General features: G+C 43.1%; 2 protein-coding genes across 7 annotated transcripts; one reads left to right on the top strand and one right to left on the bottom strand.

Moving 5' to 3' along the window:
* The first annotated feature begins 24,199 nt into the window (after positions 1 to 24,199).
* LOC309871152 (cystatin-13-like) lies at positions 24,200 to 37,294 on the top strand. 4 transcript variants are annotated; one of them, XM_082743835.1, is made up of 4 exons: positions 24,200 to 24,343; positions 26,696 to 27,035; positions 31,639 to 31,752; positions 37,073 to 37,294. In XM_082743835.1, exons 2-4 carry the CDS (start codon positions 26,808 to 26,810, stop codon positions 37,154 to 37,156), a joined length of 426 nt encoding a protein of 141 aa, XP_082599961.1. In that variant the 5' UTR covers positions 24,200 to 24,343; positions 26,696 to 26,807; the 3' UTR covers positions 37,157 to 37,294. The 4 variants fall into 4 exon arrangements, with proteins under 4 accessions (XP_082599961.1, XP_082599960.1, XP_082599959.1 ...); XM_082743834.1 differs by having other exon boundaries at positions 26,693 to 27,035; XM_082743833.1 differs by having other exon boundaries at positions 24,200 to 24,403.
* Positions 37,295 to 42,166: 4,872 nt separating this feature from the next.
* CST9L (cystatin 9 like) lies at positions 42,167 to 67,590 on the bottom strand. Of its 3 annotated transcripts, none has more exons than XM_082744382.1 (3): positions 67,228 to 67,577; positions 43,545 to 43,661; positions 42,167 to 42,658 (listed from the first exon to the last, which is right to left on the bottom strand). In XM_082744382.1, the coding sequence occupies exons 1-3, from the start codon at positions 67,465 to 67,467 to the stop codon at positions 42,554 to 42,556; spliced, it is 462 nt and encodes a 153-aa protein (XP_082600508.1). In that variant the 5' UTR covers positions 67,468 to 67,577; the 3' UTR covers positions 42,167 to 42,553. The 3 variants fall into 3 exon arrangements, with proteins under 3 accessions (XP_082600508.1, XP_082600506.1, XP_082600507.1); XM_082744380.1 differs by lacking the exon at positions 67,228 to 67,577 and adding an exon at positions 45,429 to 45,798 and having other exon boundaries at positions 43,545 to 43,664; XM_082744381.1 differs by lacking the exons at positions 42,167 to 42,658; positions 43,545 to 43,661 and adding exons at positions 64,198 to 64,469; positions 65,378 to 65,491 and having other exon boundaries at positions 67,228 to 67,590.
* Between the last annotated feature and the right edge of the window lie 3,978 nt (positions 67,591 to 71,568).

Below are 71,568 nucleotides of genomic sequence, written 5' to 3'. Positions count from 1 at the left end.
TGGGGAATGGAAAAGGAAGTGGGCAAACAAGGATGATACCAGGAGATGAAATTCTCTTGAAGAAAATAATCATTAAAAACAAGTCAGTCTAGGAGCACCTGGGTGGCTCAGTGGATTAAAAGCCTCTGCCTTCGGCTCAGGTCATGATCCCAGGGTCCTGGGATTGAGTCCTGCATCAGGCTCCTTGCTCAGAGACGAGCCTGCTTCTCCCTCAGCCTACTCCTCCCTCGGCTTGTGCTCTCTCTCTCTGACAAATAAATAAATAAAACCTTAAAAAAAATAAGTCAGTCCAATGGGGAATTATTTAATGGGTTTTGCAGATGAAAGAGTTCTGGAGATTAGTTGCACAACAGTGTGACTATGCTTAACACTATTGAACTGTATACTTAAAAATGGTGAAGATGGCAGATTTTATATATGTTTACCAGGATTAAAAATTAAAAAAAAAATAAGTGGACATGTCTGTTTTTTTTTTTTAAGATTTTATTTTATTTATTTGTCATAGAGAGAGAAGCGAGAGCAAGCACAGGCAGACAGAGTGGCAGGAAGAGGCAGAGGGAGAAGCAGGCTCCCTGCCAAGCAAGGAGCCCGATGTGGGACTCGATCCCAGGACGCTGGGATCATGACCTGAGCTGAAGGCAGCCGCTTAACCAACTGAGCCACGTGTCTGTTTTAACCATAGTGTTGAGTACAATTCAGAAGGCCAACTATATTTCAAACATGCATACACAAGGACCAGGCTTCACCTCACAGGTCCTGGAAGTTGGTAGGAATTGCAGTATTTCTGCCCCAGACTGAATGAGGCCGTGAAACTCAAAGCTGATTCCTTTTGCCTCTGGTCCCTGTGTTTTACCTAACTGATGTATTACGGGTAGGGACACTGCACCACTTGGAGCGGCAGGGGACGTGTGACATGCACCTTGCAAAACCCTTGCTTTTCTGTGGCTCTCCCTGCTCTCCCAATTAGCCTCCATGATTTTCTTCAGGCACTCCCAGCTCCATGCCCACTGCTGATGAAGCCCCTGCCCTGCTTCCTCTTCCCCCTCTGAAGATACTCATCTAATTAAGGCACAAAGGTTTGGATCTGAAACAGATTTTTGCATTACTTGGACCTACTATGCTTATTCTGATTAAAGAGGATTCTTTCCTTCAGGCCAGGAAGTCTCCATCAAAAATTACCCTCCATCCCTCCACCTCTGACACATGGATGGATCTCCTTATGTGGGGGCAGCGATCTATCACTCAGCTTTGGAGGGGCTTGCAGGACTGGTCCCCTTAAGGCTCTATGAGTCTCCGCTGTTTGTGGAACAGTATAAGTCATGTGAAAATGTTTTAGGAAAGACTGTGTTTTTGGAATAACATCTTGGAACTGTCTTTCCTTATGGATAGGTGGGCAGGAATCGAATGTCTGGAGCAGGCCAGCAGGGCTGTGTGGGACTAGCCTGGACAAGCTGGGGATGGGGGTGACTGCTGTCTCTGCTCTGTTTGGGTCGGCTTCCCCCACAAGTCCAGAGATATGCCATGTGTGTCTATGCATTCATAAGCAGGGGTCTATTTCTAAGTATATTTTAACATTTAAATTTTATTTAATTTAACCTCATCTCTTTTCAATCTGTCTCTCCAAATCTCTTTCATTTCATGAAACAAAATGCAAGGCAGGCTTTACTTTCATTTTCTGGATTTCATGTCCTTGTTGCTAAGATGTTACTGGAGTACACTTTCTCTCTCTCTCTTACACACACACACACACACACTCACTCACTTCCTCTGTGGAGAAGAGGAGTCCCCCAAGGTAGGCCCTGCAGTCTCCATTAGGTTGTACTGTCTGTGGGCCTTGGACCCCAAGCACTTCTGTCTGGGTCTGGGACACAGGAGCACTGGAGCACTGGAGCCCCAGGAGGCCATGAATATCAGGGAAATGGGTCTTGACAAGACAAGCCACATGATTTTGGTGCTTCTAGACTCAGAACTGGTATGGGTGGGGTGGGGGTGTCCTGCATTCACCTGATGACTGGTCATGGCCATGCTGTGTGTAAGAACAAGAAATGAATGCATTTAGCCAAATCCTGGGCTGGGTGAGAACCACACAGGCTGAGACCCCCACAGGCAGACAGGGGTCTGCCAGGACCAGAGGTGAGCCCTCTGAGGACACATGGACAGCAGTGGCAGGGAGCTCAGGGCCTCAGACCTAGGAAAGGTCCAGGTGCGCCATGTGGAGAGCACAGTCCAGTTCTGATCTCCATCTCAGAGGATATGAGTGCTGTCCCAGGTGTGATGCTTCATACTGCAGCACCTTTATCACCAAATCTACCCCTCATATGTTCTCCATGACCTTGGAGAGCATCAGGACTGCCTGGCTCCCAGGGGCCTCCCGGAACTGAAATAGTGGGGGTGGGTGTGCAGAGTGATTTTGCATGTCTGCACAGAAAGGGAGGGCATTTCCCCTTCTATGCAGTTGGTAGTTTTAGATTGGATTTTGTAGATGCATTTCTAGTGTTTCCAAAGGAATCAGGGACAGTCAATCGGTCAAGACCCAGGGACGGATGGAAACTAGTGAGAGTATAGGAAGTATGGAGGGACACCACCTCCAACTTCATGCTCTGCAGTGGGGGCTCCCTGGGAGTGGGCTGCAAGGTGGAGCTCTGGAAATGGACCCGGGACTCAGAGAAAGGGCTGCCCCACTTCCTCTCCCCCAGTGCCATGTTCTTCACTTCTTGCTCCTCTTCTAGGTCTTTGTCAAGAAAAAAAGTTTACCTGAAACTTAGAATAAGATACAGAGAAGTCAGTATGTACTTTTTATGCCAATTTAGACATTGTTCAATGGGTCTAACGAGGAGTCTTGAGTTTTCCAGGGACTGTACCTCTGTTTGATATTCTGTTCATTATTGGTTAAAAGCCAGACTTTAAAGTCATGTGTTCATTTGTGGGCATCTTTTTTTCCTGAGAGGTGCAAATGACTCCTGACTCTGAGATGGGCCTCCTCACATCACTGTCACTTGTTAGGGAAGTGAGAGGGGTTCAAGACCGTAAGTGATAAATACAAATATCAGTGAGTGAAAAGCTGTATTGATGCATATAAATGCTGGCCCCTAGTTCAAGGGCTTGGAGGCTATGAGAAACACTCATCAGTCAGCTGGGAGTCCAGAGAAAGTAACACCAAGAATGCCATATTTCACCCTTGACTAGGAGAGGGTAAGGGCTCAAACAGACAACTGCCACCCATTGCCAAATGGGGACTTTTCGGTTTTGAATGTATGATGCCAAGAGACAATGAAGTGAACAATGTGCTCTTGGAGCAATAGACTTTCCTGTTTTCTGGTTCTAAACTCTTCCGAGTTTTTGTTTTTGATATCTACACCCCCCAATACAGAGACATTCTGAGTGAGCAGCAGGGAACACTGACCACAAGTCCCAATAGTCTGAAAAGACAGATTCCTGCCTTGTTAACCAGATTCCTGGGGATTTGTCACATGCACCACGGATGCAGATAGATCACCCAGGTACAGCTGATAAAACCCCAGACTATGCCCTGTGTCTGAGGTAAGGTGACAAAAACCTCAGGGCCCCATATAGGCATGTCTGATTGTAAAATTAGCCCCTGACTTTGGTTTTGAATAAAACCACACTAGTTTGTCCCCATAAACTGCCTGAAAGCCAGCACATGCTGTAGGACATGTCCAGGAAACCGGTCCAGAGTGGAGATTTGACTAAAGCCCATACATTGAACATCTCCTTCCCCATGCCATTACCATTTTAAAAACAGAAATAAAGAAAACAGAAAGGATGGCAGTAAACTAGTCAGGTCATTGTGGTTGTTTCCATGAGGGAAATTTTACCAACCCAGAGTCTTGCTTCTATTAAAAAAGAACATATTAACTTCTTAAAAATAAGAAGAAAAAAAAATCAGTTAGCATTTGTGGGGAAAAAAGAAAACCCAGTTTCTTGTGGCAAATGTCAAACTGGCAAAAACGCTGGTTTTGTTGGGCAGATACTGATTTATGCACTGAACAAAGCAGAGTAAATGCGTAGTTTACAGGCTTTAATAGTTTAAACGTCAGCAGAATAGAAGAATCAGATAGCACTTACAAACCCATAAACAGGAAATCCAAAGGAATGCTAACAATCCACCCAGGCTAAACTCAGGAAAGAAATTAAAGCATAATATAGGGGAGCACCAAACTAAGAAAATAAAAATGTGATTGAAATTTGTATATTCATGAAATGGAGACTCTTGAACTTTTTTTTTTAAGATTTTTATTTATTTATTTGACAGAGAGAGAGATCACAAGCAGGAAGGAAGGCAGGCAGAGAGAGGAGGAAGCAGGCTTTCCGCAGAGCAGAGAGCCCGATGTGGGGCTTGATCCTGGGATCATGACCTGAGCAGAAGGCAGAGGCTTTAACCCACCGAACCACCCAGGCACCCTGACTCTTGCATTTTTTAAGATTATGTCAAAAACAAGAAAACAGGCCCCCAAATGGGTCACTTATGCTAAGCCCCTGACACTAAACTGAGATTTAGTTTTCATTATAGTCTGGGCTCTCCTAGAAACAGAATCTTAACTAGTCAGTCGGGAATCACCTGATCAGCTCTAGTGAGGTAATCTAGGTAATGGGCCTGCCATACCCTAAAGCAAAGTAACCTAGTGATAACGAGTCTGGTTCCTTCCTTCCTTCCTTTCTTTCTTTCTTTCTTTCTTTCTTTCTTTCTTTCTTTCTTTCTTCCTTCCTTCCTTCCTTCCTTCCTTCCTTCCTTCCTTCCTTCCTTCTGTCCATCCTTCCTTCCTTCCTTTTGCATGTATCCTACTTGATCCCACTTCCTCCTGCCCATAAAAGTCTTCATTTTGTACTGCTCTGCCAAGCTTCTGATATCTGCTGGACTGCATGCTGTCTGGTTCAAGACACACTGAATAAGGCCACTAAGATCACTAAAATTTACTCAGTTGAATTTTGTTTTCTAAAAATATTAAACCTGTAGGATATTCATAAGAGACAGTTACCACATACCAATCTTGGCATGTTGGAAATTTCTTGGTAGACAAAGGTACACCAAAGAACTGCAGGAGAGAAAGCAGAAGAGAAAGTATTAATATCAGAAGTAGTAGAATTTCATTTATTCTTCTCCTACCCACTTAAGCCCCCATGTTGCATCACCACTTCCTCATATCAGGGAATCATATGATAGTTGTCTTTCTCTGCTTGACTTATTTCACTAAGCATGATACGCTCTAGTTCCATCCATGTTGTCGCAAATGGCAAGATTTCATTTCTTTTGATGGCTGCATAGTATTCCATTGTGTATATATACCACATCTTCTTGATCCATTCATCTGTGGATGGACATCTAGGTTCTTTCCATAGTTTGGCTATTGTGGACATTGCTGCTATAAACATTCGGGTGCACGTGCCCCTTTGGATCACTACATTTGTATCTTTAGGGTAAATACCCAATAGTGCAATTGCTGCATCATAGGGCAGTTCTATTTTCAACATTTTGAGGAACCTCCATGCTGTTTTCCAGAGTGGCTGCACCAGCTTGCATTCCCACCAACAGAGTAGGAGGGTTCCCCTTTCTCCGCATCCTCGCCAGCATCTGTCATTTCCTGACTTGTTGATTTTAGCCATTCTGACTGGTGTGAGGTGATACCTCATTGTGGTTTTGATTTGTATTTCCCTGATGCCGAGTGATATGGAGCACTTTTTCATGTGAGGGAGACAAACCATAAGTGACTCTTAATCTCACAAAACAAACTGAGGGTTGCTGGGGGGAGGGGGTTTGGGAGAAGGGGTGGGATTATGGACATTGGAGAGGGTATGTGCTTTGGTGAGTGCTGTGAAGTGTGTAAACCTGGTGATTCACAGACCTGTACCCCTGGGGATAAAAATATATGTTTATAAAAAATAAAAAATTAATTAAAAAAAAAGAAGTAGTAGAATTTAGAATAAGCAGAGTGAAGAAGGAGTCTTTCTCTGGAAAATTTATTCTGAGATGCCATGAAAATACAAATACAATGGCACTGACAGACACCTAATCCCAATATTATAGAAGTGATGAAATCACAAAGAGAGTGGAAAATTGAGAAAACTCAGAAGTTGGCACATCTAGTTGGGGGCAGGATCAAGGATCTAGATCAAGTAAGTCAAATAATGAGACCATTTTGTTTCCAAGGGATATAAAATGATTTCACTGTACTCTACAAGGAAAGAGAGTAAGGAGAGAGAATGAAACCTAGGACTGCAGCTGGAGAGAATGGCCAGAAGACCCTGCATAGACACCTTTAGGTTGAGGGATGGGAAATATGACCCTTCTGCTGACTGTGGGTTCTTTGTCCCTGTTGATTTTTCCTGGTAAATTGCACTCTGCCAAATGTCCCCAAGTCTCCTGCGGAGTGTGCCCCTGATTTCCTGTCAGGAACTAGACCAAAAGTGGTGTATTCCAATCGTTCCCAGTCTCCCTCTCTAGCACCTCCTAACTCAACCAGCACCTACACTGAATTGTTGTCATGACACCAGTCTCTTTCCTCAAGTATTCAAAGGGCCATCAAGGGCAATTGTGTTTAACCAGTATCATTTATGTTGATACTTGGTGCATTTTCCTCACTTTCAAAATTAGATTATATAGAATATAGATTAGTCTATAGAGCAAAGGGACATGATCAAAGTTTTCTCTTGCCTTGTTCACTAGACTTCCAAAGAATGTGCTGGGGCTGGTCAACTCACTGCCATTGACCTCATTCAGGGCCAGTGAGAGATGTTCTGCAGTCCTCCCTGAGGAACTGGACCTCTACTGCAGGTCCCACTGGTGTGGCTTTTCAGGAAGGAGAGGGGACTTTCAGTGCCTAGATGGACCTTCTGCAGGCCTGGTGGTGGGGACTGGACAATTCCCTCCTTTTACACTTCCACCTCTGTCCAGAGCTGTTTTATTCTCCCCCAGGAGGCCCTTGTCTGCTCCACACCTGTCTGGCTATGGATCTGTTAGGACGCTTACATTTGTGAGTCACCAATAGACTCAAGCCAGGGCAGTGGCCTTGGGGACAGACAGTAGAAGTGGCAAGATCTAGTGCCTCCTCCCACTTGCTCACTATAGGCCTTGTTCCACCAAAGAGTCGAAAAATGTTAGTTCTATGGTCTCCTTTATTCTTGAGCTGACACAGAGTTTGATTGTTGCAACTTCAAAGTAGGCCAGGATCAAAACAGATTAGTGTTCTTGGCCAAAGAACAGAGAGTCCTTGGACTGGCAATAGGTTAGGCTTGAGTTTGGGAGATCTCCAGCTTTTATTTAGACACAGGGTGCATCTGTAGCATGCACCCTCTTATCTATGTGAACAAGAATGGGAATCTGTGGATCACTTTTAGGAAACAATTGCCAGGGGGTTGGTAATGACTTTGTTCACTACCCCACACAGCTTTTCACCTTGGACATTGCAAATGATAGGCTTATCCCAAGGTATGCACACATGCAAGTGCCTTTCTTGCTCTGCCCTGCTCTGCTGGGTTCTAATGGCCTAAATCTAGTCCCTCGGTGCACATGCAAAAGAAGCCCCTTCTGTACTCACTCACTCAGCCTCACTTGCTACTGGAAAAAGAAATGGAATGTGGGACTGTTCCCATTGCCAAGATGGGGAGCCTGACCTATGGTGGAACTAGGTTCAACTTGCTCAGTGTTACAACAAATTCACCCATAAGGCTAAAGATCAGAGAATTGCTCTAAAGTCCTGGGAAACAGGACTTCCTCCTGACAAAGAAAGTTGATTTGAAATAAGGGTGATTTCTGCAGGCTCTTTTCCAATTCAGCCACCCTGGGAGAAAGACTTAAAAACACGGCTATAAGAAGAATCACCACAGTAGACTATAATGGCTGGAATTACCAGTCACATAAGTCTATCTGCTTCACAGAGACAGGTGAATGCCAGGGAGGATAGGCAACTTTTCCAAAATGAGACAAGAGCCCAGGTGTCCTGACTCCAGGGCTGGTGTTTCATGTGTCTTGCTGTTTTGGTTTCATCCCTTGTTGTTGATGCTTCTGTAGCTCAGCACCTGTTTTGGCAAGTGGCCAGTAAATAATGGATGAGATGAAGGAATGGATGATGGGACCACTTTCCTTCCTAGCCTTATTTGCTTTTCAAGGTCATTAATCCAAATGGAACAGGGCTCCCTTGGGGCAGACTTTGAAACCTTAGTTGCACAGCCTTTCATGGGTGTCTCTTTCTGGTAAATGGCTAGAATCTGTTCTCCTGAGCAGATCCTCAATCCTGCAGGTGGGGAAGGCTTCATGGAGTTTGGATTGGAGGGCAAGAGGTATAGAGAGAGAGGGAGAAATAAATTGCTAGGCAACTTAATTTACTAATGTTATCTGATCCTACAGCCTGGTTGGCTCCAGAATTTCCACAAAGGAAAGTTCCCCATAGCAATCTGGAGGGAAGAGGAGTTGGAGGATTTGTCTAGATCTGCTTTCCCACAATTTGTATAGGAATGAGAAGGATACAATTGTTCATACCAAGTGGAGGAGCTACTGATTGCTATAACCATGGAGACAGAGGGTGTCAAGGGCCTTGGACTCCCCCCCCCCCACAGCCCACCATGCTTCTGACTGTACCCTTCTTAAAAGACAACCTTTGATACAGGTTAGCACTATCCATTGGATGCCCTCTCCTTCACCTAAACCCTGCCTAATATGTCGAAAGTGATCTGTATTGAAAAACACTAAAGATGGTGACTGCCATTTTGTAAATGGTTTGTTAGTTCTTTCCCTTTTTCCCCCTAAGGATGGACTTATTTATTTTAGAGAGAGACCATATGCGGGGGGTGGGGGTGGGCAGAAGGAAAGAGAAAACCTCAAGCAAACTCCCCACTGAGTGCAGAGCCTGACACAGAACCTGATCTCATGATCCTGAGATCATGACCTGAACTGAAATCAAGTCGAATGCTTAACTGACCGAGTCATCCAGGCACCCCGGGTTTGTAATTTCTCATTCCAACAGAAGTCTGTTCTCTTTAGCCAAAGGTCCAGGATAGGACAGTCTAACAAGACAGAAAACTATACATACTAACTCTTCTACTCCAGTCAAGAAAAAAACTGACCTCATCCTCACATATGTCAGTAAAACCTTAGTGGGAAGCCTAGATCTCCACCCTCTCGGGGGCTATAATATGGCTTTCTACTGCCTGGTGTCTGTGGAGATGATAGGGGGAGTCTGGACATCCACCTGGCAGTGGAGAGGTCCCTAACTACCTCTACAACGCAGTAATCGGGTGGTGCCTTTGGTCCCCTTGCTGAAGAGGTGCTGGAGAGGCTAGCTAAAACAGGAAGTTTGAATAGGAGCCAAAGTTGCATAACATGATATGAAAATGTCCAAGCTTTAACAAAAGAATCTGTTCTCGTACCAACCAGGAGGATCTCAAACTGAATCAATAAATGCAACATTCAGATGATAGAGATGTTAGGCATACCTAAAAAACATTTTAAAGTAGCTGTGATAAAGTGGTTCAAGAAATAATTATGAACACAAATGAAACACTCCTAAGATTAAAAAAAAAAAAAGAAAACCTCAGAAAAGAAATAGAAAATCTCAGCCAAGACATAAGATGTGAAAAAGAACCAAAGTGGATATTCTATAAATGAAAAATATAATAGCTGAAATTAAAAAGAAAAAAAAAACACTGAATGGATGGGCTCACTAGCAGAATGGAGGGAGCAGAGGAAATTATCACTAAGCTGGAAATAGAATAATAGAAATTATGCAATTCTTCAGATTGAATATAGGCATAAAAATAAAGAATGGAGCCTTAGGGACCAGTATGACTATAAAAAAGTCTAAAGTTTGTTTAATCAGAGTCGGAGAAAGGGGGACAGAGGAGAGGAATAAGGAAGAACTTTAAAAGAAAATGGCTGAAAATTCCCTAAATTTGGCTAGAAATATTAATTCACAGATTTTAGAAACTGAGCAAATCACAAACAGAGTAATTCCTTAAACTACCCTTAAACTTCTGGAAACTACAGACAAATAAAAAAAATCTTTAAACCAGTCAGAGAAAAATGGCATCCTACCTATAGAGGGAAATCAATTTGAGGGAAAGCCTGGAACAAGATAGGACTGATGCATATATATACATTTTTTTTTCTGTCAAAGCATGTAAACCCAGTATTGTATAGACAACAATACGTGAAAAAACCCCACAAGTATATAACTCATGTTTCCATTTATGTAACATTCTTAAAGTGACGAACTATAGAAAGGAGGATCAGATTAATGGTTTCCAGGGATTGAGGTGGGGATGGAAGCAGTGTGCAGCTGTAGAGGCAACATAAGCGATCCCTGTGGATGGAAATGTTCCATATTCTGACTGCATCACTGTCAATATCCTGGTTGTGATATTGGACCATCATGCGAGATGTTACCCTTGGACGAAACTGGGTAAAGGATACACAGAATCTGTGTGAGTTCTTACGACTGCATGTGGATTTGGAGTTATCTCAAAATAAACAAGTTTGATTTAAAAAAAACTTCAAAAAAAAGTTTTAAAAAACTGGGAGCTTATAAGTCACCTCTCTGTCCTAACGAGTAACAAGCTGAATAGCCTGACAATAGATTGATAAGAGATCAGAGGACACAGAGCAAACTGCTGCCCTGATGACTGGAGAGACACAGAGACGATTACAGGGGTCCTGGTTTACCAGAGCAGAGACTAGCAGAAACCACCGCAGCAACCATTGTCAGAGCAGGCAAGCCTCAATTTCAATGGACAAGTTGCTGGAGGCTCAGTAAGGACAACTCATAAAAACTCCAGGGAAACCCAGGCATTGCAGTGTGAGGGAGACGTCCCCACAGTATTGTGAGATTTACCACTGGCAATTCAACAAGATTCCCCCAGTAAGTATCAGAGAGAAGTCCCTATTTTGGGCAGGAGGAGGGAAAGGAACCATTTTGAAATACCCCAAAGCCCTCTATTGTTAACGAGGTCTGACCTCAGGGGAAACTAACTAACCAGGGACTAACCTGCTGGGTTATTGTCAGAGCCTCACTACACAACTTGTAGCTGGCTCTAGCTACGCTGGGCATTCACAATGCCTCATACAGGCGAATATAAGATTCTGTGTGAATAGATGGATGAAAATAGGTCTCAGGAACTAGAACGAATGCTGGTCTGGAATGTTTTAGAAAATGCAATAAGGAAAAGAATTGAGGCAAACTCTCTTAGAAGAGAGGATAAGAAGCAATCTTTTTCTCTATGATTGTTTTTTCTGGAGAACCCAAGAGAGTTGGGTGAAAAGCATACCTGGTCACTGGATGTCGGAGGCAGGCCCCTGGACAGGGCGGCCTCCGCCATTAAAAGATGGCGCCTGGCTAGTTGCCAGGTTAGGATTGCCTCATGAGACTAAGTGGAATGCCCAAAGAGGAAGTAAACAGCATTGGTTGGTAGCGAAGTTGTTCCTTTAGGTGCACAGCCTGATTCGCTCCCTCCTGTACCCTGCTCGCTGATTGGTCATGTAAGCGTATATAAGTGTGTAGACTTGCGGAAATAAAGAGAGAGAAGAGAGAGAAGATGCATCCGAACCAGGGCGTCTTGTCGTCCTTGCGGGGCGAGGGCGATAACTGGACTCATATAAGTTATCTGAGCAGGTGTGCACTCCACCATCCATGCTCTGCAGAAGTCCAGCTCTGACTGTCATGTTCAGAACAGCGGAGGCCACAGAGCAGACCTCAGAAAATATCTCTTAGAGTTTAAATAAAGCCCCCACGTAATGTCATAAAAGATGATTCACTCTGAAAATGGAATAATTCTGAACTCAAATGCACTCCAAATTATATACATGCTTCAAAATAGAGCAGAAGTCAGTGGAACCACCAGGTGGCACAGACACAGCCCCAGTGATCATGGACATCTTGGCAGTCACCCATCCTAATGAATGAGAGCACGTGGCCCCACACCAGGAAGGCCAAAAAGGGAGGCTCCCAGGTGGAGCCTCCTGGAGAGGGTTTGTGGGACCAGGACCCATTTTCCAGGAGGCTCCAGCCCATTGTTGGGGATTGACTATAGGCTCAGGTCAGCAGGAGGAGGAACAAGAGCAGACCCTAATCTCCCTGACCTCAGCAAGGGGAGGAGGAACATCCAAAGCCTTGGAAGGTATAGGACACATGTCTGTCCTTTAGCCTCTGTCCTGCCCTTTGGTTGCTCCCAGGTCTCACTGGACCCCTCACCTCAACTCAGAACCAACCTCTTATTCCTACTTGCTTCTCATTTGGTTCACACTTTCCTTCTGGTTTCTCTTTTCCTCTTCTCTCATTTCTTTTTCCACTTCTTTCTCATCTCTCCACTTGATGTTGGAACAAGGTATATGCCAATCACTAAGTCTATGTGCAGAATCTTTGCTTCTTGGTTTTAGGAATTTAATTAATTATAGACACTGATCGTGTTCTCTTTTTCTGTGTTTTTCAAACACACACACACACACATGCACACACACGATTCTTTTACAGAGCTTGGGAGAGATTCAGCTTATTACATTTGGGTGCATGTTGACTATGTAATTTTTCAAGAAAATCACATTTAAGCAAGAATTTGGATATGTAAAAAGATACATGCACAGAATGATACTTATGTTGCTAATACTAGCAATGATGCAGATGACATATGTTCAGAACAGAAATCAATCATGGGACATTATTCAGCCATTACAGATAGAAATATCTCGTTCATATGATGGGGAAAGAGGGAGGGGGCAGATAACAAATCAATGAGCAAATTAATAAGATTATTCCCAGTATTTGAAAGTGCTGATAGAATGGGTTAGTTCAGTAGAGGTTGATTGGCAAGTGGGAGTGGAGAGTGATAACTACCTGAGACAGGTGTATGATGCAGGTACCTAACATTCCATTTGCCCCACGTTCAACTCTTCACATTTTCTGCCCAAGCCTTCTCCATTCTCCTCCCCAGCACATGACACACTGCCTGCTGCTTAAGCCACTTATTATCTGGGGTCACCTTTGACTTTTGACTCTTCTTTCTCTAGGCCTGGTTGGCTCAAAAAACTCACAACTCCAGGCATTACTTTCCCCCTCATTTGCTTATACCCCAGCAGCTGCCACCTCCTCTGAATTGTAATATCCTAACAGTGTTTTAACTAAGAATCTAGTTACTTTTGCCTTACTTCAATATATCATCTGTCATCATACAGATAATATTTGGAAAATTAGAAATCTTATCATGCCAGTCTGCTAGACTCCCATGTTTAAGCATTTGTTGTTTTGTTTTGCAAGTACTTCAGTCATCTAATGGGGAAAGCACAGTTGCGGGAGGAAGGACAAATGAGGATTTGGACAACAGAGAGTGAGACATGAAGATAAAGGAGGTAATGGGATAGATGGGGCTACGAACACCCTTATCCTACAGACATAGGTTCAAAAGGAGCTCCTGGAAGTTGATTAATTTAAGAAGTTTAATTATATTTTTAAACTTATACAAATAACTAACAGAATATCAATTGATCAATCCATCCATCCATCTATCCATTCATCCCTCCATCCATCCAAACTGTGAGAAGAAGGAGGAAAATAAAGAGCTGGCATGTGAGCCAAATCGTCATCTTTCATAGCAAGGACTCGCAATAGCTTTTATGAGTCCTGTGAAAAGGAACTGAGAGGAAAAGAGTGGAGTGAGCACTTGCTTTTCATCATCTGAAGGTCTTCTCTACATTTTATTTTCACTGTGGAGCTTTGAAATTTTTATAGAAGTTATTTTATTTTATTATTAGTTCTATTTTGTTATAAGAACTAGAATATTATGGAAATAATTAACTCAGAATGTGACATTCTATGTAACCCCATCTCTCTGGCACAAGCCTGTAGAATGGTTCAAAATTCCAAGATTTCCTTTCTTTGAGCTTAACAAATCATTGTTTGGAAATAATCCAGATCTTTCTCAGCTTAATATTTTACAACTTTCTCATTTATCCAGAGCAGATATCGTTGCTTGTCAGTATAGGCACATTTTGGTTAATTTTTTTAGATCTCATTCCATGGATATTACATATTTTTAAAATTTTATTAAATAATTCCAGTGTAGTTCACATACAGTGTTATATTAGTTTCAGGTGTCATTATAGTGATTTGACACTTCCATATCACCCGGTGCTCACCGTGAGGCACGCACTCCTTATCCCCATTACCTATTTCACCCACTGCCCCACTCACCTCCCTGGGAGCCACCAGTTTTTTCTCTATAGTCAAGAGTCTGTTTCTCGGTTTGTCTCTCTTTTTACCCATTACTCATTTCTTTTGTTTCTTAAATTCCACAAAAGTGTGAAATCACATGGTATTTGTCTTTTTCTGACTGACTTATTTCACGTAACATAATATCCTGTAGCTCTATCCATGTTGTTGCAAATGGCAAGATGTCATTCTTATTATGGTTGAATAATATTAATATATATATTATTCATACATATATGAATATTATATATATGAATATTTTATACACACACAGATATCACATCTTCTTTATCCATTCATCTATCAATGGACACGGGCTGTTTCTATAAATTGGCTATAGTAGATATTGCTGCAATAAACATAGGAGTGCATATATCCTTTTGAATTAGTATTTTTGTATTCTTTGGATAAATACCCAGTAGTGTGATTATTGGATCATAGGGTCATTCTATTTTTAAATTTTTGAGGAATCTCCATATTGTTCTCCACAGTGGCTACAGAATATTACACATTTTATTTAATAATCTACTATGGATACATATTTGGGATGTTCTCATGTCTTTTTTTTTTAACTATTAGGAACAGTATACAGTGAATAATTTCCAATTTTGTGCCTGTAGGCACGTATTTCTGTGAGACAAAAATGCTAGATGTGGAACACTGTGCTGAGGAATATGTAACTTTTAAATGTTTAACAGAGATTGCTAAATCACTGTAACAAAGGCTGTTTGATTTCTACTCTGTCCGTGCTGATGAAGGTGATTTATCAGTGGGGCATTATCACTGTTTAATTTTTTTCTCCTTGTGTAGGGGAATAGTTACATTTCTTTGCTGGGTTAACTAGAGATTTTATTGTTGCGGAGGTTAAGCATATTTCCATTTGAGTATTTTAGACATGTATATTTCTTTTCCTGTGATCTGTGTGTTCATGACTTTTCTCTGAATTTCCTATTGGATTTTTGTCTTAAAAAATTACTCATACAAGCACTTTGATATTATGAAAATTAAAATTTAGTCTGTTACATTTGTTCCATTCTTAGCACTAGTCTTACTTTATTCCCACTAGGATGACTATAATCAAAAATGACAGATAGTAACCAGTGTTGGCAAGGATGTAAAGAGATGAGAACCCTCACACACGGCTGATGGGAATGTAAAATGATCCCCTCACTTTGTAAATCCATCAAGTAAGAAATTCCTCAAAAAGTTAAATACAGAGTTACCATGCAACCCGATAATTCACTCTTAGGTATATACTCAAGTGTTTACACAAAAGATTGGAACATAAATATTCATAACAATATTATTCATAGTAGCCAAAAAGTAGTGTTAAAAAACAAAATGTGGTGAGTAGATTTGAAGGCCTAATTGGTTTTGTTAAATGATTCATGAATTAAGCAGCATCCTATCTAGAAAATAGAGGGGAACTTCACTGAACTAAACAAGCAGACAAACAGAAAAGTGTTATTAAAGGCATAGAGAGGTCATTAAAAGAAGAAGGAGGAAGAGGGGGAGTAGGAAGAGAGGAAGAAGAAAGGAATTTATTACCAAGAGATAAATTGTTTAAGTAAAATTACTATCCTAAAGGGAGCAGAAGGGAGTCTTTCAGTTAATTTCCTAGTGCTGACCAGGAAATTCCGTGTTTACTGGTTAAAGATTACATTTCTTGGGTGTTGAAACTCTAGTTAGGTTACTTATTAAATCTTGGTTTACTGCCTTTGGGGCCTTAACGTAAGTGATGCCATTTAGGCCTGTGGTTTTGCTTTTAACTGTGGAAACAACCCAAATGTGCACAAATGGGTGAATAGAAAAATGAAATGTGGTATACACATACAATGGGATATTAGTTGTTAATAAAAAGAAATTAAGTAGTAAGATGTGCTATAACATGAATGACTCTTGAAAACATGTTAAGTGAAAGAAGCAGACACCAAAAGGTCATGTATACAAACGTCCAGACTAGGTAAATCTGTAAAGGAAGAAAGTAGATGAGTGGTTGCCTAGAGCTGAAGGGGGTGGAGAGGCTGGGTTTCTTTTTGGAGTAATGAAAACATTCTAAATTGGGTTTAAGTGTAGAAGTGTTAATTGTATACTACCTATAAGCCACTGAATTGTATACTTATGTGGATGCATATATGATATGGGAATTAGATTTTTTTAAATTTTTTTTATTTTTTTATTTTTTATAAACATATAATATATTTTTATCCCTAGGGGTACAGGTCTGTGAATCGCCAGGTTTACACACTTCGCAGCACTCACCATAGCACATACCCTCCCCAATGTCCATAACCCCACCACCCTTCTCCAAACCCGCCTCCTCCCAGTAACCCTCAGTTTGTTTTGTGAGATTAGGAGTCACTTATGGTTTGTCTTCCTCCCAATCCCATCTTGTTTTATTTATTATTCACCTACCCCTTTAACCCCCCATGTTGCATCTCCACTTCCTCATATCAGAGAGATCATATGATAGTTGTCTTTCTCCGATTGACTTATTTTGCTCAGCATGATACCCTCTAGTTCCACCTACATCATTGCAAATGGCAAGATTTCATTTCTTTTGATGGCTGCTTAGTATTCCATTGTGTATATATACCACATCTTCTTTATCCAGTCATCTGTGGATGGACATCTAGGTTCTTTCCATAGTTTGGCTATTGTAGACATTGCTGCTATAAACATTCGGGTGCACGTGCCCCTTGGGATCACTACATTTGTATCTTTAGGGTACATACCCAGTAGTGCAATCTCTGGGTCACAGAGTAATTCTATTTTCAACTTTGTGAGGAACCTCCATGCTGTTTTCCAGAGTGGTCGCACCAGCTTGCATTCCCACCAACAGTGTAGGAGGGTTCCCCTTTCTCCGCATCCTTGCCAGCATCTGTCATTTCCTGACTTGTTGATTTTAGCCATTCTGACTGGTGTGAGGTGATACCTCATTGTGGTTTTGATTTGTATTTCCCTAATGCCGAGTGATATGGAGCACTTTTTCATGTGTCTGTTGGCCATCTGGATGTCTTCTTTGCAGAAATATCGGCTCATGTCTTCTGCCCATTTCTTGATTGGATTATTTGTTTTTTGGGTGTTGAGTTTGTTAAGTTCTTTATAGATTTTGGACACTAGCCCTTTATCTGATATGTTGTTTGCAAATATCTTCTCCCATTCTGTCAGTTGTCTTTTGGTTTTGTTAACTGTTTCCTTTGCTGTGCAAAAGATTTTGATCTTGATGAAATCCCAATAGTTCATTTTTGCCCTTGCTTCCCTTGCCTTTGGCAATGTTCCTAGGAAGATGTTGCTGTGGCTGAGGTCAAAGAGGTTGCTGCCTGTGTTCTCCTCAAGGATTTTGATGGATTCCTTTCTCACATTGAGGCCCTTCATCCATTTTGAGTCTATTTTTGTGTGTGGTGTAAGGAAATAGTCCAATTTCATTTTTCTGCATGTGGCTGTCCAATTTTCCCAACACCATTTATTGAAGAGGCTGTCTTTTTTCCATTGGACATTCTTTCCTGCTTTGTCAAAGATTAGTTAACCAGAGAGGTGAGGGTCTATTTCTGGGTTCTCTATTCTGTTCCATTGATCTATGTGTCTGTTTTTGTGCCAGTACCACGCTGTCTTGATGATGACAGCTTGGTAATAGAGCTTGAAGTCCGGAATTGTGATGCTACCAACTTTGGCTTTTTTTTCAATATTCCTTTGGCTATTCAAGGTCTTTTCTGGTCTTTTTCTGTACTTTTTCAAATGTTTTTTCAGCATCTATTGAGAGTATCATATGGTTCTTGTTCTTCCTTTTATTAATGTGTTGTATCACATTGATGGATTTGCGGATGTTGAAATAACCTTGCAGCCCTGGAATAAATCCCACTTGGTCGTGGTGAATAATCCTTTTAAGATACTGTTGAATCCTGTTGGCTAGTATTTTAGTGAGAATTTTTGCATCTGTGTTCATCAAGGATATTGGTCTGTATTTTTTTTTTTTTTAATGGGATCCTTGTCTGGTTTTGGGATCAAGGTGATGCTGGCCTCATAAAATGAGTTTGGAAGTTTTCCTTCCATTTTTATTTTTTGCAACAGTTTCAGAAGAATAGGGATTAGTTCTTCTTTAAACATTTGGTAGAATTCCCCTGGGGAAGTTGTTTGGCCCTGGGCTTTTGTTTGTTTGGATATTTTTGATGACTGTTTCAATCTCATTACTGGTTATGGGTCTGTTCAGACTTCCTATTTCTTCCTGGTTCAGTTGTGGTAGTTTATATGTCTCTAGGAATGCATCCATTTCTTCCAGATTGTCAAATTTGTTGGCATAGAGTTGCTCATAGTATGTTCTTATAATTGTTTGTATTTCTTTGGTGTTAGTTGTGATCTCTCCTCTTTCATTCATGATTTTATTTATTTGGCTCCTTTCTCTTTTCTTTTTGATAAGTCTGGCCAGGGGTTTATCAATCTTATTAATTCTTTCAAGAACTAGCTCCCAGTTTAGTTGATTTTTTCTATTTTTTTTTTTGTTTCTATTTCATTGATTTCTGCTCTGATCTTTATGATTTCTCTTCTCCTGCTGGGTTTAGGGTTTCTTTCTTGTTATTTCTCCAGCTCCTTTAGGTGTAGGGTTAGGTTGTGTACCAGGCTTTTCTTGTTTCTTGAGAAAGGCTTGTACCACTATATATTTTCCTCTCAGGACTGCCTTTGCTGTGTCCCACAGATTTTGAACACTTGTGTTTTCATTATCATTTGTTTCCATGAATTTTTTCAATTCTTCTTTAATTTCATGGTGGTCCCATTCATTCTTTAGAAGGATGCTGTTTAGTTTCCATGTATTTGGGTTCTTTCCAAATTTCCTCTTGTGATTGAGTTCTAGCTTCAAAGCATTGTGATCTGAAAATATGCAGGGAATGATCTCAGTTTTTTGGTACCAGTTGAGACCTGATTTAGGATGGAGGATGTGATCTATTCTGGAGAATGTTCCATGTGCACTAGAGAACATTGTGTATTCTGTTGCTTTGGGATGAAATGTTCTGAATATATCTGTGATGTCCATCTGTTCCAGTGTGTCATTTAAGGCTTTATTTCCTTGTTGGTCTTTTGCTTGGATGATCTTGTCATTTCAGTGAGGGGAGTGTTACAGTCCCCTACTATTATTGTATTATTGTTGATGTGTTTCTTTGATTTTGTTATGAATTGGTTTATATAGTTGGCTGCTCCCACATTAGGGGCATAGATATTTAAAATTGTTAGATCTTCTTGTTGGACAGATCCTTTGAGTATGATGTGTCCTTCCTCATCTCTTATTAGAGTCTTTGGATTAAAATCTAATTGATCTGTTATAAGGATTGCCACTCCTGCTTTCTTCTGATGTCCATTAGCATGGTAAATTGTTTTCCACCCCCTCACTTTGTCTTCGGGTCTAAAATGAGTGTTAGACCTGGAGGTGTCTTCGGGTCTAAAATGAGTTTCTTGTAGGCAACATATTGATGGGTTTTGTTTTTTTTATCCATTCTGATACCCTGTGTCTTTTGATTGGGGCCTTTAGCCCATTAACATTCAGGGTAACTATTGAGAGATATGAATTTAGTGCCATTGTATTGCTTGTAAGGTGACTGTTACTGTATATTGTGTCTGTTCCTTTCTGATCTACTACTTTTAGGCTCTCTCTTTGCTTAGAGGACCCCTTTCAATATTTCCTGTAGAGCTGGTTTGGTGTTTGAAAATTCTTTCAGGTTTTTTGTCCTGGAAGCTTTTAATCTCTCTTTCTATTTTCAATGATAGCCTAGCTGGATATAGTATTCTTGGCTGCATGTTTTTCTCATTTAGTGCTCTGAATATATCATGCTAGCTCTTTCTGGCCTGCCAGGTCTCTGGATAAGTCTGCTGCCAATCTAATACTTTTACCATTGTATGTAACAGACTTCTATTCCCGGGCTGCTTTCAGGATTTTCTCTTTGTCACTAAGACTTGTAAATTTTACTATTAGGTGATGGGGTGTGGACCTATTCTTATTGATTTTGAGGGGTGTTCTCTGCACCTCCTGGATTTTGATGCTTGTTCCCTTTGCCATATTGGAGAAATTCTCTCCAATAATTCTCTCCAGTATACCTTCTTCTCCCCTCTCTCTTTCTTTTTCTTCAGAAAAGAATCCCAATTCTTCATGGAATCCCAATTATTCTAATGTTGTGTCGTCTTATGGTGTCACTTATCTCTTGAATTCTCCTCTCATGGTCCAGTAGCTGCTTGTCCCTCTTTTGCTCAGCTTCTTTATTCTCTGTCATTTGGTCTTCTATATTGCTAATTCTTTCTTCTGCCTCATTTATCTTAGCAGTCAGAGCCTCCATTTTTGATTGCACCTCATTAATAGCTTTATTTTATTTCAACTTGGTTAGATTTTAGTTCTTTTATTTCTCCAGAAAGGGCTTTTATATCTCCCGAGAGGTTTTCTCTAATATCTTCCTCTTTTTTGAGCCCAGCTAGAACCTTGAGAATTGTCATTCTGAACTCTAGATCTGACATATTACCAATGTCTGTATTTATTAGGTCCCTAGCCTTTGGTACTGCCTCTTATTCTTTTTTTTTTGTGGTGAATTTTTCTGCCTTGTCATTTTGTCCAGATAAGAGTACATGAAGGAGCAAGTAAAATACTAAAAGGGTTGCAAAGACCCAGGAAAATATGCTTTAACTAAATCAGTATAGATCCCAAATAGTGAGGGGGGAGAAAGGGGATAAAAAGAGGTTCAGAAAGAAAAAAAAAATTAAAAAAAGAAAACAAATAAAGAAAAATATAAAAAAGAAAAGAATATATATATATATATATATATATATATATATTAGATAAACTAGTTTAAAAATGTTTAAAAAAAGGGTAAAAGTTAAAAAAAATTAGCAGAAGAAGAGAGGGAAAAAAATTGAAAAAGAAAAAAAAAATTAAATTAACTGCAAGACTAAAGATTCATGGGGAGAAAGCCATGAGTTCCGTGCTTTGCTTTCTCCTCCTCTGGAATTCTGCTGCTCTCCTTGTTGTTGAAACTGCACTCCTTCGTAGGTGAACTTGGTCCTGGCTGGATTTCTTGTTGATCTTCTGGGGGCGGGGCCTGTTGTAGTGATTCTCAAGTGTCTTTGCCCCAGGCAGAATTGCACTGCCCTTACCAGGGGCCGGGCTGAGTAATCTGCTCAGGTTCGCTTTCAGGAGATTTTGTTCCCTGAGTGCTTTCCGGAGAGTTCCGGAAAATGGGAATGAAGATGGCGGCCTCCCAGTCTCCAGCCCGGAGGAGCCGAGGGCTCGGGGTCCTACTCCTCAGTGTGCCTCAGAGAACAGTGTCCATTTACTCCCATCTCCCTGGCCTCCGGCCGCCCTCCGAGCTCACCGAGTCTGCGACCGGTTCAAGGTAACCCTAAGCTGTGAGCTCACTCCTCAGCTCTGTCTCTGTAGCCAGCTTCCCTGTTCTAATACCTGAAGGCTCTGTGACACTCAGACACCCCCCGATGCTTCTGTGACCCTGCTGGACCTGAGGCCATGCTGACCCCACGTGGGCTTCACCCCAGTTTAGCCTCTGGAGCAATGTCCCTCAGCGGAACAGACTTTTAAAAGTCCTGATTTTGTACTCCGTAGCTCCGCCGCTTGCCGGGAGCCGGCCCTTCCCCCCGGGGTCTATCTTCCCATCGCTTTGGATTCACTTCTCCGCCAGTCCTACCTTTCAGAAAATGGTTGATTTTCTGTTTCTAGAATTGCTGTTCTTTTTCTCCTTGATCTCCTATTGGATTTGGATTTGTAGGTGTTTGCAATCTTTAGATAAGCTATCTAGCTGATCTCCTGCTACCTGAAGTAGTCTCAGCCTGCTACTTCTCTGTCATCTTGACTCCCTCCGGGAATTAGATTTTAATACAGCTATTTAAAAGGCCCTCTACACATGAGCCACAAGCCCAGGTACATCCTAGCTGCTCTCTGAATCCAGGGGACACCCTGGGTGATAAGTACCCCACTGGGCCCTTCTTGAAATCCTGATGCCTGCAGTCATGAGTGAAAAGAAAGACTTTTGGGGTGGTAATAGCTTCTGGAGCAATCGTTATCTGTTGTTTCTGTGACCCCAAAGTAGATAGAGTGTGATTGGTTGGGAGGAGAAGATTTTGGATGGAGGAGTGGAGGCCCTTGGTCTCTAGCTTCATGGAGCCTTTCACCTGTGTGTCCACACCCATCACAGCATTCAGCAACTCCCCCACTCCCTTTTATTTCCCAGGACCATCTTCTTTAGAAGATGTGGTGTCAAAAGTGGGCTCCTGTCCAGACCTATGGAATTCACATTGAAGGGTGTGAGTATCTCTCTGTTTTACACTGTACAATTTCCTCTGGACACCAGGACCAGGTAGAAGGTGGATCAACAGGGGCAGCGAGAGAGAACTCTCACCATAGGCCTGTTGTTTTCCAACAACTGATGTGTGGCCAAGAGGGGTAATGGATTCATTTTGGATGTGCTGTCTGCTCAAATTCCTGACTCACTTTGAGCCAAGACAATGGAGGAACTTGTCTTTTTCTTTTGAATTTTTTTTTATTACTATGTTCAGTTAGCCAGTGTATAGGGCATCATTGATTTTTGATGTAGTGTTCGATGATTCATTAGTTACATATAACACCAGTGCTCATCACAACATGTGCCCTCCTTAATACCCATCACCCTGTTATCCCATCCCATCCCTTTTCTGTAACCCTCAGTTTGTTTCCTGGAGTCCAGAGTCTCTCATGGTTTATCTTTCTCTCTTTTGGATTTTATTTTATTTTTTTAAAGACTTTATTTATTTATTTGACACACAGAGATCACAAGCAGGCAGAAAAATAGGCAGAGAGAGAGGGGGAAGCAGGATTCCTGCTGAACAGAGAGCCTGATGCAGGTCTCGATCCCAGGACCCTGAGAGCATGACCTGAGCCGAAGGCAGAGGCCTAACCCTCTGAGCCACCTGGGTGCCCTCTTTTTTGGATTTTAAAGAACTTTTTCCACAACAGAGAATTGAGTACTCTACCAAACACCAAATATCTTCCAAATAAATTATTCTGTGTTTTCATTCAATTCTTGACTTTGCCTGGATGTGCACATGTGTGTGTGCAACAAAATGTGTGGCCAAATTAGTTATTTTTTTCCATTTTGGTGTCTGTGTTTTACACCTGTTTAGAAGGTGTTCCTCAGCCTGAGCACACAATTTTGTCTCAAACATCTGAGCCTTCAGCCAGGCAACTCTCAGGTTTCACAGGCCCAAGAGTTTGTCTTCTTGTTTGGAGTTTTACCTTATGGCTCTCAGGGATGATCCTCTTCATGTTGATCTATAATTTACTCTGGAAAGACAAATATTAATCCCCAGGTTTCTGAGTTCCTGGGAGCTCCCTGTCACAGCCAGGTTCTCTGCAGAGAGGGATGGAGCCTGCTCCTTAGTGGAGCTTGGCTTGGGGCCTGAGAACTACCACCAAGCGAGGGAACCCTCACAGGGGGAGGGAGGCAGAATTGTGAATATTTATCTGGGACAAGGTTAACAATGGGGGGGGCATATTGTTAGTAGGTCTGTGGGGATCTACTCATTCATTCATCCCACAGAGGTATGTTATGCCAGGACTGCCACTGTCAAATGATGCCTTCTGCTTGGTGTTTCTGTGGGAAATCCCTGCCAGCCATAGGCACCACCTCTCCAAGTGCTTCTCAGTCCTAGATTCCCTGAGCCTGGCAGTTTGGTGCCTCATCCTGCTTCTAGGACTACAGAGTCACATAACAGAATGCCAACAGAAACTAGGTAGTTTCATTTCCTAAAGGTTCAGTCCTAAGCCCAGGAATTTAGAAAGCCAGGAGGTATGAAACACACGAGATTTCTACATTAGGGCAGAAGCTGCTGGTCTTGCTGAGCCTGTGGGGCTCTGAGAGCTGAGGGACCTGTCAGATGTGCCCACACTTGAGCAGCATCAGCAACCCAGCCTGGGCTTACCTCACAAAGGGGCCACAGATATGATCACCTGGCCAGAGAGTATAGCCAGAGGGCAGAAAGACCCCTGACTCAGGCCTGACTAACACCCTGACCAGGTGCAGGGACATGAACTGACCGTGCTGGGCAGAGAGTGGCCCACGAGTGGAGCTGGTCACAGCTCAAGTCCTCAGGAAGGAGAAAGATACCTCCTTTGGGTAAGGACAGCCAGGCCACATCTCACCAAGCAGGAGTGTTGTGAAGAGCTTGGTTCTGACGTGCATTTGGGGTGTAGCTGTGCCAGGTGGGGAGGGATTATAATGCCAAGGTGGCCTCCAAGGGTGCCCTGGGCAACACATTCAGACATCATGGAGCAGAAGGTCTTACAGGCCAAAGTTAGCTGCTCTACTAAATCCTATGTGTATCAAGTCGGTGCAAACCATCAAACCATCAGGTGAGAGGCTAGATAGGGAAAGGAAGCAAGTTAACATACTTCAGGTATGGAGGCAAGCTGGGGAGAAAAAAAGAGCATGTTGCCCAGACCCTGGGCTTGTCATGCTCTCTGCTGCCTCTGTCTCCATGTTGATGGGGTTATGGGGCCCACAGTGGGGGTTTGAGCAAAGCCTGTGCAGCAGATCAGAAACACGTACTGGCCCTGAGGAGACGCACAGGGAAGTCTGCTTAGCACAGCTGGACATGTTGAGGATTGGGTTGGTGGTTCCTGGGGTGAGGACACGTGGGGCCAGGATGGCATTATTGTTGCGTGGCTAACATAAGACCTTATGAATATTATGTTTTCTGAGTATCTCATGTGTACTTAGTAACTGATGGATATCAGATGTCTCTCGGTTCTGCTGTCACATTCCTTACTCAACTTAGGCATGCTATACTTACCACATGTCTGTAATGAACACAACTTTATGATTCTGCCTTTGTCTCTTTGGGGGAGGAAAAATTTTGTGCCCCCTTCAAGGTCCTTCTAGCTAGACTAAGAATCAAATTGATACACAACAGATTAACAGGAGAAAAATCAAATTTAATTTCATACATATGGGGAATTCACACAGACATGGAAATTCCAAAGACAGTCCGGCAAACTGAGGTATACATGTCATGCTGAACTAAGGAAAAGGACTATGGTATGGGGTTTGGGACTTCAAAGGGGAGGAATGTAAACCTCAAGAAGAAAGAAAAATAATTAATGTTTGTGGGACTCCTGGGTGACTCAGTGGGTTACACCTCTGCCTTCAGCTCGGGGTCATGGTCTTAGGGTCCTGGGATCCAGTCTCGCATCTGACTCTCTGCTCAGCAGGGAGCCTGCTTCTCCCTTTTTCTCTGTCTGCTTTTCAGCTTACTTGTGATCTCTCTCTCTGTCAAATAAATAAATAAAATCTTAGAAAAAAAAAAAAAGAATTGATGTTTGGCAAACAAATGCTTATTGGCCCTATGGAAACAATGGGGTACAGAGAGGACTTTGATCTAACAGTGCTTGCTGTTGTAGGTAGGACCTCTCTACCATACCTTACTGATAGTATAATGTAGTTGTCTGTAGTATAATGTAGTTGTCCAGGAAGTTCTCTTCCTGGAGCAGGTCCTCTACCTAAATTCTTTGTAGGCGGCTGGAGGAGGAGAAAAGCTAAAGAACTTTTCCTGAATCTGCTGGGTTTTGATTATTTTAAATCAAAATAATCTTCATGGCAAAGCGGCTCCTCTTGAGGTGGCCTGCCTTTGGCCCCTTTATCTCTCAGGCTATTTGCTTTTGAATTACATGTACTTAACACAGTAATTGTTGTGCCTCTGTCTCATGAACTACATCTTGATTAACTTTCTATGGCAAATGGAATCTCCCCAACAGCAAATATACATTAAAGCTGTGATCTACAGATACTTATCAGTTATACTGCAATAGGTCTGAAGGTGTGTTTCAGGCAATGAGGTAACTCTGACAGGTAGCCTGAGGCATTTACTTGACCTCTTTGTGAGAACTATTTTCCCTCCTGTGTAAAATGGGCTACTTACTATGTGGCCCCAAGGGAAAAATTAAATTAAATTAAATTAATTAAATTAATTCTAAATTAAAGAAGAGAAACATGTGATATCCTTATTATAGGGTCTGGTAAGACTCAATAATGCTTCACAAACAGATGTCAGTGTGATTGCTACTGAGCCTGACTGGAAATGGGGGAGACAAAGAGGGGCAGTTTTGAAGCCAAAGGCTTCCCTGAGGATTTTCATCCATGCTCCCGAAGAGGAGACAAGATGAGTTTTGAGGTCCATGTTGTCCCTGAGGCAGTGCTTCTGTCCCTGTGCCTTTCTGTGCACTGAGACCTGATATAGACAGGCACCTGCGCTGGATGTGCGGGGGCCTCGCAGGCCAGGAGGCAGGGGTTACTTGGTGGGGAAGGAAAGGAGTGTGAGTGCATTCCTTCCAGAAGAGAACAGCCAAGATGGGAACACGTGCTGAATTGTGATTGCCGATTTCTCACTCCACTTCTCTTTTGGGAAGGAGAGAGAGAGAAGCCCATAGGACACAAAGCTAACAGAAGTTCTCTCTTTTTTACCCCTAGCAGTGTCAGGAAGACTGGGGGGGTGCAGAAGCAGCAGGGCCAGCCCAGCCCATGTCCTGCCCCAGTCCTGGAAGGACAGAAGGAACAAGGCTTATACCCGCTTGGCTGAGGTGCCATGGCCAGACTCTGCCTGAGCCTGCTGCTCCTGGTGGCCACTGTGACCTTTGTGCCCAGAGGTGTCCACACCTGGGGCGGATCGAAGGTGGTGAGGAATTTCCAAGACATCCCGGAAACTTACGTCTATGTGCGGCAGGCACTGTGGCATGCCATGAAAGAGTATAACAAGGCCAGCAAAGACAAGTACACCTTCAAGGTGGTGAAGGTCCTGAAATCCCAGGAACAGGTTGGTGAGCATATTCTCTTTGCTCTTTCTTTCCAAGATGCAGTCATGGAGGGGCCCATTATCCACAAAGGGCACAGACCCCAGGGAGGGGAAAACAGCTGAGAGACACTGTTAGTCAAATATATATTAATTTTATTTTAGGGGTTTTGGGAGGAAAGTTAGTTACACTTTATCCTTTATCATTCTGGGACAAAACATAAAGTAGCCATTAAAATAACTTAAAATTGATTACAATCATATTGGAAAGCATAGAGTCCAAGAAGGGTTGTTGAAGGGGCCAAGTCTGGGAGAATTTGGGCTGTTATCATCAAAATGAGTCAGTATAGTTATGGATTATAACACAGAGAAAAAGCAAAGGAAGTGCAAGTCCAGCTTTTATTTAAAAAAAAAAAAAAAGAAGGGAAGGCTCTTGTTTATAGAAAAAAACCTACCTGTATATGTAAAAGCTTTGTAAGTAGGAAATCATCATGGCAATAACTACTTCAGGCAAACGTCATGAATGAGTCCTGCAACCACTGGGTGGGAGAGTGGTGGGGGACAAACTGATGCAGGGATTCTTTCATTAATTAATTACACCAGGGAAAAGATTGTAAAAACAATCAGGAAATTTGGCAAGAGCCTTGTTTACCAAAATGCTTGTTACCAACACTGGGACAGACTGACATCATGTGCCCCTGATGTGAGGTCATAGAAAGGACACAGCATCATCTGTGCATGGTATTCCCTGTCTAAAATCCACCCTCCATAGGTTATCATGAAGAACAATGAGACAAATCCATATTATGGGGCATTCTGTAACACCTCTTAAAAATATCAGTGTCATGAAAGATAGGGAAAAAAGCAGGGAAACTTCCAGATTAAAGGAGGTGTAAGAAACATGACAACTAAATTCAATATGTGGTCTTGTATTATCTCTGGGATTAAAAAAATTAAAAACCAGTAAAAGATGTGTTTGGGGGAACTGGAATATGGACTGTATCATAGAAGAGGTCATTGTACCAATGTTATATCCCAAGAAAGATGTGGTTTGGGGGGAACTTGGAGAGGGATCAGTAGGTGCACAGAAGGAATGGGGGTTCAACCAGTCAGTCTGGATGGAGTTTAAGGAAGGGAAGAGGGAGGGGCTAATGGGGAATGGGACTACCCGGCAACATTGGAGTGACATGCAGTACACGGACAGTCTTTGTGCTCCTCTTCCTCCTTCACTAGCCCTGTCTCCTCTCCATCCTCTGCCCTCTAACCTTTGTTGTCCATACCTGCAGGTCATCAGGAACCTGCTCAGGTTCCTGTTTTCTTAATAGGGTTAGGAGAGAAAGCTCATTTGACAGCTTCATGTCCCTGTGAGGCTGGGACATTTGGTCCCTTTACCATCCTCCACACTCAATGGGCCTTGGCTCCCTCCTTTTTGTATGTGTGGTCCTGGCTATGTTGTTTGTGTTTCTTGAGTAGTGGACACCTGGGGCCAGGATGTGTGTCACCACTGGTGGCCAAGTTAAATATTAGATAAATTAGTTAAAACTAAAAAGTAGTTAAATTTAAAATAAAGTAAATATCAACTGCCTTGGGAGCTCATTTATATGCAGTGAACTAATTGATAGTGAACTATTCCACTTTCATGGACTTTACTTTATCTACAATTTTTCAGTTTCACAAATAGATGGTTCTGCTTCACTTAATCAAAAGTACACTGAATTCTCATGTCTCAAAACTTATACATCATTTTGTACTGTGTGCTAGTTTTTTCATGAATGAACATTTTATTTCTCAGCTCACTGTAAATACTTGAATGCAGGTAAGAATTCAAAAGAATCAGGTAGAAACAGATTCAAAAAGAGTCTAGAACAGAAGTATTTAAAATTCCTTGACCTTCCATCGACATACCAGTGGAAAACACACTGAAGAAAAAGGTAAGGAAGAATGAAACATCCCCCCAAAATAAAATTAACTCAAAACAAAACAAAAGCAAAAAGAAAAATTCTTGGTGATAATTCAAATTAAACTTAGTAACACACACAGGCTCTATATAAAGAGAGCAGCTATATCTTATTGGTTGATTTAACTTTAAAGTACAAAGATCTATATCAGGAGTTAGACAATTATAGCCTGTAGCCAAGTCTGGCTTGCTGCTTATTTCATATGCCCCATGAACTAGTTATAAGAATAGTTATAAGAAACAAAAAAGGAATATTTCGTGACATGAAAAATTATATAAAATTTAAATTTCCATGTCTATAAATAAAGTTTTATTAGAACATTGCCACCTGCATTTTTTGAGTGCAGTCTAGGACTACTTTTCTGCAGTACTGACATTATTGTGTGTTCTAAGCCTAAAATATTTACTCTCCAGTCCTTAAAGAAAAAGTTTGCAGCTACCTGTTCTTTTTCGTAGTTGACCGAGGCTCTGCTGCAGATTCTGTGCAAGGGGAATGATGGTTAAAAAAAAAGCACTATGGGTCTGATTATATGCTAATTTCTTTCAAGAAATACAATGCAGTGCTATAAATGTATTTTCTCTTCCTTATAATTTTCTTAATATTTTTTTCTTTTCTCTAGCTTAATTTAGTTCAAGAACACAGTATATAATATATATGATACACAAAATATGTGTTAGTTGACTGTTTATGTTATTGGTGAGCCTTCTGGTCAACGGTAGGCTATTAGTAAGTTTTTGAGGAGTCCAAAGTTCCACTTGGTTTTTTGATTGTGCCTGTAAGTCCCACATTGTTCAAGGGTCAACTGTATATACAGTGTACTTTGTGCCAGAACTGGTTGCTTTTCATATGCTCATTCAGATCTTGTAACTCATTATACAGGAACTATTTTCTTCCACTTTAAAGAGAAAATAGCACAGACAGGTTTAGTATTTTGTCCAGGGACACACAGCTAGTACGTAGAAGAGCCAAGATTTAAACCCAGGTTGCCTGTTGTGAATGAACACCTGTTACTGCCTGAGTAATATGGGTGCAGTGCAAGTGGTAGGATATTGCAGCCAGATGAAAGAGGTCATGGAAGGTCAGGAGAATCAGAGACCTGTCTGTGAAGACAGTGAAGGGCTGCCTCAGCAGCCAGGACCCTTATCCTCTTCCCTTTTCTGGGCAATCAGGGAACAAGCTAGGGCTGGTTGTCAGTTGGTGGGTTGTTGAGGATGATTCAGAGCAGTTTGGTTTTATGGTGATTTTAACTTGGAAATATCAGTCAAACATAAAGCAAGGGCTCTCAAATGGGTATAGATTTTGCTAGGCAGGGGATTTGGGGCAATACCTGGAAGGCTTTTTGGTTATCTCAACCGGAGCTTTTTGGTTATCGCTGCTGACACTTAGTGTGCAGAGACCAGGGACGCTGCTAAGTACCCTGCAGTGCTCAGGGCAGCCCCTACCACAAAGACTTACATGTCAATAGTGCTGAGGTTGAGAAACTTGTTATCCAGTCATTAAAAATGTTCTAGGAGTACGTATGAAAGTCACTGAGTTGAAAAATGGAAGCGAAGACCCAATTTCTTGCATTTCCAATCTGACTTGTTATTTCCTGAATGCACCCCCAGAAGCCGTTGGCTGTCCTTACACTTACACACATAACTGAAAAATTTTAAAGTATATATGATATTCAATAAACCATACTTACAATTCTGCCAACCACTACCATTCCATTCAATACCCAGGCAACTTCTCTAGAATGTCCAAAGAGTTTACTGTATTTTCAAAATGATCTCTTACTCTTCTAGGATCAGTTATTGTGTTTAACTTGGTCATTTTCTTTAATACATTCTCTCCCTTAAGTTTTGTAAAATATTACCTTGTTCTCATTTTTAAATAATAAGAGTCTCCATTTGCCATTGTGGTATCTCCATTTCCCCATAGGGCTCTCTGGAACACCAGGGCTGGTGGGGGGCTCTGCATGGGAAAGGAAGAGGCCCTGAAATCAGGGATTTGGGAGGGTGCATCATGTGCAATAGGGTTTAATTGCTAAAATTGCCAAGGAGACTAGAGAAACAGTATCCTCCAAGGAAATTTCAGTTCTGGGATGTCTTGTGTTCTTCTTCCAATATCTATTGATGATGTATGAAGATGTTTATTTTCCAAACTCCAATAAGAAAACCATTACCTTTCCCAGGAAAACATTGTTTGGGAAATAGTTTTCTTGCTTTATCTTGGGGGTAGTCGTCATTATTTAACATTCAATATCATGATAAGAGAGACAGAGGGAGCAAGATTATGGTAAGGACCCCTCCCCCTCTAGTTATCCCCAAATTTCTGACATGGAAAATATAAGAGGAAGAGAAGGAGGTGTACATTCTTTGCGCTAAGCAGTCAATGACATGTTTCTTATCAGAGATGACACTTGGTATCATATATTCACTTATGATATCTAATTTTTATTTTTTAAAAGATTTTATTCATTATTTTGAGAGAGGGGGAGAGAGAATACAAGAGAGGAAGAGGGGCAAAGGGAGAGGGAGATGCAGACTCCCAGCTGAGCAGGGAGCCCAACATGGGGCTTGATACCGGGACCCAAGGATCATGACCTGAGACAAAGGGAGATACTTCACTAACTGAGCTACCCAGGTGCCGCTATGATATGTAATTTTTAAATTACTCTTTGACAGGTCACAGACAGTTTGGACTACTTTCTTGAAGTCAAAATTGCCCGAACAATGTGCAAGAAAATTTCAGGAGAAAATGAAAACTGCTTGTTACAACAGGATCCCCAAATGAAAAAGGTATGGGCTTGGCCAGGTCTGTGTACCAGACAGAGAAAACCGATAGGACCAATTCTGCTTTGATTGGCTAGTTTTCTTCTTCCTCTCCTTCTCCTTCTCCTCCTCCTTCTTCTTCTTTGTGGAAAGACAGTTTTATTATTGTAAATTCCATAGCACTGAAGCATTGTAAAGAAAACTTAGCTTTTTTCAAATTATTATGTTCAGTTAGCCACTGTATAGTACATAATTAGTCCTTGATGCAGTGTTCAGTGATTCATTAGTTAAGTGTAACACCCAGTGCTAATCAAAGCAGGTGTCCTCCTCAATACCATCATTCTGTTCCCCCCTCCCCTACCCTCCTCCCCCTGAAACCCTCAGATTGTTTCTCAGGGTCTGTAGTTTCTCATGGTTCATCTCCCTCTCTGATTTCCATCTCCCCCTTTGGATTTCCATCCCTTTCCTTATGGTCCTCTGTGCTCTTGCTTACATTTCACATATGAGTGAAACCATATGATAATTTTCTTTCTCTGTTTGACCTACTTCACTTAACATAATCCCCACAAGTTCCACCCATGTCGATGCAAATGGTGGGTATTCAACTTTTCTGATGGCTGAATAATATTCCATTGTGTATGTGGACCACATCTTCTGTTGAAGGGCATCTTGGCTCCTTCCCCAGTTTGGCTATTTTGAACATTGCTGCTATGAACATTGGGGTGCATGTGCCCCTTATTTCCACTACATCTGTATCTTTGGGGTAAATATCCAGTAGTGCAATTGTTGGGTCAAGGGCAGCTCTATTCTTAACATCTCAAGGAACCTCCTTCCTGTTTTCCAGGGTGGCTGTACAGGGTTGAAGTCAAAATTGCAACAGGGTTCCCTTTTCTCCACATTCTTTTCAACATTTGTTGTTTCCTGTCTTGTTAATTTTTGCAATTTTAACTGGTGTAAGGTGGTATCAAATTGTGGTTTTGATTTGAATCTCCCTGATGGCTAGTGATGATGAACATTTTTTCATGTGTCTGTTAGCCATTTGTATGTCTTCTTTGGAGAAGTGTCTGTTCATGTCTTCTGCCCACTTCTTGACTGGGTTATTAGTTTTTTAAGTGTTGAGTTTGAGGGTTTCTTTATAAATCTTGAATATCAACCCTTTACTTGTAATATCATTTGCAAATATCTTCTCCCATTCCATGGGCTGCCTCTTAGTTTTGTTGACTGTTTCCTTTGCTGTGCAGAAGCTTTTTATCTTGATGAAGTCCTAAAAGTTCATTTTTGCTTTTGTTTCCCTTGCCTTTGAAGATGTGTCTTGAGGGCACCTGGGTGGCTCAGTGGGTTAAGCCGCTGCCTTCGGCTCAGGTCATGATCTCAGGGTCCTGGGATCAAGTCCCACATCGGGCTTTCTGCTTGGCGGGGAGCCTGCTTCCCTCTCTCTCTCTCTGCCTGCCTCTCCGTCTACTTGTGATTTCTCTCTGTCAAATAAATAAATAAAAATAAAAATCTTTAAAAAAAAAAAAGATGTGTTTTGAAAGAAGTTATGTGGTGGATGTCGAAAAGGTAACTGCCTATATTCTCCTCTAGGATTTTGGTGGATTCCTGCCTCACATTGAAGTTTTTCATCCATTTTGAGTTTATCTTTGTGTATGGTATAAAATGGTCCAGTTTCATTTTTCTCTATACAGCTGCCCAATTTCCTCAGCACCACTTATTGAAGGGACTGTCCCTTTTCCATTGGATATTTTTTTCTGATTTGTCAAAGATTAGTTGACCATAGAGTTGAGGGTTTGTCTTAAACCATATTCTGATCATATTCAGGACCAGGGACAGCCAGGTTCTAGACATAGCACACTGTTTCTGTAAGTTTTTGCTGATATCTTTCTCCTCTGCCAACACACACACGCACATAGACACTTGGTGGCTTAAAGCAACAACTGTTCATTATTTCTCACTGATCTGCAAGCTGAGCTGGATTTTGCTGGACAGATTTGCCTTGGCGATCTTTTCATAGAAGTTACTTCCAGTTTTTCTTTTTCATGGTTGAAGGTACATACACAAGTGTCTCTGTCTTTTGTATTTCCTTCACCTATTTGGTATATACCTAAAGCTGGCATGAAACATGGCTAAGCAAAAATAATGGCAGATTAATGATTCCTTAAAATTGCCCAGACATGTGCAAATAAAATGCATCTTCATATTCTAATGGATAGTAGGCTCCACAGCAGAGCACCAAATGCAAGAGGATGGCTACATCTAGAGAGTAAGCTATTATTTTAAGTTACTAGGACTAGTTTTCAATAAAGTAACATTTAAAAAATTCTAGTAGATACTAAGAATGATATATCAAATACCCATGTGCTTGATTTTATAACTATTGTCATTTTATTTCATTAATTTAAAATGTTTATTTCAACCAGTAAAATATTAAATATGCATTCCACCCCCTCCTTTCTAAGATACACACTCAAGTTGTTGAGAAGTGTTCCTACCCATTAAAAATAAATTAATCCATGTATGCAGAGTTTTGTGTGTTTTTTAAAATGTACAGAAATTTTAGAACTTTCTCTTATTTTCTTTTCCACTCAACAACATGTTTTGAAATTTATGATGTTGGTACAATCTGTTATTGTTTATTTATGTTAAATGGTTTCTTGGGTCACTTAATGTGTATATAAATCAGCTAAATTGGTTTTGTTACTACATATTAAGCTCTTATATGACTGTATTGCATCATTTTTGACCTTCTATCTACTTGTGGTCATCTTAAAATTTCACTTTAACCATAATGCAGCAGTGACAGGATGCATGCTGACCGAGCAGGTTTGGGGCTCTCCTTGAGACACCCCAGGGAGTGGGACCACCATTCAGCCACTTGTGCAGCTTCAGCGCTGGTGGGGCCACCACACATACTTGTAACCTCAGTTTTACTCTCCACAGTGGTAGAACCAGCACACCTTCCTTCAGTGGTGTATATGGTTGTTTATTTTCCCTCAGCACTTGGGGTTAAATCTTAAATATTTTCATTTTGAAGTATGTGAAAGGTGATCTCCCCACCATTTCATTTGGTTGATCTCTGATTTCTAAGGAGTTTGAAATACTTTAATATCCCTAGTAATCACCCAGGTTTTCATCTCTATGCCTTGCTTTTTTTTTTTTTTTTTTTCTCCTGGAACAACCAACTGGAGCGCTCCTTTGAGGAGCCACAGCCAAGCCACTGGAACCACCTGACCTCAACATCTCATGCTTCCTATTTCCTGCCTCTATCTACCCTTGGCCAAACTCAACTTCAAACCAGAGGGTGACTATGGATGTGAGCTATAGAAGTAAGAGGGCAGAAAGCCCATTGAAACAGACTGTAGAGGCTATAGGGTAAGGGTGCCCATTGGTCCAGCCCATTGAAGTCACTGGTCTTTCAAGACACACTAGTTAGTAATAGAAGGAATGCTGACATGGAGAGACACACGGAAAAAAGCCAGCATGGGGGCAGGGGTGGAGGCAACAAGATCAATAGGAGGCTATCAGGAGTCTAATGGAATACCACAAGTGAGAGATGATGTTGGTTAGGATGGTGGAGGTACTCAGTTCTGGATATTTGTGAAAGGCTTGACTGGAATTTGCTGATGGATTGGCCATGGAGAGTAAGTGGAGAAGAGTTGAGGATGACTTCAAGTTTTGTGGGGTTTGGAGGTAGTTCTCTCTCTTGGTTTTCTCTAATGCTCTCATCTTCTACATGGAGCATCTGTAATTCAGTAGACTTTGTCACCTTGATTACATCCACTTCTTATCAAGAGGAGAATCCTTTCTGTCTTGCATTTCAGAGATCCTATAGATTCGACCCCATATGCTTTCTTTAGTTATTTATTTGGATTTAGGAAGGAAGAAAAGGCAAACATTTGAGCTCCTTGGAATCCAAGTTTAAAACTTGATATGATTTTAAATAGTTATTAGATTCATCTCAGGTAGAAAATTTGGAACTTTCAAAAGTATTAAGTCACTTAAAATCAACTATAAATACCATTATGTAAAGTTTACCACTGTCAATACATTGTTATTTATACTAACTTTTCTATATTTTATATTTGTACACTTGTGTTGTTGAAATCATACTCTATACTGTTGCATAACCTAGATTTTCATTTAACAATAAATTTTAAGAATTTCCCAAACTCTAAAATTATATGAGAGCACTATATAGTGAAACTATGATTTCATTTGATTGTGTTCCACATTTTACTTTAGTCCATCCCTCAGAATTGGTTAAGTTTTCCTAACTTTTAGTTATTACGAGCAGTGCTTTAATAAATATTGTTCTTTGTTTCTATTTGTGTGATTATTGTTTCCTTGTGGGCAAAGTTTCTGGACGTTAAATTACTCAATATTTTTTCACTTCTTAAAGATTTTTAATATACATTGTTCACATGTCCTCCAGGATTGATTCTGATAATTGGGTTTTCAATTCCTCTGTTTCCTGATTGTTTCCTTTGGCTGATGCAGAAGTTATGCAATTAGTCTACCCTCTGATAAACCCACTCCCTTCCCTTCCTACTACTGCCAAGAAGCACCTGAACCCATCCCAGACACCCTTCTAGCCAGAATGAATTTCTTGACTGGCCTTAGTTCTCCAATGGCCTGTCTGGATTGCTGGTAGCTTGGTCTTATTTTCTTCCTCAGGCTGATCCCTCTATATTTGTATCTTACACAACTTCAATTCTGTTTGATGTTGCCATTCATGTTTCCACTGATGTAGTGGAGGTATTCTTCATTTACATTTGTATTCTAACTGAATAAAATCTTTAGGAGTGAGAATAGGCATATAAGTGAACTCATCCCACACCAGAAGCCTGAAACCGTGCTCATTCTGCAGGCCCTGGGAAAGAGCTCTATATGTTCCCTCAGTTCCCTGGCTGCAAGTTTTGCTTCTAGTCTCCAGTCCAGAGCTTGCCCTCCCCCACCAAGACATTCAGGAACCTGTACTATTCTTGCCTCTTCTGGTAAGGACTCCCTGGGCCCTCCAGGTGGAGTCTCAGTAGGCTGCAGGGGAGTCAGTGGCTGGATGAGGGCCAGAGCTAGAGATGAGCATTGCTGAGAATAATCAGTTTCTGGGCTCCTACCACTCACAATGACTTCAGATCACAGGTGAATTGGCAGGGGTCCATCCTGGTGAGTGAGACTGACTTCTCTGCCATCCAGTCTCAAGTCTAAGGGCTCCAGGAACTGCAGTGGCATGGCTGGCTCAGGCTGCCTTTAGCCACCCTGAAGCCAAATTCTGGCACCTAGAAATAGAAACTTCTGTTTGTTTTTCATTTTTCTTTCTTACAAACTGATTATTCTTTTTCATCTCTTTTAGATGTTTCTTTGCACCTTTATTGTTGCAACAAAACCTTGGAAATTTGAATTCACTACGCTGAAGAAACAATGTGAAGAGGTCTAATTACCTTCTAGCATATTCCACTGCTTTCACTTCCATTTTAAAGAAGCAAATACGCTTGTAAATCGTTTAAATAAGCTGACCCACTGACTTCACTTTTGTGGCCTTTGTGCTTTTTTGTATGCACTTCAGGGTCTGATACTGAGAACATGATGCCTTTTTACTGTGTTGTCAGCCTCTTCTAGCTGGCCCATTCATTTACTAGCAGGACAATCTGCTACCAGTAGATGGAAGAGAGTGTACACCTGTTTCCAGATCTCATTGAACTCTAAGCACAAATTACTTTTCACTGGCAGCTGTTCTAGAGAACTAACTGGAGGACCCAATCCTTGACTGTTTTGAGCTGTTGAGTTGTTTTGGCAAGATTCTGAGGGTCTAGCTCCCTTGAGAGTGTTCCTTCCCTGGATTTCCACCAAAATCTCCCTACCTGAGACTCCAGGGACGACACAGCCCATTGGCTTAGAAACAATTTTAGACAGCTGGTCCAAATGGAAGATAGTTGGGTCATGTGTGGATCTAGAGTGCACTTTTGGTTTTGAAGTGAAGCAGAAACAATGCAAGGGTGATTGATGGCTCATGGATAGTAAGCTGCTTTGTGCATGAATGAGTGTGTGTGTGTGTGTGTGCGCGTGCGCACAGTGGGATGCATTAGTTAATACTGCGTAACTAATCCTTCTGCCCTTAATGGCTTAAGCAATTTCTATCTCTCATGGTGTGTGTGGGTCAGGGATCTGAAGGAGTCTTGGTGGGGCTGTTCCAGATGTCATTGTCCCTTGAGCTTATACTCAGACATTGACTGCACTGTCTTCATCAGAGGGATAGTTTGGCTCTGGAGAATCCACTTCCCAGGTGGCTCACACTAAAGCCTGCATGTTGGTGTTGGCCATTGACAGGAGATCTCTGTTCTCCATGTAGGCCTTTCCACAGAGCCACTGTGAGCTTGGTATGGCTTCCTCCAGATAGAATGTTCTGAGAGACTAAGATGGAAGCCATACTGCCCTTTGTGACCTACCTTCAGATGTCGCACACCATCACCTCTTCCTTGTGTTATTGGTCCCAATAGCTGTCGTTCAGTGTGGGAGGGGACTCTTTAAGGGTATGATGACCAGGATATGAGGACCAATGGATGCCATCTGTGAGGGTGGCTACCACTGTGTGTGTGTGCACATGTGTATATGTGTGTGTGCATGTATGTGTGCAGAAGTGGGAATAAGATGATGAAGATGGTTAACATGAGCAGAAAGAGGCACTTTCTGAAACTTGGGTATGGAAACTACAGCACTGATGTGCAGGTCAAGGCCAGCCAGCACAGTGTCAACAGTAGCACAGGGACATTCTGTGTGATGGTAAAACTCAGAGGTCACCTGGCTGACAAGTAACCTCTCCCTGTACCTGAGCCACTCTGCTTGAAGGCTTTCTCTTCACCTATGTGAGGTGGCTGGGGTGCTGGGAGGGAATGCCCCAGTCTCTTGACCCTTGGGAGGTAAAACTGAGACATGTCTAGTTTCTGAAATGTGTCCAAGAAGAAGCCCTAATCTCCCAAATTGTTATTCTGCTCACTCTCCTCACTGTTTTCCTGGTATTTTCTACAATCACCTCCGCATAAACCACTTGCACTTGAATTATTGTCTCAAGGTGAGTTTCTGGAGGAAGCAACCTCATGGTGGAGCCCAGGTCTACTATGAAGGGCAGCCTGAAACCATGTGGGGGCATCCCTTGTGGGGGTCAGTCAATAGGACACAATTACATTTTGTCACCTCAGCCAACAACAATGTTCTGGGGAAGGCATGCCAGGCCTCCCTCCTCCATGTGATCATAGAGTTCTAGGGACACAGGCAGAGCAATTCGTATCACATTGTCCCTCCCACCTTGGGATGGGGATCCCTATGCCTGCAGCACCTGTAGCTTTCACTTCTCTGCCCACCACTGCCCTTCAGCTGCCAACCACTGCCAAAGGCTTTGATCTCTTGTTCTGTAGCTGGAGTTGGCCAGCCCCATCTGGTCCCATGAACAGCTGCTAGAGCAGGGCTTTCTCCTTTGAACACTGACAATGTGGTTGCACACCTGGAGGGATCTAACACATTCAGAAACCCTAGGCTGGTTGTTTCCATCGTATTCATAATAGCTACAAGCATCTGGGCCAAACTAAACTTTACTAACTACACCCACCAAAGTCAGCTGTCTAGTATGAGTGGGATATTGCTTTGTGTTTAATTCTCCAAAGCTGTCTGGGCCCTTCTGAGGCACTGAGTTAGTCAGAATGAAAAATCAGTATCAAAACAGTTATATTGACTAATGAGGTTTTTTAAGGTTTTATTTATTAGGAGAGAGAGGGAGAGCACAAGCAGGGAGTAGAAGGAGAGGGAGAAGGAGGGCGTAGAAGGAGAGGGAGCCCAACGGGCTCAATCCCAGGAATCTTTTAAGATCATGACCTGAGCCAAAGACAGATGAGTAACTGCAGATGCTTAACCAACTGAGTCGCCCAGGTGCCCCAGTTTTTTGAGTTTTTATTTGCCCACTGTTGGCAGTGTCATACATGAGCCTGAAGAGGACTGGAATGTGTGGATGTATAGCCTCTGAGGTATCTTCAGTATTGGCCTATTTCCTTCCAAAGTTCAAAGTCTCATTGGGCTTAAGCCTGTAGCTTGGGCCACTTGGGGGACCAGCTGTCTATTAGAAGTTATCCTGCCCCCACCCACTTCTGCAGAAATTGTGCTTTTTAGAAGATACACAGATGACAGAAGCATTGACTTGGTCACTATGTCCTCATTTTCCCTTTGGTCATGAGAAATTTTGAAAAAAATACTCAAAAGTGTAGCTTCTAAGCAAGACGTGCTCCCTTCCTGGGTTACACCAGGGCCAGGGAGAAATCCAGGTCTGCATCCCATGTCAGGTATTAGGATCTGAGGGGAGTTGGAGCATCAGGGACCAGAGTGGTTATCTGGAATGGGGTCATGCTGAGGCTCACACACAGGGCAAGGACTGCAGGCTGCTGAGATAGCTCTCTGCATATGTCATTTTCCATCTCCCACTCCCCCAGGTCCCAGATCCCTTTCTCCTTCCTCTTGCCTCCATAGGAGTAACTTTATTGTTACTTTGTGTTCAGTCCTGAGCCCAGGCTATACCATGACTCTGACACCTTGGGAAAGTTTAGGGAAGTGTCCATTGTCTCCTGATAGATGAAGAAGTGGCCACAGAGGGTTTGATAACCAGCATAGCTCTTTTCCCAGTTGCAGGCCTTGACGTGGAGACTGAGGCTAACAGGTCAGGACTAGGGCAACAGTGTCAACACTAGACTTACATGTTGTGGGAAGAAGGAGCTCTCCTGAGACTGAGCCACTGGCTGGGCCTCTTTTTCTCTCTGGGAACTTGGGCCTGACAAGGCAGCTAACCTTGACTCTAGTAACCCCCTGCCTTTACCTCTGGCTCTGTCAGGGCTTTACCCAGGGTCCTACCTCAGGTGACACTGATGATTCAGAGACCGGCTTCCCTGCTCCTTCAATATACAGACTCCAGGAAAGAAGCAGGTAGGACCACCCCAAGCCACAAGGATAGGCAGGGCAAGGTCCCTGAATCCTACACCTGTTACAAAGCTGGAGCACCTGGAACTTGTACTCACTTTCAGGACTCTGGAGACACAGTGGGGACTGGGACAAAACTCCCACTTTCTTTTTCTTCTATGTTTTTTTTAATTTTTAGAGATTTTGTTTATCATTTGTGTGGGGGTGTGGAGAGAAATATCACAAGCAGGGGGAGCTGCAAGCAGAGGGAGAGGCAGGCTCCCCACTGAGCAGGGAATACAACATGGGGCTTGATCCCAGGACCCTGGGATCATGACCTGAGCTGAAGGCAAACACTCAACCGACTGAGTCACCCAGGCGCCGCCCAGAACCCGAATTTGTATAGACTCCCATGGGAGGAGGAGAGGGTAGAAACATTAACAAAGCCTCACAAGTGTGATCTGAGGCAGGATTTAGTGAGTCCTTACTAGGAGCCATGATTTGATACCTGCCTTGAGGACCTTTCTTCTCCAGAAGAAGATAAGGAGATAGGGTGAGCCCCAAAAGGGTCTGGACAGCACCCTCCCCCACCATTGGACTGAACACACAGAAGACCCTCTCCTGGAGTTATCTGATGGGACTTCAGTAGAATTAGTGGGGTTGACTATGGAAAACATGCTGGGATCACAGTGGATAAAGAGCTCTCTTTATGCTTCCTTCTGCAGATTGAGGTACAACTCAGTACAGACCAGCATGGGAGTAGACAGGAGAGTGGTTGGTTGGAGGGTCTTTAGAAATCTACTGAAGTCTGGGACCAGACAGAATGACTGTGGGACAAGAGCACAGCTATGTCCATGATTAGTGATGCTCGGCTGGCAGGGAGGATGCCCACTGCCAGCATCTTCCCATGGCTCTGCCTGGAATCCTGGGAAGCCCATCGAGACCCAGAGCCTCATGGACGGCAGCAATCTGCACCCAGGAGATTCAGACAGAGTCTAATAGCATTTGGTAGAGCAGTGTCACTCAAAATTAAATGGTCTGTGGGTCTCCTGGGATTCATGAAAATGCATCCTCCTAGTCCAAAGGTGGGGAGGCCTTGATGGAATATTTCTGAGGGTCCAGGACTTGCTGCAGCTGGAGGTGGTGGTTGGACCACTCTGTGTGTGGAGGCTACAGTTGTTCCCACATCCTCACAGCTATTGATTCAGGCAATGGGTATGAGCAAGCCCCCAAGATGGGGGCCTCATGTGTCCTGAGGGCTGGAGTGCCTGTCTAGATCCATCCTGCACTTTGGGTTTTCTGCTGGGTCATGGTCATTGAGCCTCTAGGGGAGCAGGTCATTCCTCCTGAGCCCCAAGGAAGCAGCTCAGAGGCACCTGTACTTTCAGGTTGTGCTATGTGGAGGTGACTCCAGAGGTCTGAGAGGGAAGAGAACCCTGGGCCCCCTCTACTGCCCTGTTAGGATGAGCCCTTCACATGCCCAGCCCCTCTGTCTGGAACCATGCCACACAAGTTTCTTGAAATGCTAATGTTTAATGATCTTTTTTACATGAAGAAAAGGAGCAGGAAGAATTTTCACAATGCCCAGATGAAACACCAAATACTTACAAATAAAGAGAACATACCTTGGAGCTGATCAGCCACTGAAGGGATACCTACAGGACATCACTAGTGTTAAGAAGAACAGCCAGAGCCAGGTGTGTTGATATCTCATCAGTGGGTGCCATCCAAGCAAGTCTTTTTCATATTTTTTAAGTATTTTTTTTTTTTGACACAGAGCACAGGCAGGGGGAGCAGCAGGCAGAAAGAGAGGGAGAAGCAGACTCCCTGCTGATCAGGGAGCCCAACATAGTGCTTGATCCAGGACTCTGGGATCATGACCGGAGACTGAGGCAGATGCTTAGCCAACTGAGCCATGCAGGTGCCCCTCCAAGCAGGTCTTGTTCCAGAGTTCAAATTCTGTTTTCCAGGGCTCAGTGCTGATGATGAAGAAGCAGGTGATGATCTGAGGGTAAGCACAGGGATGCAAGGTAGATGGAGAATGACTGGAAGCAGTGACTCCTGCTTTAAACACAGCACACATCCCAAACACCCATACTGGGGTGGGCAGCTGGTAATGCAGGCTGTGGTCTTTAGCCACAGTCCCACCTTAGCCCTGCTTGTTCTGAACTCAGGGCTTTGTCCTGACCTCAAGGGCCCCTGTACTAGTTTCTCATCCTTAGACCTGTGGTCTCCATGAAAGCACTCAGGTTGAACCCGTGTGACCCATGGCCCTGGCATAGCATTGTGGTAGTTTCTCCCAGGCGTGCTCTTTAAAGGACTCCCCCCCTAGGTGGCTTGGTCCCAGAGTTGGGGTTCATCTTGACCATTCTTCCTGAACCATCAGCTCATAGTCCATGGAATCTTGTCAGGGCCTAAGAGGGAGGACCGTGGTCCCCTCCTCAATTTCCATACCATGGGCTCTTTTCTCAGGGGAATCTGAGAAAACCAGTGTGGCAAAGGCCATGTTGCCTATCTCAATATTCTCCCCCTGAATTCTGTAGGGAAGGCATGTCAATAAAGACAAGAGAAGGGACATCCTATGGATTTCCCAGGGGACATGGACCCTTGTGGCCAGGAGAAATCTGTCATCACTGTGGCTCAAGGGCTTAGCAAATGGAATGGGTGAGTGGGCAAAGGTGGTTCCCAGATTGGCCAGGGGGGCTACAAGAAGACCCCAAGGATGGGCTGTCCAGCTGGGCTCCTACTGCAATACCAGTGGTAGGGACAGCAGTGACTGCATTTCTATTTTCTATGTCCCTAGGAATGGCTCTGTCATCTGCCCTACTTTCCCCTCTGCCCCAAACTGCATCTTCAGTTGTGTGACCCGAAGGACCTACTGCACGTCTTACATTGTTCTGCCCTGAACTTTCTTGAAAGGGACAGTTGTCAATGTCATCATCAAATTTTCCACATCTTGTTCTTCTAAGCTGCAGCTCCATGGAGAACGCCATTGTGTTCTTCTCCAGTGACTGCAATAGACATTGACATTAATGTGAGAATCTGCCTCCTGGTTCCCTTGCACAGCATCCAGTGTAGAACTATGTAATGTGGGGATAGTCCCAAACACTGCCTCTGGACCTGGGTCAGCTTGCTGGGGGTATAGCCAAGTGTGGGGAATTCAATTAAAGGGACCTGAGTTTTTTGTGAAACTCAGGGTAGATGCAGGCCTGGTCACACACTATTCATACATCACACCCTACAGCCCCATGTCCCCAAATGCTCCAGGGAGAGCCAGCCTGACTTCTAGCATGTTTCCGAAGCTACAACACTCCCAGGGGTCAGGTGCTGAATGCCTGGGAGGGTGCTGGCTCTGCAAGAGTCTGCTGAGTAATTTCAGCTCCAGAGTGGGTGGCTTTTCTACAGCTGCATCAACACCACTTTCACTTGCCCAACAATAGGATATTTGCCTACAGTGCAGTGAACACTCACATGAGCCCATGAGTGCCCGCTTTTACACACGACCCTCACCACCCCCCAAACTATGGCTTCCAGATACCTCTTGTCCTATTACAAAATAAAGCTGGAATTTTCTGTATTCCTTCTGCACTCTTCTCCAACCAATTCATTCCATTCCATATCTCCCACTCCACTCTCCATTACTTCCCACACCCTAACTCAGATCTATAATCATGTAGATCTAGGGAGCCCAGAACAGATCTGTGAGTACAGATCTAGGAAGCCCAGAGCAGAGGTTCAGACTGAAAGAGCTCAGGCAGCAGAACCAGGTGGGACCTGACCCAGCAGTGTTCACAGCTGGAGTTCCATGCAGGGTAGAGTTCCCACCTCCCTTTCCTCAGGCTCTCAGGGCAGAGGTCCAGATGGACAGAGGAATGCCCTGGGCCCCCAGAACCTGTGTACATGCACACACACAGTCACAGAGATACAGACACACTCCTACTTTTACACTAAGTGACACACAGTCATACACGGACACACACACACACACACACACACACACACACACAGAACTTCTGACACTCACACTTATATATAGACAAGTCCAGAGGGGGAAAGGAATGCCTGGGGTCCTAACATGTGTGCAGGCACACACACACATGCTTGTGCACATACTACACACACTCAGTGACATACTCATGCTACTCTCACCTGCACCTACACACAGAGATACACAAAGGTATACACACTCATTCAAAAACTCATACTTAACCATATACACACTCAATAAAACACTCACACCCACACCTACACCTGACACACATACACACATAACTCTACATGCTCCTGATGCAGCCCACAGACAAATAGCTGTCTTGACTGCATTCTGAAGACAATCCACTACAAGGACAATGCTCTAGGATTGAGAAGCATGGTTTGGGAAGAGTGTAGAATAACATCAATCCCCATAGGTAGCATCCTCCCTCCTCAGGGAAGAGCCTAGAGTAAAGGTCTTGAAGTCACAATGAGGGAGAATCCTTATTGCCCTGATCCCCAGAGCCATCTCCCTCCCCATCTCTCAGCACCTGTCTCTCTTTCTGTTTGTATTTGTTTTGCTAGAATATTTCTTCAATCCAGCTCCTCTGACATTTTCTCAATCTATCTCCTCCTCCTCCTCCTTTCTGTCTTGTCTTTTCCTCATTGAAGATATTAATTGCCTCAGTCTGTATTTTGGCTCTATTTTACAGACTGCAGAACAAGATAACTAGATAGGACTCCTGCTCCTGACCTTGACTTCATAACACATGCGGATCATCAGGTTAGGACGTGGTACCTACCAGCTCCCTCCTGGAATTCAGGATGCGCACCAGCCTGTAGGCCCTCGTGTCATTGCTTTGCAAGTTGAATATATGTAAGGCATATTCCACTGTACCAAGGAAGTAGCTTCGCATGGCATTTTGGTATTTATTCTCTGCTTCCTCTTCAGATCTTGACCCAGGAGTCACCAGGAGCTGGGAACCTAGTAGTAGCAGGAACATGGCCCAGGGCAGAGTCCACCTGAACAGCAAGTGCAGCATGGCTACAGGAATCTGGAGACCCACTGCCTTTTTTCTTGTAGCTCAAGCTCCCTCAAATCCTCCCTGGGCATTGGTCCAGTACATCAGCTTCAGAACAACTCCTCCCTCTGGATATCCTCTCTGCTATTACACACTGTCCCTTCCCACATGTCACCCTGCCTCCCATTCCAAGTGGCATAATTGTTTCCTGTCCAGACAAGCCCAGGCAGAGTGGGTTGCAAAGAACCAGCAATGGGTGCGAGGCATCCCCCGTAGCCTAGCCCCAGCCATAACATCCCTCTCAGCTCCTCAGTGGGGAGGGACTTCATTTGGATGCCTCAGAATCCAAGGCTGAAACAAGGACACAAGAGCAAGACGTGGAAGTGGAAGGTGACCCCATGGCAGAGGAATAGGGTGAGGACCATGTAGATAAGGACATAGCCAAAAAGGGTGAGTCACTGAGAGCCAAGTTGGGGGGAGACAGAGGTAAGCTACACAGAGAAAACTGGTATCTTTGGAAGGAAGGAGCATTGAGGTCTTGATGAGTCCAAGTGTCTCTGTCCCTCTCAGCTCCCCAGTCCCCCTTGAATAGTGGAGCAGAGAAGGCTTACTGGCCCTTGGGATGATGCCAGGCAAGGGAACTTCAGGGTCTTGGAACCAGGAGCTTCCAGCTGAGCTCACTGCATATCCTTTTGCACTCCTCAGCCCCTGGATATGCTGCCACTTGCTCAGTCTGGGGCCTGGCAGGATGATGTAAGCATAAGCTCTCCAAAGGTGTTGCCGTTGGGGTGACCCTTGACACACAGTGGGTCTATAGATCCCTTTGTAGGAATTTGCTCTAGAAGAGAGTGGGTGGAATGAGGGAGAAGCAGACACAGAGCAAAGCCAGTGAGCTCCCAGGGATGGCTGAGCTGTGACCATTGGGTGAGCATCAGTGCCCTCTCATGGTGAAGGTCCTCAAGGCTCAGTGGACACAATTTCCTCTGTGCAGAGTCTGGGTTCTAGAGAGGGACCCTCACCATGTCCATGTGGAGCCGCAGATGGGGCTCTGGAAGGACTAAGGAGCACATCTTTCCAAACAAGTCTTCAGCTCTGTCCCTGTGAAAGGCTTCAGTATTTGTATGCCACTACTTGTGCACTCAGGGAGACCAGAATGCCCTGAAAGGTCCGTGGACACCCAGAGCCCTGGGCCTTTCCCTCAGCCAGGACTCTGACCCAGTCAGTCTCGCAGGCCTGGCAAGTTTGCCTGTTTCCAGTTGCTTCACCTCGTCCCAAGGACCACTGGACCACATGTTGGGGAGCACACTTCAGAGTGAGTCCCTGGGTGTGAGGAGTTGAATCACCAGGAGAAGTCACTCAAATGGAAGGGTGGGAGCTGGGTCTGAGGATGGTTTGTGGGCCCACACTGGATTAGGGAAGGGGTTGGAAATCCATGCCTTGTGCAGGATTTGCAGACCCCTGGGCACCAGTGACCAGATGGCCCTATAGGCAGAGAGAAGGCTGCTTTGAAGCTGACAGGCTGTCCTCACTGCACAGAGGTCCTCAGAGCTGGTGTCTTCCTAGGAATGGTGCCACTAAAAACTCAGTCTCACATTTAATGAATGTCTGAGAATTGATTAATTCATTATTTTTCTATTTTCAGCTATTGTGATGTTATATTGTGTATTTCTAGTTATGTATTTATTTTTACACTTCATTATTCCTTCTTTCTAAGCAAAGTTCCCAGCTATTAAATTGCTTCTGTATTGTTTCATTTCTCAAGAATTTTAAATTTACATTGTGTAAATGTCCAACATAATTGTTCTTAAAAATTGTTTTTAATTCTTATATTTATGATGATTCCATCTACATTGGCTTCTCCAGATCCTAAGGAATTGCTTTATCTTCCAACGAGTCCCAATTTCAATCACTCCCCTTTTCAGGCATGCTCTGTTCCTCTTCACCCATCCTGGAAACCCCTCTAGCCTTTGTATGGGTCACTTGGTGCTAATTTTCCGTCTTCAAAATGATGCTACACCTTTATGCTGTCATACATGTTTCCCTGTCATGGAGGTATTCTTATTTTCTTCAGGAATGTAGGAAAGCTGTGCTGAGACTCCCACACAGGGAAGGGACTGTAGGCAGCTGTGGTAGGTCCCTATGTGCATCACTGGACTGCCCTCCATCCCAGCTCCAGCCCCTTTCCTCCTTCCTTTTTTCTGTGTGGGAGAAGCCTGGGCTGCTGTTCTCCACTGCTACTTTGTGTTCAGTCCTGTATTTACTGTTCCCAGCCTGTGTCCTGGCCCTGACTTTCTGGGAAAGCTGAAGGAAGTGTCCAACATTGCCCTGGCAGGTGGGAAAGAGGCCACAGAGCAGATCATGGTGTATTTGTGCCGACCATTTAATAACCAACACAGCTAATTTGTTCTCATGTCCCACATGACTCCCGGCTGCAGGCCTATTAATCATTCCTGGGAATGGTTGCCAGCAAGCTTGGCTTTCAGGTGGTTCCAGGGAATGGAGGGCGACCCTACCAACTCATGGTGTTGGAGATTCATGTTCAGATCAAGCTTGCCCTTCAAGCATGCCCAGGGCTCTGGATGCTGTCATTGTATGTTGACCATCACTGGTCCTGGAGGCATTTCCATTTCTCTGGTGGTGAAGCTTGTGACTAAAGTCTGTCCCAGGGCCTTTGAGGTCAGGGCACAGAGCTATGCTGTTTCTCTGGTAGATGCCCATGGACAAGAAGACATGGCTGGACATGGTGTGAGCTCTGACGTTTACTCAGGCAAGTGTACATCCTCAAATAGTATCTTCTTCAGATTATTGCTTGTAGGCATCTCCATGCTCAGGTATGCAGACAATGAGGAGACTGTGTGCTGTCTCACTCATTAATGTCCCCTCAGCATTGCTCTGCTCCATGCCACCCCTCCCCCCCCCGGTCAATTGTCCCTGCCTGATTCAGGGCCATTTTCACCAAGCGTCAAGTTCAGGCAAACTTCCTGCCTTCAGGGCTGCATACTTTGCCTGTCCTAGGATATGTCTATATTAGTACCCACTTTTAGGTCATTCAAACATTGTTATTCTCTTTTTAAGGTGAAGCATTTCTAGGAAATTGATTTCAAAATGGTCAGTGAGTATCACCTCTTTCCTTGTAAGATGTCACATCCTAGAACCCTTCTGCAGGATAGTCTTGTGACAAAAAATATCAAGGACACAAAAGCTGTTCTGTACATCATCTCATTACTGAGATAGAAACACACAATACCCCAGGGAAGAATTTGAAATCTGGTCTGGAGTGATTTTTCCTAGACTCAGCTAAGGTGTACTTGTGGTGTGGGCTATGGCTGTGGGCTAGTCGGATGATACCAGGATTTAAAAGGCTCACGATGCAACCAAGGCTGCCTGCCTCTATCTTTCCTGCCCTCATCCCACAAGACTCGTTGACCATCATCTTACAAAATGGTTAATAAAAATTCTTTTCCTTAGCACACAAAGAGTTTGATTGTTGCTGTACTAGACACAAGAAAAGGACACACTGATATTTCAGTTCGACTTTCGAGTCGTGGGAGATCCTCTCTCTGGCTGGACGAAGGATGGGAGAATCAGAATCAAGATGTCCTCAGATCTCAAGTCAACATGGGGAGAGGGCGGGACAGCACTGAGGCAAGGGACTGCGCAAAGGACATCCAATAAGTGAGGGAATACCCACGGGAAAAGAGTCATTGGTGTGGGCTCCAAAGAAGTAGCTTTTATAACTGGTGGAAGAGGGCATCTTTGGCTCTCAGTTTCAACCATGGCTGTGTGTCTGTTTACCTATCTGTCTGTCTATCTATTTATCACCTATTTTACACACACACACACACACACACACACACACACACACACACACACACACTTTTTCTTGGTTAAATCAACCAAGAAATTAATTACCTTTCAGTGTCTGAGGGTCAGAAAATCAAGTGTGACTTGGCTGGTACATCTTGCCCAGGGTTTTATGACACTGTGGTTGAGATAACAGCTGGAGTTGTTGTCACCTGAAGGATTGACTGGAGTGATGGTCCACTTCTACGAGGTTCACCCCCATGACTATTGGCTGGAGGTCACATTTCCTCACCAGTTGTTTTAGGAACACATGTGGGCCTTTCTATAAATCTGCTCCACACTGCAGCTGGCTCAGCCCAAAGCAAGTGATACCAAAAAGCGCAAGGGCCAAACGGAAGCAGGAGTCCTCATTGCCTTTTATGAGCCAGTTCCTGAAATTGTGGACTGTCACTTCTACTTTTATTTTTTGTTACTTAGAAGCATGTCACTGAATCCAGCCAACACAAACTGGGGAAGGAAACAGGCTCTACTACTTGAGAGGAACAGAATCAAAGACTTTGCGGACAGATCATTAAGCTGCTGCATATATACACACAAAACTTATTAAGGTAGCAAAATAAATATTTTACAATATGTTTTAAATGCCTCTCTATTAAGGAAGAAATCACCATAAGAAGAGAAAAGGAAAATAATGGAGAGAGGACAATTTTGAGAGACAGAAAGCAAAGTGGGTAAGATTGAGAAGGAATTGCAGGAAGGGTTGTTGAGCAAGGTACAGGGGGAGGAAAAGAAAAAGCAGAGCAATGCTCCAAGAGACCCTGTCCTGTGCTGGAATGATCCCCTCCATGAGAGCACCCACTCCCGGGTCTGCCTTCCTGGGGTCAGTCCTTGAGCTGCCTAGTGCTCCTGCTGAAAGCCCAGGCTGAGTGCTCAGTGATCCTGGAAGCAAGGGCTGGCAGAGGCTAGTGCAGATGTTAATTACATTTGATGAAAAGGAAAGCAGAAACATTAAGGCTGATGTGTATCATGCCTCAATGTCAGAATTTAAATATGGAATTTCTCATGGACCAGAAGCTAGGCTATAAGTCCTGAAAAGTATGTGGGCAATGTTGACACTTACCCCTTTTTGCATTTAGGACATTACCAAATGTTGCGTATGTGATTTGAATTCAATGAGTTCCAGAACACAGGGGGCTCAGTGAGTGGCTGAGCCAATATCCCCTAAGAATCTTAGTTGGCACATTCTGGGATGGCAGAAAGGGCTACTCTGATGAGGTTCCTCACTGAAGTCTTCATTCAGAGCTCTCATTCCCTGGCCCTGAGCAGACCAGAGGTGCATAGTCTCTAAGCACCCTCAGTGCCCCTGGGTAGGCCAGCAGCTTCCTTCCTGGACTGGGGTTCCTCTGGCTCTTCCTCTCCTTATTCTGTAGGTTTCAAGCAGAATGATTTAGCTGCTTCTTGTGTCCTTGATGATTCTCATGCCTTTTTTCTGGTTTGATAACTCATCTGGATCAGGGCACTAAGACAGCTGATTCTCTCCCTATGTATGCCTTGTTTAGCCTAGAAACTTTGGGCGCAGTAGGTAGGCAAAGAGCTGCCCCTGCATCCAAAACTGTCTCCCTTTAATCCAGGGTTCTGTTGGATAGGGTGCCTGTCCCCATAGCCTATTCCAGGGTGAAGCAAGGCTATCCAATGGTCTTATGCCCTTCTTGGTGTAAAGTTTGCAGCTATGCAATTTAGGTCAAGACCTGTGAACCTAGCCTGATCCTTGGAGCTTTTCAGGAAAAAGTCCAAGAGCACAGCATTGAGTCAGATGGTGACTTGAGAAGATCACCAGTGGGAGTCCATAGATGGCTCCAAAAGCCAGGCCTGTCTCAGGAGTTCCCAGGCTTTAGGTATTACCCCACAATGATGACCATGACTCCATGCTTCCCTGAGCTACATTCACCAGGGAAAAGAAAAGGGAATTGTTTTACATTTTCTTACGGGTTTCCAAAAATTTCTGGTTTTCCTCTTCCTTCTTTTCTTCCTTAGGAGGCACAGTTTAAGGCACAAGATGAATACCACTCATGATGACCTAGCAGGCAAAAATGGGCATGAATGGCCAAACACACCCATCTAGTCTTTACCTTGCTTCCCAGGTCTGTCAGTAATGGCAACTGGAAACTTTTATCAAAGACATTACACATGTTTCCAAACTCCCTTTCTCTGACCACATCCTTCAAAAATGTTCCTTAAATGACTTCACTGGGATAATTTCTGCATCATAGCAATAATGGTTCCCGTGGTTTTCTAAGTACAATTTAAATTTAATTTTCTAAGTTTAAATAATACCTGAAATGTACAAATATAATCAACACCACTTTACCTGCTTAACCATATAACACTTTCTGAAATTTGCTTGGATCTGATTCTGTTTGGGTTATTTCTTTCTATTCAACTCCTTAAGATGATTTACCATATAACAGTGAAAGTTCCACGTACATGTTCTTTTTTAGAAATAGCTCAGCTAAGGGTACCTGGGTGGCTAAGTTGGTTAAGTATCCAACTCTTTGTTTTGGCTCTGGTCATGATCTCAGGGTTGTGAGATGGAGCCCTGCGTAGGGCTTCATGCTCAGTGTGGAGTCTGCTTCTCTCCCTCTCCCTCTGTCCTTCTTCCTGCTTGTGGACTCTCTCTTTTTCTCTCACTCTCCAAAATAAATAAATAAATATTATTTTTTTTTTTTAAAGAAAGCTCAGCTGTTTTGTTTTGTTTTTAATTCAGCTATTTTTTAAGTCTTTAGTTCCTTGTAGAACAAGTTTGTCTCACTTCAGGAGATGATTTTTCAGAGTTTTCATTGAAAATGCATGACATTGGTCATAAATGGGAAATCGAGTCTCTTTATTAAGTAATGGAAATCTTTCCAAGCATTACAGTGAGGTCCACATGCATGTTTCTTAAGTGTCCTCCTACAGTCTTCAGTAATACATTGCTGTGTTCTTTCAAGTTATATTGAGTTAATAAATTATTCACTGGTAACTCGCAGTGTTTTGTTTTTCTTTCTACTATTTTGAATGATACCCTATTTTATTTCTATTATACTTTATATCTGTTTTTTTTCAAATGTCTTAACATAATATTCATGTTTATAGTTTGATCTGTTAGCAACACTACAGGGCCCTCTCATTTGAACCAGTTGCCACAAGTTTGTTTGCTTGTTTGTTTGTTTTTTTGAAAGTGAAATTCTCTTCAGATATCCTCATTTTTATCTCTTCCTTTTAAATGCTTATACCATTTACAGTTGACCCTTAAACAGCATGGGTTTGAACTTCTTGGGTTCACTTATGTGCACATTTTGGGGGATAAATATAATACAATACTGTACATGTATTTTTCTACTCTATGATTTTCTTAATAATTTCTTTTAATCTAGTTTACTCTGTTGTAAGAATACCGTATATAATACATGTAACATACAAAATATGTGTTAATGGACTATTCACACCATCAGTAAATCTTCTGGTCAATAGTAAGCTATTAATAATTATGTCCTGGAGAAGACAAAAGTTATACATGGATTTTTCACTGTGTTGGGGGTTGGCACTCCTAACTCCTGAGTTGTTCAAGGGCAGTTCAAGGGCCAGCTGTATTCATGTTTCTGTTCATATCTTAATAACAAGTGTTGAATACTAACTCTGTGAGCAGGCAATGCTATTTTATCCTTCAGTTCAATGGCAGTTAAGCTATTTCCCAAGTTAAGCTATTTCCATTTTTTAATTGACCAGCAAGAATTTTTTTTTTTCAGATTTAGGTGCATTTTATCAAATGCTTTTTTTATTTCTATATCTATTAAGATAAAGATGATTTTCTCCTTTATTATATTATTATTTGCTTTACCATACTATTTTTTTAAGGTTTTGTTTATTTATTTGACAGATAGAGATCACAAGTAGGCAGAGACAGGCAAAAAGAGAGGAGGAGAAGCAGGCTCCCTGCCGAGCAGAGAGCCCAATGTGGGGCTCGATCCAGGACCCCAGAATCATGACCTGAGCTGAAAGGAGAGGCTTTAACCCACTGAACCACACAGGTACTCCTACCATACTATTTTTATAGCATGGAATAAACTCTAGACTGAGTCATAAAGTGTTGGCCTTTTTTTTCCCCCTGCACCCTGCACAGTTGTCCCATTCCTGGAATGTACTGGGCATTTGAGTATTTATGTTCATGTGGGAGGTTACGTTTCATGTTTTGTTCTTATAGTTTTTGCCAAGTTTTGATAGTAAGATATACCAATTTCATAGAACAATTTTGGGAACATTATCCCCACTTGTAACATCTGGGGAAATATGTGTAAGACAGGAATTATATGTTCCTTGAAAAGTTGGTGCAATGTGCTGAGATCATTGTCTCTGTAGTTTTATTTTATGTCAGAGATGCAGGAGGAATCATGGACTGTCAAGTTAAATTAGTTTAAAGGTTCTCTGTTTTTTATGAGTACATATGACAACTCTGTACTTTTCTGAAAAAATTTTCTGATTCAGGTGAGATTTTTCTATTAATCAGGATAGGATAGATGCTGCTGCAGTAAGAAACAGGCTCCTGAATCTCAGTTACTTAACACAACAAAATTTGATTTTGACCCTTGTAAATCCAACACAAGTCAGGCAGCTTCTATTGGCATTTCTTTCCCACTGCTTCCTCCTTAGGCATGTGGTGTGATTTCTTTTGACAACTCCTATCTTGAAATTCCTTCTTTTCATTTGTACAGGTAGAAGAGAGAGAGACCATGCTTAGAGAAGTAATCTTGCTCTTAACCACCTTGGACCAGAGTTGACATGACCCTACTCACATTGTCATTGGCTAGATAGAACTCAGTCACCTAGTTCCAACTCAACTGCAGAGGAGTCTGGGAGACTGCCTTCCAGTGTTCCTGGGAAGAGGGACCATGTGACATGCATAGAGTTTGGCCCTGCCACAGATTTCAAATGGATCAGTTTAAACCTACTATCAAGTTTTTAATTAATTTTTACTGAGATAACTGTAGTTCACATGCAGTTACAATTAATAGTAAAAAAAAAAAAAATCCCATGAACACTTTTCCCATTTTCTCCAATGTTACATATTCTAAAACTATAGTAAAATATCACAACCAGTATACTGACATTAATACAATCCACCTACTTTGTTCAGAATTCCCAGTTATATCCACACTGATATATGCATGTGTCTGTCTCTGCATATGCTTTTCTATGTGTGTCGGGTTATGTACAATTTTATCACCCATGTAGGTTCATGTACCCACCACTAGTTCCAACCTTAAAAGGACCTCTCATGTTGTCTTTTTATAACCGTATCAGTCTCCCCAGGCTACTCAACACCATTTCCAATCCCCATCCTTGTTCCAGGCAACCACCCATTTGTCCTATATTTCTAAAATATTTGTCATTTCAAAACATATAAATGGAATCATGTAGTATGTAACCTTTGTGATTTAAGTTCTTCAGTCCACATACCTCCCTGAAGATTTGCCCAAGTTGTTGTACATATCAATATTTTGTTACTTTTATTCCTGAATAGTATCCCTCAGTTTGTCTGTACTGTAGTTTGTTTAAACCATCATCTGTTGAAGGGTTTCTGGGCTGATAACCAGCTTTTGACTATCATAAACACACACACACACACACACACACACACACACACACACACACAACTGCTATAAACACTCCTATACAGGTTTTTGTGTGAGTGTAAGTTTTCATCTCTGTGAACTCAATGCCCAAGGATGCTATTGCCTGTTGAATTTTACAAGACATTGTCAAACTGTTTTCTAGAGTGGCTGTACCATTTTATGCTCCCATCTGCAATGTATGAATGGTTTAGTTTTTGTCTATTCTTACAAATATTTAGTGTTGTCACAATTTTTTTTTAGTGTATACTGATATCTCCTGTTTTTTTTTCTATTAAAAATATATTTGTCATGGGGCGCCTGGGTGGCTCAGTGGGTTAAGCTGCTGCCTTCGGCTCGGGTCGTGATCTCAGGGTCCTGGGATGGAGTCCCGCATCGGGCTCTCTGCTCAGCAGGGAGCCTGCTTCCTTCCCTTCCCCTCTCTCTGCCTGCCTCTCTACCTACTGTGATCTCTCTCTGTCAAATAAATAAATAAAAATCTAAAAAATATATATATATATATATTTGTCACATAATGTTACATTCATTTCAGATGTAAACTGTAGTGCATTGACAAGCCCATATATTGTTATGTTCATCACAAATGTAGTTAAAATCTGTCATCATTCATAGCAAAAGATAACTACTACCCTAGGCAAAAGGCAAAAGTTTTGAATATCACAGGTTCTGTGGGTTGAAATACAACTGCAATTTAGTCAGGTGTCTCTGACTCAATATCTCTCATGAAGTCACAGTAAAGCTGTAGACCACACCTGTGCACGTATGTGAAGGTTCAAATGGGAGATTAGCTTCTAAGTCACTTACATGATTGTTGGCAATCATGTAGTTCTTCATGGGATCTTAACTGACGGTCTTATTCCTTTATAATGTATTGAAATTCAGGGCCTCAGTTCCTTACTGTGCTTTTCGGATGGCTCCACAGGGCTTCTTACAACATAGCAGTTTTTATCACCTAGTGTAAGACATTTGACAAAGGAGACAGAAAGATAGAGACAGAAAGCACCCAAGATTGGTGCTACAGCTTTATATACTCTGAACTTGAAAGTAACAACCCCTAACTTCTGTAGCAGTCTTTTAATCAGAAAGGAGTCATTCAGTACAATCTACACATAAGGGAAGGAATGACACGAGGTTGTGAGGAGATAGAGATCCTTCGGGGCCATTCTAGAGTTTTCCTACAACACTAGGGCTCTTTATTACACCTCTTCATTTACCCTCAATATATTCTTCAATTTATTGAGTTTATAGTAAATGGACTGTGAAGTCTTCCAAGAGTCTGCCTTACCCAACTGTTCATTTGAAATTATTTGAAACAGTACACAAAAGCCTGTGTTGGAAAGATTCCTTGAGATTGGGGTGTACTATCTTCAAAACGTTTTTTAAATGTGTACTAGGTATAAATAAATATATTGTTCTGATTTTCAATTAGTTATAAAGTCAAACATACTAATCCATTTTCCCTATAAACAGTACCATTTGGAATCTTGTTGGTCCATTTGGGGTTTGAAAATACAATCAGCAAAGTTATACTTTAGAAATGACATTCAAAGCCATAATTGCATTAGAAGGATGAAGGTTTCTATTAAAAAGTCCTAAAGTTTAATTTATAGAGAAATATTCCAAAAGGTATGAAATATAAATGGAGGACAATAGTTGGTGTTCATCATTGTATGTATTCAATAAATGTTCAATTATTTCAATAAAAAAAATCTGTCATCATTCAGTGCTATTACAGTATTATTGACTATATTCTTTACACTGTACTTTTTATCTCCCTGACTTGTTATTTCAACAACTGGAAGACTGCATCTCTCACTACTCTTCACCCATATTTCTCATACCTCTGGAAACCATCAGTTTATCCATTCATCTATTGGTGGGCACTCGGGTTGCTTCCTACATCTTGGCTATTGTAAATAATTCTGTAACAAACATAGGGGTCCATATATTCTTTTGAATTAGTGTTTCCATTTTGGGGAATAAATACCAAATAGTGGAATTACAACTTGGGTATTTCAATTTTTAATCTTTTGAGGAGCCTCTCTACTGTTTCTCACAATGGCCATACCAATTTCCCACCAATAGAGCACTATGCTTCCCTTTTCTTTATGTCTTTACCAATGCTTGTTATCTCTTGTCTTCTTGTTTTTTATATTTTTTCTTTTTAAATTTTTATTTAAATTCTAGTTACTTAATATTCAGTGCAGTATTGGTTTCAGGAGTACAATTCAGTGATTCATCACTTACGTACAACACCCAGTGCTCTTAACAAGTGCCCTCCTTAAAACCCATCACCATCTAACCCATCTCCCACCCACCTCCCTTCATCAACCCTCAGTATGTTCTTTATTATTTATTAATTATGTTTTTGTGTATGTATGTGTTTTGGAGAGATAGGGATGTCTAAGAGAGAGAGAATCTATGCAGGCTCCATGTTGAGCAGATAGCCTAATGGGGGTGCTGGATCTGACAACCCTGAAATCATGACCTGAGCCAAAATCAAGAGCTCATTGCTTAGCCAAATAAGGCATCCAGGTGCCTCTGTTCTCTATCTTTAAGAATATATTATGGTTTGTTTCCCTCTCTCTTTTTCCCCCCCCCCCCCATATGTTCACCTGTTTTGTTTCTTAAATTCCACATATGAGTGAAGTCATATGGTATTTGTCTTTCTCTGACTGACTTATTTTGCTTAACATAATATACCAGTTCCATCCATGTCATTGCAGATGGTAAGTTTTCATTCTTTTTGATGGCTGAATAATATTCCATTGCATATATATTCCACCTTTCCTTCAACCATTCATTAGTCAGATATTTGGGCTCTTTCCATGGTTTGGCTAATATTGATAATGCTACTGTAAACAAGGTGCATGTACCCCTTCAAATCTGTATTTTTGTATGCTTTGAGTAAACACCTAGCTGTGCAATTGCTGGATCATAGGGTAGTTCTATCTTTAACTTTTTGAGGAACCTCCTTACTGTTTTTCAGAATGACTTCACCAGTTTGCCTTCCTACCAACAGTTCAAGAGGGTCTCCTTTCTTCTCATCCTCACTAACAATCTGTCATATTTCCTTGCTGTTTATTTTAGCCATTCTAACAGGTATGAGGTAGTGTCTCATGGTTTTGATTTGTATTTTGCTGATGCTGAGTGATGTTGAGCATCTTTTCATGTGTTTGTTAGCCATCAAGATGTCTTCTTTGGAAAAGTGTCTATTCATGTCTTCTGCCCATTTCTTAACTGGATTATTTTGGTTTTGGATGTTGAGTTTGATAAGTTCTTTATAAATTTTGGATACTAACCCTTTTTTCAGATATGCCATTTACAAATATCTTCTCGCATTCTGTAGGTTGCCTTTTAGTTTTCTTGATTGTTTTGATAATATACATTCTGACAGGTGTAAGATGATTGCTCATTGTGGCTTTCATTTGCTTTTCCCTGATGACTAGCGGTGTTGGACATCTCTTCATGTGTCTGTTAGCCATCTGTCTATCTTCTTTGGAGAAAATATCTATTCAAGTATTCTGAATTTTTTTCATATATTTTTGATGTTAATTTGTATAAGTTATTATGTATCTTGAATATTAACACTTTATGAGATATATTTGCAAATACCTTCTTCAACACAGTAGACTTTTCATTTTTGCTCATGGTTTTCTTCATTGTTTAAGAGGTGTTTATTTTGGTGTAGTCCCAATAGTTTATTTTTGCTTTTCTTCCCCTGGGCTGAGGACACGTAACTAGCAAAATATTGCAAAGGCCAGTGTCCAAGAGTTTACTGCCCATGTTTTATCTAAGAATTTTATGGTTTCAGGTCTCACATTTAGGAATTTAGTACACTTTGTGCTTCTTTTGTTTATGGTATAGAAAGTGGAAAGCAATTTCATTGTTTTGCGTATATTCTGTCCAGTTTTCCAGCTCCCTTTATTGAAGAGACTGTATTTCCCCCATTGCATATTCTTGCCACCATTGTCATAGTGTAATTGACCGTATATGTGTGAGTTTATATCTGGTCTCCCTATTCCTGTTCCATTGATCAATGTATCTGTTTTTGTGCCAGTACTCATATTGTTTTGATCATTACCATTTTGTAGTACCTTAAAATCAGGGATTGTTAAACCTCTAGCTTTGTTCTTTCTCAAGATTGTTTTGGTTATTGGGGATGTTTCGTTATGCCATATTTTAGTATTATTTGTTCTAGCTCTGTGAAACATACTGGTATTTCAATAGGGATTGCATTGAATCTGTAGATTGCCTTTGGGTAATATGGACATTTTAACAATACTAATTCTCCCAGTCCATGCACATGGGATATCTTTCCACTTGTTTGTGCCATCTTCAGTTTTTTTTCATCAGTGTTTTTGTTATTTTCAGAATACAGGTCTTTTACTTCTTTGGTTAATTCATAGATTTTTTTTTTTTAATTTTTAGTGCAATTGTAGATGAAATTGTGTGTCTGTGAAGGAGCTGAATTCAGGGTTTTCTTACATTACCACTTTGGATGATTCTATCTCATTGTATTTAATATGTATTTCTTTGTTGCTTAGATATGTTGAATATATTTTCAAGTGTGTATTTTACATCTTATATTTTGTTGGTGAAATGTCTGTTCATTTCTTTTGCCCTATTTCTATTTAGATTTTTAAACTATTGAGTTTTGAGAGTTTTTATATATTCTGGGTCCTAGTTATCTGCTGGAAGTGTGGTTTGCAAATATTTTCTTCCACTCTATAGCTTGATTTTTCATCCTGGTTACATGGGATCTCACTGAGCAAACGTTTTTAATTTTGACAAGAATGATCATGTCTCCCTTTTATGAATCATGCTTTGGTGTTAAGTCTAAAATCTCTTTGCCTTCTGATAGCCTTTTTATGTGCACGTTAATCTTTGTCCTGAACACCTATGGGTCTGCTGTTTTTTATTATTAATATTTTATATTTTTTCTCTCTCTCTTTGTTTACTGATAGTTCCTGCTAAATATCTGCCTGCTTCTAATAATCCCTTTTCACCCAACATTAGGCTTAGTTCATAACCTTACTTTTTTTATTTTACAATTTTGTTGTTTTTTCAATAATCTTGCCTTTCTATTACATTTAATATTATATTCTTATTTCCTTATTATTTATGGCTGCTAATAAATGCATTTATCTCTTGTTATACTATAGTAGCTCCAATTGACAAGTTTTAAAATGTATTACATCCATTGTTTAAAAAATGAAATCAGAGGGGAGGTCAAACCACTGTGGACTCTGAGAAACAAACTGAGGGTTTTGGAGGGGAGCGAGGTAGGGGGTTGGGTGAGCCTAGTGGTGATTATTACAGAGGGCATGTATTGCATGGAGCACTCGATGTGGTGCATAAACAATGAATTTTGGATCACTGAAAAAAAATTAAATTAAAAAATAAAAAATTATTAAAATAAAAATAAAAAATGATTGGAGATTATGAATTAACTTAAATAGCAAAATATTTTAGTTGTGGTTTATTCTTTTGTGATTTATACTATGAACTAAATGTAAAATGGACTTACAAACTAATGCATTGCCCATTTATTTTACCAGTTCTTTTGATGTCAATTTATTTCAAAGATAATATACTAACATACTTTTCACTACTAATAATAAAAATGTTATTATCAGGATATGTGATTAATCCCAATCATCAGGTTTTTTTTTTTTTTTTTTTTTTTTTTGCCAGAATGCTGTCATGTCTGTGACATTTGCAATCCTGTCATCTCATGCCTATCAGCTCATTTTGTCAAAAAAAAAAAAAGCCACATTCTGTATTGGGTAGAGAGGTTTATAGACATTGTGGAAGTAGACAGGTTCACTCGCCTTTCAACTCTGCTGCTTCCTTTATAATGTTTAACCTTCTTGGTATCAGCTCTGAGACAGGTGATAGACTCTTCCAATTCCAAGTGCTGATTCCCCTTTATCGGTAACAGTACCAGCTGTGGTGGTGAGGGTCCAACCCTGTGGTGTTATTGGGATGCAGATTCATGAGTACTGGAGCTCCTTGATGGAGCATTCCTCTTAGCATCACCTCACTGCAACTGTACAGCTATCGAGGCTGCGGAATTTGAAACAACCATGTACCACAACACCGCTGGCATGAGAATGTTCTTGCAGTGGTCCTCTGACTAATGATGTGTGGGAAGGAGTTGGCTCATAATACAGGACTTTTCAGGGGGCTATAGATGTCTACACTTGAGGTGGGGGAAGAGTTTATCTCCTTGTCTCACATGGAGAGAAAAGTGACTTGGACCCTCCATTCCTATGTGGCTCTGAGAGGATAATGCATTCAGGATGAGCACTGGGGACCACACCCATGTGGCACCAGTGGGCACCAGGTGTTGGTGAGGAGCGATCATTAGAGGTGCCCTAGATGGGTGGGCTGGATGAGAGATGGACAGAATCCTTCAGTACCAGGAGCTGGGCCTGCAACTGGGGTTGCAGTTCACCCTTGGACAAGGCCTGTATGCCCATCATCTCCATCACTCTGTCCTCCCCAGGCCCACATTCAGGGTCACTGATAATCACAATGATGAAAACAACTCCTGGAATCTGCACTTTACTGTCATCTCAGTGGCAGCTCTATGACCCACTTTAACTCTTGTCCCCAAGCCTGGGACTGAGGGTCAGGCACTATGGACCAATGTGCAAGGTCCACATGGACCTGAGCAGAGATAAGTAAAGAAGCAAGTAGTCAGAGTGACTCCTAACTAGGGAGAATATTCCAGGAAACAGCACTTCTACTCCGTAACCCTGAGTATTATCCCAAATGGCAGCTTTGGAGAAAGCATGGAGGTTGTTATCCCTGTGTGTCATGTGAGCAACTGGAATGTAGATGGCTAAGGGCAGGGCCAAGGCTGCAAGACTGGCTTTTGGCAGAGCTGGGGTGGCTCTCTCAATTCCAGGCCAGGGAACCCAGTTGGCTTCCTGGGGCTCCCTGGAGACCAAGGGGAATCCCTCCCAGTTGGCCAATGCTATATGGTCCCCAGGGTTCTCAGTGGCCTCACACCAGGAAATGGCTTTTGTCACCTACTGCCTAGGGCAGAGAGGGTCAGCCAGAGCATGGGGTCCTGGGCCCCTCTAAACCTGACCCTGTTCTCATCTTTCATGGGTGAATTCCACCTGTGTTCTCTCCCCTGGACTGATTCCTAGGAAGAGAGGGTGTGCTCATGCATGAGGAATATTGTGAGCCTGAACAAGGCTTCTGCCATGGCCACTCTCATCCTTCAACCAGGACCTTGAAGGCTGCAGACATCTGGCTCTACCTGCCAGCCCTGCTCACTGAGGCAGGATGGCTCCAGGCAGCCCATTCCCAGTGCCTTCTCAAGTTCACTCCACAGCTGTGGCCTGGATCCCCTTTCCTGGGTACTCAGAGTTCTTCCCTTCCCTGACCCCAGGAAGACAGCAAACCTACTCTGAAAGGAGAAGGGCACATGACCTCTCGAGCTAGGTAAAGGTGGATAGGGTAAGAGAGGGAATGGTGTGAGGCAGGATTTAGTGAGTCCTTGCCAGGAGCTATGACTTGATGCCTGGAGCTTCCTGATGGGACTTGAGTAGAATTAGTGCTGTGACTGTGGAAAATACAATGGGATCAAAGTGGGTAAAGAGACCCCTTAATCTTCCTTCTGCAGATTGAGGCATGACTCAGAACAGTTCAGTGTGGGAGTAGACAGGAGGTTGGTTGGTTGGAGGGTCTTCAAGAAAAGCGTTCTGAAGTCTGAAGCCAGACAGCAGGGTAGAAAAGAGAGAAGAACACAGGGAGAAGGGGAGAAGAACACAGCTGAGTCCACTCCAAGTGATGTTCATCTGGTAGTGAGGGTGCCCACTGTCAGGCTTTCCTCATGGCTCTGCCTGGGGGAGCATACATTCCAGGTCTCCAGAAAGAATGAGCCCTGAGGATATCTAATACTACATGTCTACCGTGAGTTCCCAGGGTGACCCTGCAATGTGGACTGGAAGGTACAGGTGGCTTGTCTGGGAGATGATCACAAGAGGCACACAGAGGGGAAGGGAGGGAGACAGTCAACATGGCTATTGTTATGGGTCACAGTCTTGCTGGACTATATGAGAACCCCGCAGAACATGCCTCTGACTTGCCTCTGTGGTGCTGGAACTCTAGGCCTTTTCCTACTGCAGCTGTATGTGGGGGTGGAGTGCTGTCCTTGGGCCTACCTCCCTGCACTGAGGTGTGCCTACTCTGAAGATGGAGTGCCACTTGTACGGAGAAATCCCTGAGCAGAACTTAGGGGAGCATAGGATCTTTCAGTGGAGTGGAAAATGTCAAGTACTGGGTGGTCGAGCTGCATGAGCAAAAGAGGGACATCTAGTTGAGGAGGGAAGCCACAGCTCCAAGACCAAATGGAGAAGTTGCGTACTTGTGTAAATAGTCTTACTGGAACACAACACTCATGTTTGTGTTTACACTATGGAACTCTCAGAGCAAAGTCGGGGAGCTGAGAACAAGGCCATATGGCCCACAGAGGCCAAAACAGTTACACTCTACTTACAGAAAAAGCTTGACAATCCTCTCTGAGGAGATTCAGGCTGAGTCTCATGGCATTTGGGAGAACAGTACCTCTCAAGTGGTAAGTGTTCATGGGTCTCCTGGGAATTCAAGAAAATGCAGCCTTCTTGTGAAAAGTTGGGGAGGCCCTAATAGAACATTTTTGAGGCTAAAAGACTGGCTGCTGCTGGTACTGGTGGTGGCTGGATCACTCCATGGGTGAGGATACTGACAGTCCCATATCCTTACAGCTGTGTGGACCAGGATATGGGTGTTAGCAAACCGCTGAAGACAGGGTACTCATATGTCATGAATGTCTGAGGGTCTGTCTTGGTCCACCCTGCAATTTGGGTTCTCTGCCAAGTCATGGTCATTGGAACTTTTGGAACAAAAGTGATCCCTCCCGAACCCTTAGACAGCAGCTCAGAAGTACCTTGTACTTTCAGACTGTGCCACCTCCAGAGGTCCAAGAGGAAAGAGAACCCACTTCCCTGGCCCCACCCTACAGCCTTGCTGGGACCAGTCCTTCACCTGTGCAGCCTCTCTGGAACCATGCCACACAAAGCTTCTTGAAATGCAGATGTTTAATGATCTATTCTACACGAAAAAATTGGACAATGAGGCATTTCCACAATGCCTGGAAGTGAGACCCAGACACTTGCAAGAGAACAACCTGTGTTGCCTCCTACAGAGAAATGCTGGTGTCCAAAAGAAGATCAGCTAGAGGCCAGGTGGGACATGACCTCAATCAAAGGAAGTCTTCCAAGCAGGTCTTATTCCAGAGTATAAATTTGGTTCTCCAAGGCTCAGTGCTGATGGTGAAGAAACAAGTGATGGTCTGAGGGAACAAGCACAAGAAAGGAGGGTGGGTGAAGAACACTGGAAAGCAGTGGCTCTAGCTTTAAACACAAGACACATCCCAACCACCCATCTTGAGGTGAACAGCTATGGATGCAGGCTATGGTTCTCTGATGTACCGCCATCCAAGGCCTTCCTGTTTTGGACCTAGGACCTGTCCTGACCTTAGGGGCACCTGTGTCATACTCCTTACCCTGGTCTGTGGTCTCCAGGGGTACACTCAAACTGACCCAGTGTGACCCATGCCCCTAGTGCAGCATTGGGGTACTCTTTACCAGTGGGTACTATTTCAGAGGAGTCTCTGGTCAAGGTGGGATTGCCCCAGAGCTGGGGTTCACATTGACCTTTTTCCTTGTACTAGGAGCTAGTAGTTCACTGGGACCCAGGTCAGGGCATAGGAGAAAGGGCAGTGGGTCCTTCCTTAAGCCCCATTCCCTCACACTATTGACAGGGTCAAGGGGGACTCCAAAATAGTCAGTGAGGCAAAGATGCTATAGGCTACCCTAACATTCCCCTATTCCTGGAGGTCAGGAAGGGAGGTGGATAAAGTTCAGAGAAGAGACATCTTGTCTCTTCCATTCAGAAGACTTGGATCCTCATGACCAGGAGCAACCTGCCTGATATCAGTGAAGCGCAGGGCATAGGCAGCTGGAATGCAGTGAGTGGGCAAAGTTGGTTCCCAGATTGGCCAGGAGCATACAAGTGGACCTTAGGGCTGGCTGGCCCAGCTGTGCTCCTGCTGCAGTGCCAGCAGTGGACATGGCAGGGCCTGCAGTTCCCTCACTCATCTGTGTTACTAGGAATGCCACTGTCATCTGCCCCATTTCCCCATCTGTCCCAAGCTGCATCCTCAGCTGCGTGACCTGAGGGATCTGCTGTGTGTCTTACATTGTTCAGCTCTGCGCTTTCTTGAAAGGGACAGTTGTCAATGTCATCATCAAATTTCTCACATTCAGTTCTGCGAAGCTTTATCTCCATGGAGAATGTCAGAATGTCTTCTATCTGTGGTACATGGAGACATTACAATGGCAATGTGCTTCTTGGTTCCTGTGAGGAACTACTAATGTAGATCCACACAGTGTAGGGAGAGCCCCAATCACTCCTCCACTAGGGAGCTGCCTCTGGGCCTGGGTCAGCTTGTTGGGGGTAAAGCCAAGCTTGGGGAATTCAGAGCAAAGAGGACTGAGGATGTTGTTGAGGCCAGGGATAGATGCCGGCTGAGTCACACACCATTTATATATCTCACTCTGCAGCATGATGTCCCCAAATACCCCAGGGAGACCCAGCCTGACTTCCAGCATGCTTCTGAAGCTGCAACAGCACTCTCAGGAGACAGGTGCCAAGTGTCTAGGAGGGTGTTGGCTCTGCAACAGTTTGCTGAATAATGTTAGTCCCAGAGTAGGAGAGTCATTTATGACACCATTGTCACACCTTTCACCTGCCCCAAAACAGGAAAATGTCCTACAATGTTGCTGGAACACTCACATGTTCCACTGAGCATACACACCCACACACACACACACACACAAACACGCACACCAACTATGGTTTCTATATACCTCTTGTCCTGTTACAAAGTACAGCTGGAATTTTCTATACTCTTCTCCACTCTATCTTCTTCATTCCACTCCATACTCCCCACACCCTAACTTACTATGAGTGCAGCTCTAGGGAGCCCAGAGCAGATCTGTGAGTGCCCAGAACAGAGCTCGGAGAAAGCTCAGGCAGTAGAGCCAGCCAGGACCTGGCCCAGCAGTGTTCACAGAGGCTGAAGGCTGTGCAGGGTGGAGATCCCATTATCCTTCCTTCAGGGCAGAGGTCCAGAGGGAGAGAAAGGAATGGGTCAGGACACAACACGTGCACATATGCACACACACTCACAGACACACTCAGACACACATACACACACTTTCACACACACACTAACACCCTTGCACACATACTAACACAACCCCACTACCCACCAACACACACTCACTCACATCCACATGTACACACAGAGACACACAAACCAACACACACTCCTCAACTCACACTTTCACATGTACACATACACTCACTGACACAATCACACCTACACCCTACCCACCCACCCACCCACCCACGACTGTACATGATCCTGATGCAGGCCATGCGAAAACAGCCTTCCTGGCTGCATTCTAGCAGACACCCCTTTACAAGGACAATCAATGCTCTAGGATTGAGAACCATGGTCTGGGAAGAGTGTAGAATGGCATCCTTCCCCATAGGTGGAGACCACAGCGGGGAGCCCAGAGAAGAGGTCCCAAAGTCACAGGGGCTTCTCTGGATGAGGGAGAATCCTTATTGCCCTGATATTCAGGCCCTTCTCCCTCCCTCTCTCTTGGTGTCTGCTCTCTGTTTTCTAATTATCTCCTTGTACTTGTTCCTTAGAATATTTCCTCAGCTTATGTCTTCTGTGGACCTTTTCCTTACTCAGGATCTTTATCACCTCATAGTTTATATTCTGAGTCACTCATCAGTAAGGCTATAAAATGATGGAGATTAAAAATATACCTTACATGAGAGTAGATTTTGTCTGAGGTATTTAAATTTCCACATTTTTTATTTTATAAAACTGAATCTAACTGGGCAGGTTGTACTTTCCCTATTTTATGAACTTCAGATGGTGAACAAGATACCACGATAAGACCCCTCCTCCCACAACCCTGACTTTATAGCAAGTTCAGGTCATCAGGCAGGAAGATGTGGTCACCTACCTGTTCCTTCCAGGAATTCAGGATGTGCACCAACCTGTAGGCCATTGAGTCCTTGCTCTGTAGGTTGAATATGTGCAAGGCATACTCCACAGTAGCAGGGAAATGAAGTTCTATGTCCCTTTGTTCATAACTGTCTTTATCCTCTTGGGAAATCCAGCTGTGAGTCACCAGGAGCTGGGAACCTAGTAGTAGCAGGAACATGGCCCAGGGCAGAGCCCACCTGAACAGCAAGTGCAGCATGGCTACAGGAATCTGGAGACCCACTACCTTTTTTCTTGTAGCTCAAGCTCCCTCAAATCCTCCCTGGGCATTGGTCCAGTACATCAGCTTCAGAACAACTCCTCCCTCTGGATATCCTCTCTGCTATTACACACTGTCCCTTCCCACATGTCACCCTGCCTCCCATTCCAAGTGGCATAATTGTTTCCTGTCCAGACAAGCCCAGGCAGAGTGGGTTGCAAAGAACCAGCAATGGGTGCGAGGCATCCCCCGTAGCCTAGCCCCAGCCATAACATCCCTCTCAGCTCCTCAGTGGGGAGGGACTTCATTTGGATGCCTCAGAATCCAAGGCTGAAACAAGGACACAAGAGCAAGACGTGGAAGTGGAAGGTGACCCCATGGCAGAGGAATAGGGTGAGGACCATGTAGATAAGGACATAGCCAAAAAGGGTGAGTCACTGAGAGCCAAGTTGGGGGGAGACAGAGGTAAGCTACACAGAGAAAACTGGTATCTTTGGAAGGAAGGAGCATTGAGGTCTTGATGAGTCCAAGTGTCTCTGTCCCTCTCAGCTCCCCAGTCCCCCTTGAATAGTGGAGCAGAGAAGGCTTACTGGCCCTTGGGATGATGCCAGGCAAGGGAACTTCAGGGTCTTGGAACCAGGAGCTTCCAGCTGAGCTCACTGCATATCCTTTTGCACTCCTCAGCCCCTGGATATGCTGCCACTTGCTCAGTCTGGGGCCTGGCAGGATGATGTAAGCATAAGCTCTCCAAAGGTGTTGCCGTTGGGGTGACCCTTGACACACAGTGGGTCTATAGATCCCTTTGTAGGAATTTGCTCTAGAAGAGAGTGGGTGGAATGAGGGAGAAGCAGACACAGAGCAAAGCCAGTGAGCTCCCAGGGATGGCTGAGCTGTGACCATTGGGTGAGCATCAGTGCCCTCTCATGGTGAAGGTCCTCAAGGCTCAGTGGACACAATTTCCTCTGTGCAGAGTCTGGGTTCTAGAGAGGGACCCTCACCATGTCCATGTGGAGCCGCAGATGGGGCTCTGGAAGACTAAGGAGTACATCTTTCCAAACAAGTCTTCAGCTCTGTCCCTGTGAAAGGCTTCAGTATTTGTATGTCCCTACTTGTGAACTCAGGGGGGCCAGAATGCCCTGAAAGGCCTGTGGACACCTAGAGCCCTGGGCCTTTCCCTCAGCCAGGACTCTGACCCAGTCAGTCTCGCAGGCCTGGCAAGTTTGCCTCTTCACCTGTTTCTGGATGCTTCACCTCTCAGGGGAGACTTATCCTCCTGGTCTCTGGACCACATGTTGGGGAGCACAGTCTCTGGGCTTGGGAGGGGGGAGTTACAGCTGAATCATCAGGAGAGGACACTCAAAGGAAGGGCACGGGGTGGGTTTGAGGATGGTTTGTGGGGCCACATTGGATCAGGGAAGGGGTCAGAACTCCATGCCTGGTGCAGGATTTGCAGACCCTGGGCATCAGTGACTAGATAGATGATCCTACAGACAGAGAGAAGGCTGCTTTGAAGCTGACAGGCTGTCCTCACTGCACAGAGGCCCTCAGAGCTGACATCCTTCCCAGGAGCTGGACCTCTCCACCCCAAGTTTTGCAGTTCTTAGGTTGCCTACAATAGGAGACCCTGCCGGGTGCCCTCAGCTAAAGCTATCCCCTAAGAACTTCATCTTATTACAGGGAATGTGAGCATCCCTGTGTCTTATCCTCCATGGTTGTTTGTGACTTTTCTCTTCAGGCAAAGTTCCATGGTCACTGTTTTATTGTCCCCCAACAGACTCCATCCTGCCAGGTTGTGATGTGTTATTTGTAATGATGGTAGGATAGTTTTGTCGGTGTATACTCATCTCCAAACTCTCAGTTGTAAATATTAAATGTTATAGCTTTTCTATATCAATCGTTCTTCAATAACCACATTAACCAAAACAAAAATTAAAAATAAAAAAAAGGAAAGGAAAGGAAAGAAAGAGATCTTATTATTCTCAGATACATTCTCAGATAGCTTTAAGTTTACACATACTGAAGCTTAAGTGATGTGGTTTTTAGCCCAAGAATGACTGTGCATGTTTAGAGGTGGGATAAGAGTGTTTGCAATCACAGCAATGTCACTGTGGATTTTCAGTGGTGGGGACAGGCTGTGGAAACCTGTGTGAAGTAGAATCTTGACACACATGGATAGATTGCAAGTGACCCAACAGAGCCAGCATGCTCTGAGGCCACTCACTGAGGCCTCTCACACTTTGCCATGGAAAGGGCCTGCAGAGCACAGATCTGTCCTACATATGCCTGTGTCTTCCCCATCCAAGGAAATGTCTTTGCATCATCTTACAGGAGGCATGATTTAGACCTCTGTGCACCACACTGGTCCTCACGGTGCAGCTAAGAGGAAGTTGGTGGCTGATCCCAGACCTGGGATCACAGATGCATGGACACACTACTCTTACAAATGTGTTTATACTCTTGACAAGTCCTAAGTGGTCTGGAGTGGTTTCCTTTTCCAGACTGAGAGTTACTACCATATCAAGAAGGAATGAGAAGCATATTAAGCCAAGGAATGAGAAGAGTGAATGTGTATCCTACCCTGTCAGAACCTGAAAGACATAGGCACAGATGTTTTGTAGGCCCCAGGTAAGCTCAGTGGTATATGATCCCCATCTGGGTATATGAAAGCCTATAGAAGCCTTTCACAGCCTTCTGTCTTGCCACATCTCCATCTGGGGTCTGGGATGCCTTTTCTCCAGGGACTCCTATTGATCCTTCAATGCCCAGACCAAATGTATCTTTTCTTTAATGCTGTCTTGAGGCCCATGGCAGAACTCTATCTCACTAACCTAAGTAATAAGTTTTTGTCGCCTGGGAGATGCAGGACTTTTGTCAAGTCCACTTTTTTTGTTACTGGCACAGAGTGCCCCATGTAGGTCACATAGGAAGGTCTCAGTAACTGCTCACTGAAATGGGCCTGATTCTTTGAACCCAAACCCTGTATTTCTGGAAGCATTCCTTTCCTTTCAGAAATCAGGAAATGTCAGCATGGCCAGGACCAAACCATCAGCTCTTCCCTGTGGAGACAAAGGTAATGCAGCAAGCAAGCAGAAACCACCATTTCTGTCTCAGATACAAGGCATGGCAGTCCTCCCAGCTCCCTCCCTCTGACCTCACTGCTCAACACCTTCCAGGTGGTCTGACTCACTGCCCAGCCTAACTCTGCCCTACCCTCCAACTGCCCTGCACCATCTTGCCCAGGATTGCCTGTTTGGCGTCCCGACCACTTCCTAAGGGCCCTGCACCTCCAGCTTGCTACTGCCTCATGGGGCCCCACCCAGATAACCTGAGATGCTCAGGTTCCTGTGCTGGGAAACAAGTCTATGCCCAGAGTTCATGTGAGTAAAAGAGAAAAGCAGGAACAGAGAGAACCCCAGGACTCAGGACATAATAGAGCAATCACAGTCAGATCAAAAGAAAACACTGAGAAGCAGGAGACCTTCAGGCTTATCACAGTTGCTCCCTACCTCATCCTCCCTTCCCTGGGGCTTCCATCTTGAGAGTTCTTCTTTCTTGAGTCTTCAGGAGATGTTGAGTCCTGATCATGTAAGGCAGGCATCTCATTTAGACTTCTAGCTAATTTAAATTGATAAGGAGGAGTAACAACTGAATATACAAATGACAAAAGAAAGAATAAAAATATTAATATGACCATAAGATATGTGACCCCTCCACCAGGAATCGCTTGTGGCATGTGCAGATGGAAAGTCACTGTGGTAGTTTGCTCCCCTATCCACCAATCCATCCTGCTGTGTGGTTATGAGCCAGTGGTCTTACAGACTCATTTAGGAGGAACAGGACCACTGACCTCTCGTCCCAAGGCAGCTTGGCTCCCACTGAACAGAGTGTTTCTCCACTCCCTCCTCCATGACTTACTGTTGCAAACCATTCTTTGCCTTTCTTGTGACCAGAGCTGGCTGCCCCATCTCCTTCATTGTTGTCTACATGAAAACAGAGGCTTTCCTTGAACTTGGGCTATATAGCTTGAACAAGATGGGGATTAGGGGCATTGACCCTTGTGCAATGGGATATGTCTGTAATTTCTGACCCACTCAAAATTTA

The sequence above is a fragment of the Mustela nivalis genome, assembly GCF_964662115.1.
Source record: "Mustela nivalis genome assembly, chromosome: 8".
Taxonomy (NCBI): domain Eukaryota; kingdom Metazoa; phylum Chordata; class Mammalia; order Carnivora; family Mustelidae; genus Mustela; species Mustela nivalis.
The sequence above is the reverse complement of the archived record's forward strand: the minus strand, read 5'-3'. Positions and strand labels throughout refer to the sequence as shown.

Excerpts from the sequence above, each read along its gene's own strand:
- CST9L (XM_082744380.1), bottom strand. The coding sequence starts at position 45,668 with ATGCTGCACTTGCTGTTCAGGTGGACTCTGCCCTGGGCCATGTTCCTG. Across the intron at positions 43,665-45,428 it reads TGAATTCCAGGAGGGAGCTG|TCACTGGAGAAGAACACAAT; the intron begins GTAGGTACCACG and ends TGTCTATTGCAG. Across the intron at positions 42,659-43,544 it reads AAAGTTCAGGGCAGAACAAT|ATCATCACCTGCTTCTTCAT; the intron begins GTAAGACGTGCA and ends GCTTACCCTCAG.
- LOC309871152 (XM_082743835.1), top strand. The coding sequence starts at position 26,808 with ATGGCCAGACTCTGCCTGAGCCTGCTGCTCCTGGTGGCCACTGTGACC. Across the intron at positions 27,036-31,638 it reads TCCTGAAATCCCAGGAACAG|GTCACAGACAGTTTGGACTA; the intron begins GTTGGTGAGCAT and ends ACTCTTTGACAG. Across the intron at positions 31,753-37,072 it reads AGGATCCCCAAATGAAAAAG|ATGTTTCTTTGCACCTTTAT; the intron begins GTATGGGCTTGG and ends CATCTCTTTTAG.